General features: G+C 39.5%; 6 protein-coding genes across 11 annotated transcripts in view; 2 read left to right on the top strand and 4 right to left on the bottom strand.

Annotated features, from left to right (window-relative positions):
* Window positions 1–12475, top strand: part of cUnh15orf48 (chromosome Un C15orf48 homolog) — a 70028-nt gene extending 57553 nt beyond the window's left edge. The window contains exons 1-5 of one of the 2 annotated variants that reach the window (XM_080424813.1): window positions 8657–8727; window positions 8846–8909; window positions 9627–9715; window positions 10036–10096; window positions 10361–12474. In XM_080424813.1, coding sequence (XP_080280939.1) covers window positions 8871–8909; window positions 9627–9715; window positions 10036–10096; window positions 10361–10429 — 258 coding nt within the window. In that variant the 5' untranslated portion in view covers window positions 8657–8727; window positions 8846–8870 and the 3' untranslated portion in view covers window positions 10430–12474. Of the gene's footprint in view, window positions 1–8656; window positions 8728–8845; window positions 8910–9626; window positions 9716–10035; window positions 10097–10360 lie in introns of those variants that run through there. The other variant, XM_080424814.1, reaches the window with a different exon arrangement.
* Window positions 12476–15132: 2657 nt separating this feature from the next.
* Window positions 15133–27659, bottom strand: slc30a4 (solute carrier family 30 member 4). 2 transcript variants are annotated; one of them, XM_080431407.1, is made up of 8 exons: window positions 27532–27659; window positions 26382–26881; window positions 25465–25611; window positions 25001–25154; window positions 23275–23491; window positions 21284–21389; window positions 20168–20302; window positions 15133–17196 (listed from the first exon to the last, which is right to left on the bottom strand). In XM_080431407.1, exons 2-8 carry the CDS (start codon window positions 26776–26778, stop codon window positions 17042–17044), a joined length of 1311 nt encoding a protein of 436 aa, XP_080287533.1. In that variant the 5' UTR covers window positions 26779–26881; window positions 27532–27659; the 3' UTR covers window positions 15133–17041. The 2 variants fall into 2 exon arrangements, with proteins under 2 accessions (XP_080287533.1, XP_080287534.1); XM_080431408.1 differs by having other exon boundaries at window positions 26382–26778; window positions 27532–27654.
* Window positions 27660–28038: 379 nt separating this feature from the next.
* On the top strand, window positions 28039–33382 carry bloc1s6 (biogenesis of lysosomal organelles complex-1, subunit 6, pallidin). 2 transcript variants are annotated; one of them, XM_080436347.1, is made up of 6 exons: window positions 28039–28083; window positions 28470–28573; window positions 29305–29467; window positions 31860–31947; window positions 32083–32169; window positions 32381–33382. In XM_080436347.1, exons 2-6 carry the CDS (start codon window positions 28504–28506, stop codon window positions 32498–32500), a joined length of 528 nt encoding a protein of 175 aa, XP_080292473.1. In that variant the 5' UTR covers window positions 28039–28083; window positions 28470–28503; the 3' UTR covers window positions 32501–33382. The 2 variants fall into 2 exon arrangements, with proteins under 2 accessions (XP_080292473.1, XP_080292474.1); XM_080436348.1 differs by lacking the exon at window positions 28039–28083 and adding an exon at window positions 28110–28207.
* A 5953-nt stretch (window positions 33383–39335) lies between these two features.
* On the bottom strand, window positions 39336–42453 carry mibp2 (muscle-specific beta 1 integrin binding protein 2). The gene is made up of 8 exons (XM_080424474.1): window positions 42182–42453; window positions 41514–41604; window positions 41208–41256; window positions 40739–40928; window positions 40464–40535; window positions 40252–40358; window positions 39711–39814; window positions 39336–39604 (listed from the first exon to the last, which is right to left on the bottom strand). The coding sequence occupies exons 1-7, from the start codon at window positions 42205–42207 to the stop codon at window positions 39717–39719; spliced, it is 633 nt and encodes a 210-aa protein (XP_080280600.1). The 5' UTR covers window positions 42208–42453; the 3' UTR covers window positions 39336–39604; window positions 39711–39716.
* A 5722-nt stretch (window positions 42454–48175) lies between these two features.
* On the bottom strand, window positions 48176–52928 carry LOC308083717 (hyaluronan and proteoglycan link protein 3-like). Of its 2 annotated transcripts, XM_080426037.1 has the most exons (6): window positions 52875–52928; window positions 51624–51811; window positions 50600–50822; window positions 50364–50509; window positions 49842–50144; window positions 48176–49120 (listed from the first exon to the last, which is right to left on the bottom strand). In XM_080426037.1, exons 2-6 carry the CDS (start codon window positions 51745–51747, stop codon window positions 48831–48833), a joined length of 1086 nt encoding a protein of 361 aa, XP_080282163.1. In that variant the 5' UTR covers window positions 51748–51811; window positions 52875–52928; the 3' UTR covers window positions 48176–48830. The 2 variants fall into 2 exon arrangements, with proteins under 2 accessions (XP_080282163.1, XP_080282162.1); XM_080426036.1 differs by lacking the exon at window positions 52875–52928 and having other exon boundaries at window positions 51624–51914.
* A 902-nt stretch (window positions 52929–53830) lies between these two features.
* LOC308090915 (lactadherin-like) lies at window positions 53831–65273 on the bottom strand. 2 transcript variants are annotated; one of them, XM_080436188.1, is made up of 10 exons: window positions 65140–65273; window positions 61676–61801; window positions 61440–61571; window positions 58774–58887; window positions 58446–58627; window positions 58082–58237; window positions 57783–57927; window positions 56123–56325; window positions 55710–55865; window positions 53831–55028 (listed from the first exon to the last, which is right to left on the bottom strand). In XM_080436188.1, the coding sequence occupies exons 1-10, from the start codon at window positions 65216–65218 to the stop codon at window positions 54885–54887; spliced, it is 1437 nt and encodes a 478-aa protein (XP_080292314.1). In that variant the 5' UTR covers window positions 65219–65273; the 3' UTR covers window positions 53831–54884. The 2 variants fall into 2 exon arrangements, with proteins under 2 accessions (XP_080292314.1, XP_080292315.1); XM_080436189.1 differs by having other exon boundaries at window positions 56123–56307.
* Window positions 65274–70645: the final 5372 nt, after the last annotated feature.

Genomic DNA, 70645 nt, shown 5'->3' with positions numbered 1-70645 from the left:
AGAACATTTCCCATATTTCCCAATCTACCTGATGACTCTGTTTTAGACACTTTTTTAACTCCGTTACCATCTTTGAAGGGTGCAATTTAATGTATTTATGATGAAATCTGTTGTCTACGGCCTGAGACCTTGAACTTTATTAAAGCTTGTTGGGAGGGGGACTTGGGGGAGGAAATAACTGATGAGGTTTGGGATGCCATTTTGCTACGGGTACATGGGTCCTCTATTTGTGCGAGGCATGCTCTCATTCAATGTAAACGTTTACACCGTATCTATTATACCAAGGCCCGGTTGTCAAGGATTTATGATACTGTATCTCCTGATTGTGATAGATGTCAACAATCTCCAGCAGACCTCATCCATATGTTCTGGCTTTGCCCATCTATACACAAATATTGGACAGAGGTCTTTCAGTCCATTTCAGGGATAGTGGGGAGAATGGTGGAGCCTACTCCTTTAGGTGCGCTGTTTGGGGTTTTCCCCTCACCGCCCTCGCTCTCTAAACTGGAAAAGGATGTTCTGGCCTTTGTTACTCTATTGGCTCGGAGACTCATTCTAATTAATTGGAAATCACCTACTTCCCCCTCTCACACTCATTGGATAAGAGACATCTTGTATTGTCTAAAACTAGAAAAGATAAGATTCTCATTGAATGGCTCCTCCAGTAGGTTTGGGAAGGTATGGGGTCCATTCTTTCAATTTGTCCGGAATTTGAATCCATCTCTGATCAGGGATACGGATATGTGAGGTCTGGTGGATCATTGATATGCTGGGTTTGCTGTGGCGGGGGTATTGTAGCGGATTTTAAAAAACGTGACATGGATATGTATTGTTTGACTGGTGTTTTTGTTTTGTTCTGGTTTTGTTTGTTTTTGTCTTGTTCGGTCTGTGCTTGTTTATATATATATAAATGTTTTTCTTTTTATATATGTATATATATTTTGTTTAAATTTGTGTCTTTAATTTTATGTCTTCATGTTTTGGGGTGATAATTCAATGTGTTTATTGAGCTTTTATATTTTATTGGTTGCTTTAAAAAGCTTTTCTGTACCTTATTATATGTCTTTAATGCTGAATCCTGCTGTGGAAAAACCCAATAAACAAAGTAAAAAAAAAAAAAAAAAGGGACAATCCATGGCACAAGAACACACCAATATTCAGAAATAGCATTTTGCTTATTATATTTCACACGCGTATTATCTTTTGTCAATAGCAACATGTGGCCTCAATATTATTCCAGGCATGAGCAATAAGGGACTTATGTCATCTCAAGAAGGTAAATCTGCCTGCTTCATGGTTTAATTTATTAATTAATTTTTTTCAGTTACGCAAGGCATACTTATTGAGTGCCCTAGAAGTATCAAAATAGCCACTTTCAACATCCCCAAAGGATTTTTTTTTTTTTTTAGAAAAGACTGCAAGAAGTATTGAATACTTATATGAGCATTACAATAATATTGATCATAGATTTTAAAGATCAGGGAAATATTTATATTATTTGTAATCACAACCATCAGATGGTTCACTATAAAATGATACAGATGTTATTTAGCACCAAGACAATGATGTAAACTTCATTTTATGCACTTATGAAAGGTTCGGGTTTTTATCCATGTTTTACTGCACATTTTGTTGTTGAATGATGATTCCACAATCCCCTTACAATCAATACAAAAAGGGAAAAAAATAAGAAAAAAAGCATTATGTCCTAGAATTACTGCAGCCAAACAATACTTGTAATTAAGGTGGAAACTCCACACATACTTGGTGTTAACAAATGGAGACTTTGCTTTCTCAGTGTTTTATGGTTAGAATTGTCAAATTGTCAAAGCAATCTATGAAAACGCTCACCAGTGCTGTGGAACAGGTTAAAATGCACTTACATTTGTGTTTTTGTCCGAAAATCGCAGATCTTTGTAATCATTGTTTCTAAAGTAATTATCCTGTTTTAAATCAATAAAGACATTTGTTGGGGGAAAAAAAGGAAAACAACAAACTTATTTAGTCTCCTTTGTCATGTAGTCAGCAAGAGTCATTTTTCAATAGAGTGTAATTTCTGTTGTATTTATAATGTAACCACATACTGGTGGGTGGGTTTACTGGGCGGGCTAGTGAAGGGATGGTATCCCATATGGTAGCCTATATGGCCTTCTTTGGATATGCAGGTATTGTATTCAGTGGAAAAGTACAGACATTTATTACTTAAAGGTAGGGTAAGTGATTTGCGTTGGTTAAAATAATTGTTAAATAGCTCTATATTCTGATAATACTCATTGCTATAGAGTGTTTGTTCAGTATTAGGAGTCTCCTTGTCTCTCCACCTCTTTATTAAACAGAAAATGCATTTTCGTTTCAGTTTCAGTTTCATTTCCAATTTTATCCAACCAGGACAGAGAACTCAATCAGGATACAGATTAAACAAGTGAAATTGGAAGTGATGACACTAAGAAATGAGCAGGCAAAATTGGAACTGGAACACTATACAAACTAGACGCGTCGCAATTCTGGGAAATTGCAAAGTGTGGTTGCGCCGATGCCGGTCGCCGCCGCCGGGACTTGAGGAATACGCTTGGAGGAATACCGTCGGAGGCCGCGCGACGTGCCATTCGAATTTGGTGCTGATTGGATCCTTGTTGTGATACATGGCGTTTTGATTTTAAGAAATAGGCCCCTCCCACTAAATAAATAGGCCCCTCCCACACATGTAGCAGGCCAATGACATCGTCCTGTAACTCCTGAGATCACCTGCTTTTCATTTTGAGAGGAGTGATCCCCCCAAAAATCATGTTTTTGCATCAAACGGTTACGTTTTGCGCAGTCGTGGCACCCCCTATGGATCAAAGTGGAAATGCTTTTGGTGATTTGTTGAGTAAACCACCCTCGACATGTGATTTAAATTTGGGATCGATTGGACGTTTTGTTCGTGATTTATGGCATTTTTGGTAAAACGGGCCCCTCCCACTAACTTTGGAAGCCAATTACGGACGAACGGTAAGGACTATCAAAATGCCGTTTGGATATATTTATCGCATGGGTCCATAGATGACCTGTACCGATTTGTGTGAGATTTGGACAAAATTTGTAGGAAAAGGAGCAAAAAGTGTGTTTTGAAGAAAATTCTAAATGGCGGAAAATCTATCCAGATGGGCGTGGCCTATATGGGGAGTTGCGTCATGACCCAAGGAATCCAGGGGAAAATATTTTTTGATTTTACGACCTACGGTTCAAGAGTTATAGGCCAAAACGTAAAGGGCACTGTTATAGCGCCACCATGTGGCCGATTAGTGTAATTATTTTTTCAATAATTTCGGACTAAACTATGAACCTCCCCTCCAAATGTGGTAACTCTAGCTCTTACGGTTTCTGAGAAAAAAATACTTGAATTTGAGTTTTTTCACTTTTCCATAAAAGCGGATGGGGAAATTTAATGCACTAATAAATCAATATGAATATTAAATGATGAATATTTAACCAATCTCTTAGCAAAATACAAGCGCACGATTCCAGGTCAAGACGGTCATTTTGACATATGGCACGACATTGGGGGATAAAAACTGTGGGAGGACTAGCAGCCCGAAGTATTGTTTATCCGGAAGATTAATAAAGCACATCCAGTACTATAGTCTGGTTGCCCTGTTAGGGCAACCACACTAATTAAGCTTAAAAATGGGTACTTTCTCCTGATTGGCTGAGATTTTGACACCTACCGAAAAAAGAAAATTCTGTTTATTAAAGAGCTGGAGAGACAGGGAGACATCTGTTACTGAACAAACACTAGCAATGATTACTATCAGAATATAGTGCTTTAACCTTTTAACAAAATACTTTTTGTTTTAAACAAAAAATATCACTTACCCTACCTTTAAGTAAAAGTATCAATACCACAATGTAGTAAATGTAAGTCCAGTTGAAAATAGCAGATCAACAAGCTCACAACGCGTGATGCGTTTTGAGCTTGTAGATGGGCTTTTTTCAAATAGCCAAAGTATATATAGGGCTGAAGTGGTTAATGTATGTTTTGTAATATTATTACAAATCTTCATAGTAACTAGAAACTCAAGTTTTGAAATGGTTGTAGTGGAGTAAAAGTACAATATTTGCCTATGAGATGTAGTGGAGTAGAAGTAAAAGTATTGCCAGTATTTCCACTGGTATGGCACCACACCACATTGCCTATACTTGTGCCACCGTTTCCAAGGACCTGGGCTTAGTTTAAAACTACATTTAAAAATACTGATTTACTTATAGTAGCCTACAGCAGGTTAACTCCTGTTTTTGAGCAAATCGTGCACTTTTTGTAAGAAGCGTGACATTTTCAGCATAATTAGTAAATAATATAAGATTAATTTTCAGAAGGGGAGGGAAGTCATATTTGACCTCTGAGGACCGTGAGAGGTCAAATCCAAAATGGCCGCTAGTCCAAGTTTGGAAGTATCATTTCCAACTAAATAGGGGATGCCTTTTCATTTGGTGATACTTTCGAGATCACCAGATTTCAAGGAAATGCATTTAGGTCAAGGTAAAAATGTGCCCCAAAGAATAGTGCAATGATTTCCTCAGAATCAACAAATGGCAGTGTAACAAACATGGGTGTTTTATATAGGCGACACATCTGAAGCGGTTTTGACAATTAATTAATTAACATTTCTCTATCAGAGGGCAAGGAACTTTATGCAACCAATGGAAGTGGAGTCGTCTGTTCTACTGATTCTCCTGCTGATTCAAACTTGGCCTGCCTTGCCCCATGTTCACAAGAGGAGGCTGACACTTGTCTGCTTCTGCATGTGGCAGATACTGTGCTAAAGGGGTGTAAGAAGGTGACCATACGTACTGTTCATACTGATGTGGTAGTACTGTCTTTGGCTTCATTCCGATGAGCTGTGGGTTGCCTTTGGTGTTTGATCAAGCTTTCGGTACATAGCTGTTGTAGCATGAAATGGTTGCCACAATGACTCCAACACAGTGTCTGACTCTCCCAGTCTTTCACGCTTTCACCGGGTGTGACACTGTATCTGCATTCGCTGGCAGAGGAAAGGAGACTGCCTGGGAAACTTGGAGGTCATTCCCAGAGGTGAATGAGGCTTTCAGTGAACTCCTACACATGCCAAGTTAGGTCAGTGAAGGATCAATGTTCCTGCTAGAGCGATTTGTGGTGCTCATGTATGACCGAACCAGTGAGTGCACGGAAGTGAATGATGCCAGGAAACAGCTCTTCACACAGAAGTCAAGAACACTAGAGAGCATTCCTCCAACCCAGGCAGCACTCAAGCAACACATCAAGCGCACTTGCTACCAGGCAAACTGTTGGAACCAGGTATTGGTACTGGAACCAGAGATGCCAGAGCCATCTGAATGGGGCTGGACAAAAGAAACAACTGGGTGGCAACCATTTTGGACCACTCTCTCTGAAGCATCCAAATCGTGCCATGAATTAATCCGCTGTCGCTGCACCAAAGGGTGTACTGGACGATGCAAGTGTGCCAAAGCTGCACTCAAATGTACTGCACTGTGCCTCTGTTCTGGAGACTGTTAAGTTGTTGTTTTTTTGTCTTGTTTTTCTCTTTCTGTACGCAAGATGTGACAATAAAGAAGCCTTGAACCTTGATTATTGTCATTTACTATTAATTTATTAATATAGACTACCACCATGGGTTTATTCTGTTTATTTGTTTTGTATTATTCACATTGTCACAAAATGGAAGAACAGTTTCACTATATTGCAGTATAACCCAGTGTCCAAGCTAAAATATACTTATTACTATGTAATTTGACCTTGACCTTGATTTAATGTATGTCCTTGGGTTCTGGCAATCTCCAAAGTATCATCAAATGAATGGGCAATCCCAACTTAGTTGGAAAGAACGCCTTAAATGTTTTCTTTTAAGTATTTAGACATTCAGACCCTGTAAACGGGCGGCCATCTTGGATTTGACCCCTCAGAGGTCAAATTTGACTTCCCTCCCCTTCTGAAAATTAATGTTATATTATTTACTAATTATGCTGAAAGTTTCAGCCTTCTTACAAAAAGTGCACGATCGTATTGCTATTCCGCTCTACTATTAGGAGTAAAGCACTCTTCTCTTTTCACTCAGTGCCCCCGTTGTATTACTAGATTAGGCCAGCAGAGGGTACTGTTCTACTGTTGGTCTATTCGGGCCATGGAAACATGGCTGCGCTGTTCCTCTGATCACATCAGCTGCAATGAGTTTGATCGAGCTTCACATCGTGCTCTTCTTAAGTGGCATCGATCAATTAGCACGATTCATCGGCTGGTCAACATGTACGTTAAGTTATGTGTGAACCATAAACATAATGGTTTGATAAACATGTATCTGTACACTCAGTCAACTTTTGGTGCTTGTTTTCAAATTTGAATGATTGTTTGAACCTCTACCCTGCATTTTTCACATCTGCCTTTTATAGGCCACAGTAATTTAGATATTACTCCTAGAGACTGAATTCCGAACATTGCTGGTTCACAATAACCTACCTGACCTTGTGGAGACCTGTGCTCCCAGGAGCATTTTTCTAGTTTAAACTGCTGTTTGTGTTATGAGTACATCCATACAGAAGAATATTGTGCCACTGCAAATAAAAGCATCAATCGGTAAGAATATTAGATCACCAAATGAATAGTTTGATGGGAAATATTCGGTGACACATTTGGATGGATTTTTTACCACACTCCTCAGGTGTGTGATTTTTAAAAATGTAATTGAAGTGAAATGTGTGTGTGACAACTGCAAGGCTTACTTGTTAAAGCAGTGGTTCTCAACCTTTTTGGGGCTAGTGAACCCCTATCCAATATCCAGGTCCCTTACACGCCCAATAAAGTTTCAGCTCTGAAAATGTGTGAAATGTATGTTTTACTTTCGGAAAGTAGGCTAATAATCAACTCCTAGGAGCACAGATCCCCGCCGGGCCGGATTGCCTATGCAGGGCCTGCTAAATTTTGAAGGCAGTCATAGGCAGTTGGAATGAATCTGCTAAATATGACTGATATATCTTTCTCACATGACTTCAGAGATAATATGTACCGATTTGTGTGAGTATTTTGGACAAGTAGTAGCAAAAGGTGTGATATGGCATAATATGTAGTCCAGCTCAAATAGACGGGACCTGTGGTGAGTTGCATCATGATCCAAGGAATCCAGATAAAACATAAATTTGATTGTACGACCTATGGTTCAAGAGTTATAGGCCAAAGCACGAATTGGCCTGTCATAGTACCACCATGAGGCCAATTTGAAAGAACTGGGGCAGAGGTTCTTCCAATTCGCCTACTGGGAGAGTGCATGCAAAGTTTCACACCGATGACCGTCCAGGGGTCCGACATCCCATTATTCTGACGTCCCAATAGTCCGACAAACATTAGGTTAGTGTGAGGTTAGGGTTAGGCTGAAAAAAAGGTTCACCACCTGGAAGAAGCCCTGAGGAGCATTTTACAGTTTCCAACATGAAGCATCAGGCGTCATTCACAGAGCTTTTTGAGAATTCCCAATTCATCCTCATCATAGTGCTGGCTGTTCCAAGTCTACCTAGACTCTCACCAAAGCCAACATGGTCTTTCGGCTTTCTGGATGTCCTACTTTGATATGACAGAGATCATGTCAGAGGTCAGTTGCAAATTTTGCAACAACTTTCCCGAATCATAATTAATTGTGTTTTTCAACTGATTGTCTCAAGTCAAGACCTTATGATCTCCTTCCCACTATGTATGTGGATATGGTATATGTATATCAAATTGCTGATCCCCATTTCCATTGAAATATGAATGGTTTATAAAACTTTGCTGCACCTTTAGTGTTCCCGTTCAAAAGTGACCACTGTTTTGGCTGAAATGAAAGGGCTATCCAGTAGATGGAAAACTCTCGCACATTCTCTCTCTCTCACCCCTCCTCCATCACTTTGTCTTCAGGCTGCTGGACAGCATGTGAATTCTCCTCAGTTTGGCAGGTTTGTGACTGAGTCTTCACCTTCACTTGTTGGAGGGCAGCTTCTGTGGTATTGTGTGCATCTGATCTGTGTCCTCAACCTCTCCACTGGCACATTATTTAGGGACAGCAATGTCCAGTAGTTTGTCTATGCAGTTAGGAAGTACGTTGATGTGTTATTCAGTGAGATGTAGTGATAGAGACGATCTGTCTGATTGCTCTTGTTGGCAAAAGGCAACAAGGCCTACCACCTAGAAACCCCTGCACAGTGCACATCTATTATTCTCTAAAACTGTGCATAGGTGGCTGCAAATTTCAGTGACCATGCCTGGGTAAAACATTCACATACCTGGCAGAAATAGTTGAGTTCAACAAACGTGACAATTCTACTTCTACATTCTTCCTTCAAATGAATACAAATGTATACGTAGGGATACTTTTAAAAAACTAACTAACTAACTCACTCACTAACCCCACCCCATCTCACTTTCTACGCCGATTACAATGATCGATAATGAAAGCAGTGCAACAGTACAGCACAGGTTGGTTATTTTATAAATGGGTATATTCTAAAATGGCCCACAAGATGGCAGTGCGCACTCAAGATATTGATTGTATGCAAAACTCAATCTAATCTAAAACTGGCCACAACTGATGGATTTCCAATACAGGAAGTAATGAGTGTGTGTGTACGTGCCTTACATCTCGTAAGCTCTAGTCTACTTTAGCTAGACTGACAGGATGCTGCAGTCAGAGACATCAAGGACTTCAAAGTTCAAACAGCTTCAAACAGGTGAAATTTGTTGCCACAGCTTGATGCCTCTGGTTTCAAGGATATACTTACTGCCTGTGCCTATTAACAATGTTAATTATTACTTGAAAACATAATTGAGTTTTTATTTTATGTCTAGGAGGTATCTAGGAGGACATTAAAATATGTCAGGATTTATCCAAATGCTGAGAAAGAGAAAAGAGGTGAGTGTTCACACTTTAAATAATATCCAAGTGTTGCAGTATTGAATAAATTGGATATCTGTGCCTGGACACTTGAAATTACTTATTGCAAGCAGTGGTGGAAAAAGTACTCAAATGTTTTACTTAAGTAAAAGTATCAATACTGCAATGTAGAAATACTCTGTTAGAAGTAAAAGTCCGGAATTCAAAATTAATTCAAAAGTATTGGTTACAAAATGTACTTAAAATACCAAAAGTAGAAAGTACTCATTATGCAGAATGGCCTGTTTCACAAGTTTTGTGTACTTTTACAAAAATAGCAGATCTACAAGCTCACTATGTGTTGCGATGCGAGGCTTTGGGAGCATGTAGATCGGCTATTTTCAAATGGCCGAAATGTATATAGGGCTGAAGTGGTCAATGTATGTTTTGTATTAAAATCAAAATCTACAAAGTAACTAGTAACTAAAGTTTTCTAATAATTGTAGTGGATTAAAAAGTATAATATTTGCCTCTAAGTGGCCTCTGAGGAGCATTTCTGCCTCTTTTCATGTAGTGGAGTAGAAGTAAAAGTACTGACATTTGCAAATACTCCAGTAAAGTAAAAAATACCTCAAAATTGTACAGTGCTTGAGTAAATGTTCTTAGTTACTTTCCACCACTGATTGCAAGACATACTTTATATTATATTTTATTATATTATCGTATTATATTGACAGTGTTGTTGATATATTCCAGTTGATCCCTCTGATTGGTTTCGTGGGAGCTGCTGGTGTAGGAGCTGCCACTGCTTCCATGTATTTCCTATTTACCAAACCTGATGTCATGTGAGTCTTTATGATCGTTTTTTTAAACGATTATCTTAATTTAATTTATAATAAAACATGTTTGCTGCTGTCATTTATCATCCTACTTTAATCTGACATATATATATAAGATTTATCTTCTTCCTGCTCCTTAAGATGTTTCTTCTTCCTGCTCCTTTTCATTTATGGAATATGTAAAAAAAAAAAAAAAAAAGTAAATTAATGTGATAATGTAAACCATAAAGAAATAAATAAAGATGAAATGAAATGAACATTATGTGCTGCCAAGCTCCTCTGTCTGTGAGTCTGACATGTATTTTTTTGTATTTTCTCTTCTCTAGTTTGAATAAGACCAAAAACCCAGAACCATGGGAGAGAATAGACCCATCAAAACCCCAAAAGGTGACCTACAACATTCCTATTATGTATTTATTTGTTATTCAGATTGCCAGTTCATCCTGACATTGACTTCTTAGTACACTGCTGCGGATCCCTGTTGAAAAGTGATTAGTTGGAGAGCTCTTTTTATCAATTTTGTCTTATGTATTACCTTGAAGCTACAGTGAGTGTACCCCCTATTCATCACTATAAAAGTACTACATCTTTGTGTATATTTTAATAGTTGACAATGGATCAAAGACTGCACTGATTTGATTTGATTTTCAGCTTATCACCATCAACCAAAAGTGGAAGCCAGTTGAGGAACTGGAATTGGTGAGAAACCTTACCAAGTAAAGGCTGGAATCTGTGCTGGAGAGATGCCGTCAATACTCCACCACCTGCACCCCCATCAGTCTGACGGAATCATTTCTGCACAGACTAGGCATTTTGTACAGTGTGCGGAAATGCTTCTGCCACACTGGTAGGGTATAGCCTGCTTTGCAGTGGCCCATTGACTCACACGTGTGTGCCCTGGGTTCCAGGATACCAGCAATATATTTTGCACACCCTCAGTATCCTTGCATGCATGTACAATACTTATGTTTGTTTGCATAGTGTGCGTTGCTAGGTATATTGCTTGACTTAGTGTTGCTTGCTGGATGCCCTCTTGGGGATAATAAAGTCTTATCTAAGCAAAAAATAATAAATTAGACCTCCTATCAGTATGAACATGATTCTGTGTAAAATAAATGCAGTAGTTACAATTATAAATTATTCATGTCAAATGTAGATTTTGTGGCCATTTTAGCGTTTCATAGCTAAGAAATTTAGTTTTTCTATTACAAACGTATTGCTGCTGCTACTTACAGTATGGACTACACTTTACTTTCTTGGCTACGTTAATGTCCTGAGGTGACCTTGTTGGGACAGCTAATGTCAATATGTATCCCCCCTTTGTCTCTCTTCTGTTTATTCTCTACAACCCAAACAAGTGTGATTTGTGAAGACAAGGCTAATATGTTGGGTTGGGTTGCATTCTATTCCCTGCCAACCTATGGTTAGTCATACACATAGGTACCATTCAAAGGAGCATGACCCTGTAATAATATCAACCTAAAAGATAATAAAGTACACACATATTTCGCCCACTTCTTTACACCATGTAAACCTGTGATGTGACAATAAAATTGATTCAGATATTTCAGAAATTCCGGAAGACCGTTTTGTCTTAACATTGAAGAACGCAATAAACAAGAGGAGCATTTAACCAGTGTTCATACTTTATTATGTTGCACCTGCACCTGGACACTGAATTGGAAGATCTAACTTAAAATACATTATCTGGACTAAATCCCAGCACCTGATGCCACGGACATTGTAGCACACTGGGACATTGGTTGTTGATGTCAAGTGTGTTCAAGCTGATTAGAAAATAATACTGCTCCCTTTAAGGATACTCCCCACTTCCATTGTGATAGGTTAGACATTAATCCTCCTATAATCTCAGTAAAAAGCAATAACTCCTGAAAGCAGTCCATCTGAAAATTGCTCATTGCTCAACACTATTGAACTGTCAATCTTCCTTTTTTTACAAAATGATTTGTGATTGAGAGTGGGCAAGATGAAGAGACATTCATTCACTATTACATTGGGTATTGTTAGTTCAGCTGTGGAGGTTACAGTTACAACTATGCCCCTACGGCTGTGGGTGAGACAGCATTTATGAAGGGTTTTTTTTTATTAGAAAATATATTTTAATGTATTTATTACGATGTTAAATGTTCAACTTGCTTATTATAAGGCTGATGCTGCTCAGCCCTCTTTATTTGCTGTTACAGGTAGTATTTATAATTTCTGTTTTACCAGAAGCTTAACACCAAGCTTTGGGTAATTTATAGTACCATTGAATAGTACAGATGACTTGTCTGAGGCAGCCATTACTTCAAACCATTTTTCTTTTTAAGTAATCAGAGATCATCTGTAAAATGTCCAGAGACGCTTGGCATAGGACCAAACCGGCAACCACCAATTGTGTGCAATTGAATGATTGCTATTAGGAAGGAAGAGGACTAGAGGAGAAAGGAATTTGTGTACATGACTGGGTCACACTCATATCAAGCTCACATCAGGTCAACAACACCCACATCCATGGCATGTGACTAGGAATTACAATAACTTTTTATTCATTCATTGTGCATGTACTGTAGAAGTATGGGACATTTTGCCAGAAAAATAAGAAAGCTGCAAGAACTGTCCTTTTGTGTTCACTCTTTAATGTTTTATGTTAGTAAATCCCCCTGGCTCTGATGTTGTTATATATTGATGTATTAATAACTTCTTTGTTTGTGTATGTTGTTTGTGTTTGTCTTTTATTGAATTGTATGTCATGATTGTTATAAATAAAGATTTGTGAGAAAAAAAAGAGTAGAAGTATGGGTAGGAAACCCCCATGTTGATATTGGAGGAACACCACATGGCTGGAGATGATTTGTTATTCATGTAAACATTTGTGTGATGGTTGTGCAGTTATGGCTGGTAATGACTCTCCTTCAAGTTGTACTAGTCTCCTAAAATATTCTTACCGTATAGTTATCATCATCACTGCACATTAGTTCCAAATATTACTAGCAACAGACACGGTCCAGTGGTGGTCACGACTCAAGTGTCTTATGGTGCTCCAAAGTAAAACAGGACCATCAGGCGGATGCTATAAACCAGATGTTTTCAACTGGTGGTCCATGGACCACTGGTGGAGTAATGTATAAAGTGAAGATTTTGTTTTTGTTCATCATTTAATTTTGTTTTATTTTGGAAAAACTTAGTAATTTAGTATGTGTGAGGACAGTGGAATTAAAAACATTATCAGTGGTCATTGGAAGAGGCTTGTGATTCAATTCTCAAAATATTTCAAGCTTACTACAGAAGAGGATCAGCTCATTGGGCCTCATTCAGCAACCGTTCTTAAGAGGAAATTTCTTCTTAGACCCAAGAAGTTTAAGAAGTTACAATAATATTTTTTATCAATTCTTTAGAGCAGTAGTTCTCAAAGTGTGGTCTGGGGACCCCAGGGGTCTTTGAGGGAGTTCCAGGGGGTCCACAGCAAACAAGGAACAATTTAATACTTTAACCCCATGTTATACTTTGTTTTAAAATAGCCGATCTACAAGCTCACAACGGCAGAAAATATTTTCAGATGGGGTCCTTGACATACACAACAATCTAACCCAAACAGACCCGGTTGAGTTGAAGCCCAAGCCCCATAGATCCCTTATCAGACAGCGTCACACTGATAATAACCATTATGCCCACGCAGGCCGGCACCAAATGAACCCCACCACTCATAAGATGCAATGGAAAAGTGGTCACTGCACCGACGTGTAAAAATGCATCCTATCAAACTTTCAGATGCTGTTTTTCTCCCAGTGTGGAGGAAGAATGCTTAGGATTTTTACTGTGATCTCTTTCTCTTGGAATATATAATCCTTGCTTTCTGTTGTGTGTAAAAAAACAATAGGAATTCAAAGCAATTTTCAAAATAATTTGCTGTTCACTTCACAAGTACCTCTACAGAACTATTGTTTTTTGTTTGGAGTCTGGTGTTCCACCATCTTTAGACTTTAGTTTAGGTATTCTTTACTTCATTCTCTCAACTTTATTTCTGTGTGTGATTTCCTATGAGCAGCAATCACACACAGGGGTGACTGCAGGCAGGGCCATGCAGTCATGCCTTGTATGGGGATTGGTGGGGCGGCTCCCTATGGTAATTGGGATGCTAATTAGGATATGTGGGGCTTCTACCTATAATTCAGATTAACTGGCACACCCTTTCAAATTACGAGGATTGGGATTCATCATTATAAGAACATATTTCTGCCTTTTAAGAACATTTCATGAATCTGAGTCGACTTCACATAGTAATTCACTTAGGAAGAAATGTAAGAGGAGACATTAGGAACTTATTGCTGAATGGGGCCCATTGTTCACAGACTCTTTCAAGAGACACATGTATGAAACACAGTCCCTTGTGAAGTTCTGGATGAGTTTTCAGAAATTAAAAGCTAAATGTAATTTACCTTTTGTAACAATGTATCTCTGTGAGAGTGGTATTGCCACACTGGCATACCTGAAGAATATTAGTATTATATAACAGTATTATGTACAGGGCCAGGTTGGAGCCAGAAAATGACATAAGACTCTGTCCCTGACCACCACTATAGCCAAGAAAAGACAGACATGGATCACCTGTAATCATGCCATGGACTACTACTTGAGAAGCAGTGCACTAAATGACCTGGTGACCTAAGACGACAAGTCAATGAAGTTAGTTACTGGTAAGTCTGAGGTCAAGAAATTCCACAGAAAAGGAAGTTAGAATCTCACAAGAAGGGAAAGCGTCATCAATATAGGAAATGTGGCAATTTAATGGCATGTGTTTGCTCAGTCATAAATGTTACAAATCAGTATAGTATCAGTTAACATGTTTAATATGGAAGGTTGGATAAAGTAAGAGGAATAGATCAGTGGTTGGTTCTCAACCTTTTTTGAGCTCTGGACCACTAGCATATTTCAAGCAATCTTCAAGGGCCATCCCAACCCACCTTTAACTAATCTTAGCCCACATATCCCCACCCAACACAACAGTGGTCCCCAGGTTGATTCTTAGTCAGGGGTGGTGGTTCACAATCAGTTGAAAACCCCTGCTATAAACCCTTGGCGCTCTTCATGCAAACTAAGGAGATGGTTGGCACTCGCTAGGTGCCTTTAACCTCACCCAATGGTTGCCTGGAAACCAGGGCACTCCCTGTGTTTGTCTAATGTTCTCATTATCAACTGGAAACCTTTTTATATCTGGGAGCAGTGAGCACTGCCTGCAGTCTTTGCCAAATCCACAGAGCTGCCCTATATTGAATATATTTGAGGAAGGAGGATTTCCTGACAGCTTTTGGCAAACAATACCTCCAAGTGCTGATAATATATAACACAGCTAGTTATGGACATTGAGCATTCAGATGCCTAGCAAACCATAACATTTTCTTGAGCTCAAATTATTTATTACCAACATTTCATGTTGTCTTTATTATCATATTAGTATTAATTGATATTTCATCAGAGAAAGTTATAATCATGCAAGTTGTACTGTAAAAGAAAGCATGACTGAGCCATTCTCACAAATGATAAACACACATTTAGCAAGATGATCACACACTTAAAACAGTAACCAATGCAATGGTGGGGGAACGTTTCTTCCTGTACAGATTTCCAGGAGAAGCTTCATGCTGGAATGTGCAAATAAGTGAATCAGTGTTGTGAAGGAGAGGAACACTGATGTGCTAATCAAGTCATCCAGAAATATGACATAGGATCACTAACCTGACAAACATTAAAATTAACATGTTCCTCATGAAAATACTGCAATGCAAAATACTGTAAATGCCCACTTCTGTATAGTTTACTGTATTGAGATCTACTGCCAGTCCATTACATGAGCATGTTACGTTATGAAATCTTAACATGTTGCCTTGTTATAGCATATGTGGAACTATGTTGTAAAGCGATCACTCTAACCACCGTAGTATTTTTAGAATGATAGAAACGTCAGTCATAATTTGATTGTCAGTTGGCCGTTCTCCAAAGTAATAAATTAGCACACAAAAAAATAAAAGTTCCTGCCTACCACTGCAGAGACTAGGGGTTTGAATCCTCCGCAGTTCTTCCGGTTTGGCTGGGCGTCCATATGAACGCAATTGTCTGTTTTCGTGTGAGGGAAGGCAGGCGTAGAGGGTGTTCTCTGCCACTGCAGTAGCAACTGGGCTGTGGTACTAGGAGAATAGTACCTCAGCATACGTTACATCCTCCCGGTGAAACTCATAACTGTCAAGTGAAAAGAAGCGTCCATGACATTACCGGTGTCGGAGGAGACTCTCGCTTGTGCCGACCAACTGTAAGAGTTACCAGTGACAAGGGACTAGAATACACGGAGAATCGGGAATTGGCACGACAACTAAATTGGAAGAAAACTAAAAAAAAGATAAAAGAAATAAAATAAAGAAAATTTACATTATATTAGTGTTGGTCAGTACAGACAAATTAGACAACTTTAAAGAGTACAGCAAAAGTCAGTCATATGAGAGCCTTTAAAAAAATTATGGGAATATGATTAGGTGCATATGAATGAGAACATGATTAGGTGCATATGAATGAGAACATGATTGGGTGCATATGTTTAGAGATCAAACTCCTTGCCGCAGCCCCCAAAAGGACCCATCAACTGAGGCAGTTGACCATCTGGGGCTGAATCCACACAGTAAAATCCACCGTGATAACTTAACCTCAAGACTGAGTGTAAAGCCAAACGCATTTGTACACACCGAGTTAAATTAACACTGGGTATTGTACTGCACGTGTGTAATGGGTTACTTTGGTGCTGCCCAGGAAAATGTAAAGACTCTTTAAATAACAGTGAGTGGAGGTACTTTTTCAATTTCAGTCAACCTCAGTGAAATAAAAAACAAACACAAACTTAAAAGTAGACAGGCCCGCACATAGACACAGTGACAAACTGTACAAATACACCTGACAACATATCATAAATTTCCATCAATTAAATTGAGTACAACACAACAACTGACATATTAACGACTGACTTAGGCTTCCATGGTGATTTAAGAGCATGAGGACACTTAAAAGTCAACCTTTCTTTTGAAACCCTTGCAAGTATTAAGTAAAAAAAAAAAAAAGGGAACCCTGGAGACGAAAATCATCCCAAATGTGCATCTGATAGTGATCATTTCCTCTGACGTTTGGCACAAGTGTTTCCAACACTGTCCACTTGCATATACTGCTGGTCCTGCTATGGCACTGAGCTGAGACAATGGTGTTACCATACTGTCATTTTGCATTCTGTAGCTCTCGGCCAAGAGGCTCCACCAAGTGCATCCTCTCAGCTAGTGTAAAAGTGTTGTGTCCTCAGGCACTGGGAAGCTGACAGTGAGCGCACGTGTGTACTGGCCTTTGTCTGTGTGTCTGGACCTGCACTGTGCACCGGTTGACACTGTAGGTGTGCAGCAGCAGGTGGCGAGCCTTGGCCTGGACGTCTTCCCATGCACTGGCGCTAGAGGGCGCTGCAGACACAGGAGTAGACAACAAATGGAGAAAAAAGGTGAACATGAGATGAGCTCAGTTTAGAAGCCAGAAAGCCGTTTCTTTCCGTTTAAAAAAAAAAAACCACTATCAGCACTTGTGCTAAAGTTTCAGAATAAAATGTGTTTTTGAGCATGAAAATGAAGCAGTGGATGATATCACATGTCCAAGAGAGATGCGGCACGTGACAAATATAGTAAGACGAGACGAGCATGTAATTGAATCACAAAGGACATTTTTACAGGATATTTTTCTGCTGCTGTTATAACAGCTTAATCAGAATATTCACATTGTAAGAGCTATGATTGAGCACGAATAAATATTTAGGCAAGCTTCCAGGCTATGGCTGTGTTGTTGAACACACACACACACACACACAGCTTAACTCTGAAGATTACATGACTCACCCGCCCAGGTGATGGCAATAATACTAATGACATTAATCGTAACAAAAGGTACAAATCATATAAAACAAACAAATCCTAAGAGATGCTGATGTGCTGACATGGTTACATGTGTAGCTTCAAAAGGAGTCTTGGTCTACTATTTGTAGTAGTAGTAGAAGATATTAGTTAGATGCTGTTTCTCCCTCTTTCTAGTGATAACATTGCCTGTAGTTTGTTGAAATAGTAATGTCATGCACATTTTTCCATTGCATAGGCTACTGCAGACCTCGTTGACTAGTTTTTCAAGCGATTTTCAAGCTCTGGCTCCTAAAATGATCGATTATTTTATGTGGGAAAATCCGTAATATTCCATTCAAGTCAATGGCTGAACAGTTGCACATTACCAGACCTAGAGCTGCAGAGTAGTGTGGGCAGGAAATATCGAAGGGTATAAATGTGATTCTCTCTTTTAGCTGTTCTTACACTCGGTATAATAAGCGTCCAATAAAATCCATTCATGATTTGGGTGGATTATGCTCAAGATCAGATAATAATTTGCTAGTTTATTGGCCATTATATTTACATGAAATAAAATGTCTTTGGTTCAATGTACCGTACCTTGTCCCCACTAGTGCAAAACAATTGGCATTGCTGACTCCCTGAACATTGCTGAAGATACCACTGTCAGCTTTTTGCAGGATATCAGCCATGTGCTGGTCCAGTGACAAAATCACTGTAGTACAGCTCTTCATGGGTCCAAAATAATAGACTTGAATCCTAATGGAAACCGTGAACTTCGATCCAAAAACTGATTGTTTACAACGACATAGGACCTGAACCGTAATGGACCCGTTAAATTTGTTCCGAGATTTTTGTACCCCAACCCAAATTGGACCTGTGAAAGTCATTCCGAGATCCGATTTGTTCTGAGATATTTACAGAACCGAGACAACCGACCGCGACTGTTGGGTGTTATATGGACCTGAAAAAGCTAATAATTACATTTGTTATTAAAAAAATGCTGTTCTACCAGTAGATGCCAGTTATAGGCTACTCCATAATGGAATCTAGCCACTACACAGCAGCCTACAATAAAATAAACAATTAAATCAAATTGTGTTTTATCACCTCAGTGAAGAAGCAATCTATGATCACACAAGGTCACACCTTTGATCCCAGGAGGTATTGTTTGATACACTCTCCCAAATCACTGAACTCAGCTCACTCCACAAAAAGCCAACCAAAGTTCTATACAACACAGCAATAGAAAACAACAACTGTCATGCATGCGCAGCCCCCTCATTTAGCGCTGCAGTAATATGATCCTAGGTCAACCTAGTCATGCACTTCATACTGTTCTCTCATGATCAGCAAATTCTATTATACATAATGATAAACAGACCCCAGACACAAGGTAATGGAATCAGAACCGACTCAGACCAGAATGACCATAATAAAACATGGGCCTGAACCCATACAGGTCTCTGGCATTGTCGGGTATTTTCAGTTCGGATAGACACGTAAACACCTCTATGCTACAGTATGGAACAGCAGAGCAGACCGATCATAATCCATACACTGATTATTATTAAAGTCCCACTACTTTCAAGGCGTTGCTCTGAACCAATGCTATAGCATAAATAAATTTACAGCACAAGCCAATTCCCCCCCGGTCCCTTCTTATGTTTGATATTCCACTACTAGGCCGCCATACAATTGTTCTTCCTTTGCTGCCTCCTGAACTAATGTTTCACACCATCTTCAAAGTTCCATTTTAACTACATTAAAATGAACTTGCATAGGGTGATGTATAGGTTATTATATTATAGGGCAGATCTACAAGCTTACAAATGGCATGTTGCGACAAGTTGTGAACTTGTAGATCTACTATTTTCACTAATATTGATATTTTTTTAACATTTCAGGAAAATCTTAGAATTTTGGGGGAACATGTCTAAATTGCAATACAGCAGTGCATTAATATTAAAGCAGCACTATGTAACTATCCTCTTCTACCCCGGATTTGAACCCGGTTTCCTGGCATGTGCTGACATTTTGACCATTGAACTAATAGAGCCGACCTTGCTCTGGGGGTAAATTGAATCTTGATTAGGTCAAAATTCATGTCAGATCCTGTGTCTAGGTGAGACATGACCTTTGATCTAAATGTCTCAATAGACCAGGGAGACAACATGCAACCACCTCAATTGTATAAGTTATATTGTATTAACATACTCTACCAAAGTTACATAGTGAGGCTTTAAAAAGAAAATGTAATGTGTATGTTTGAATAGTAAGTATTTTTTAAAGTATGTACTTTTGAATCCATAAGTATTTTTAAAAGCAAGTACTCCAGTACTTTAACTCAAGAACACATTTGAGAGAGCAACTTTCACTTGTAGTTGAGTAATATTTGACCTGGAGTATATTTTGACTTGAAGTACTTGAATACTTTGTCCACCACTGCACAGTATGGCCTCCAGAGGGCATTTGGAGTGAGTTTACGTCCCTATTTCTCTCAATTCCTTTCTCGTTTGGGATGAGCGAGAGTTATGTGGCCACTCACAGAGCTGGAGGTGTACGAGGGCAGCAGTCTTATCGCCGGTCAACGCCCACACATTCAACTCTTCCACTGATTGCACATCCTCCATCTTCAGCAGGTCCTCTTCAATTCGCTGAACATTCAAGTGCCTGGGAACCCCTAACATGAAAAAACAAAACCAAAAGAAAAAACAGCCGTCAGGTTCTGCTAAATTACACAGTGCTATAATGCACCCACATACAATTATGTCAGGGTTGGTGTCCCCTGGCTACAAAGTTTCAATAAAGTTGATGGTGAAAAAAAACTAAAAACTAGAAAGATTGCACTCAGTAGAGTGGATATTCCCTGCCAACTGTTAAGCTCTACCATTTCCACCTTAGATACGAGTACTTTCGCCTGTGCCCTTGATTGGGAGTTGGGACCACAATGGAAATAACTTTTTTGTGATATCGTTTTAGCCTAAATGTTTCACTGTACCTCCGTGCTGTTTATATTTTTTGACTAATAAAGTATTCAATCAATCGTGACCTTGACAATTGACATTTTCGAGCATCAAGTTTTTGATAATCCGCCCATCCGTTCTTGAGTTATTTTGAGCAAACAGAATGTATACATTATGCAGTAATTTGATTTGACATCATAGACTGCAAAATCACTTGATCTAATTTTACACGAGGATGAAATCAAACAACAGATGAAATCTTATCTTTTTTTATTTTTCATATGACCAACTGTAACATCCAGTGTTATTTTTAGGTTTCTTGTTGACCCTATCTGAAGCACCTGTGACGACTAGTGGGCTGATTCTAAATAGAAACCTTTGGTTCAATTCTATATCTCGCAACACCCTGCTGCAGCAAAATTATTGCGGTGCCTTGTATCTGGTTTTCTGTTGTTTATTCATTTATTCCAATAAACCTACATGATATCTCCTGGTACTTGGTCCATTGTTATGTTCTGTGTTTGAGCTTGCCATAAACCCAACTACAGTATGTCATTTTTGACCATGACAAAAAAAATTACTCATCTCGTCGAGTATCGTTCCCTCCAGACGGAATGGGGCGTCAGACAGACGGACGGAAACATACACAGTAAAAACTTCAGTGTCCATTTGGTTATATTTGTACTCTTGACTCTTACCTTCCAGCAGGATGACTCCTGTGTCTCTTATGATGCGGACAGTGGTGAATAGTACCAGAATTGAGAAGATGTAGGTACAGATGGGGTCTGCCAGCTTATACTCCGGCTGTTAAGATTAAAAGGCAACATGGGTCCATTTGACATCAATCACCTCATCACTTATAGAGAGACTCACAACTTGATAGGGATGTAATGATGCATTGCGAGACAGCTAATTATTGATAAAAAGATGTGACGATTTAAAAAAAAAAACTCTAGTTTTGAGTTCACCGCACGAGCACAAGTTTTTGGGTGATTCCCACGCTTCTGGGAATCACAGTTATAACAGATCGCTGTAAGGACCATTTAACTATCACTGGTGTCGCCAAAAAGACAAAAAAGTACATTACATGCATGACCTGAGCAAGCCTGAGAATAGCTGATCTAGAAGCTCACAATGCTTCATAGCTCACATTGTGAGATTGTATTTTTGCTATTTTCGATGTGTGTTAATGTATATGTTACAGGTAAATTGGCATTCCAGGTAAATTGGAAAAGGTGCGCTTGTTTTCACCGCCCCCAGGCAATTCTGTAGAACCAACGCTAGAGGGCAATGAATGCACACTGAATCCACACTGAATTCACACGCATGCACATGCACATGCGTGTGTGCGTGTGCGCACGCGTGTGCGTGTGTGCATGCGCACACATGCACACGCACACATGTGTGTCGTCGTGGACACTGGATAGTAACCATAGACTGTATGATAGTAACCCATAAAAAGATCTATTCTCCCCCTATCGGGTTACAACTCGGACGGCGCTGATTCGACTCAGCAGACCTTCGGCCGGTCGGCGCGGGCCCTCGCGCCTGGAGGCGCGAGGGCGCGCCTCCTCGGCCTCAAGCTCTGCTGAGTCGGCGCGCCTCCGTCATGGACAATAACTATTATCACGTGCGATCCGCGTCTCATCAAAGCCACGCCTCGCGCCTCCTCCTCCTCCTCGCGCCACCTCGTATCAAAGCCCCGCTTCGCGCCGCCTCCTCCTCCTCCTCCTCCTCGCGCCGCCTCGTAGCAAAGCCCCGCTTCGCGCCTCCTCCTCCTCGCGTAAAAAACCCTGTCTCGAAAAGCCCCGCCTCGCAGCCCCACGCCTAAAAACAAGCGCTCCCCTTCCAATTTACCTGGAATGCCAATTTACCTGTGACATATACATTAACGATAATCTGAACCACTCTTTAATTAAGATAAATAAAATACAGTATTTTCACATTTAAAAATTCCTAATTAAAATAACCATAATCTGTCTAGAATCTCATTTTGTGAAAACACATACAGTAATTGTGAGAAACGCAGTATCGTGAATCGTATCAAATGGTGGATTGAGTGAATCGTTACATACCTACAACGTGATATATTATGTGTTAAGCAGCAATACAAAGCAACACACAAAACATTGTCAACAATATAGTTGAGACTGAGAACAGCACATCACGATTCCAGTGTTCAATTACTATTAGGGTAAGTGATATTTTGTTAAAATTAGTGTTAAATAGCTAGCTCTATGTTATGATAGTAATCGTTGCTATAGAGTGTATTGTTCAATAACAGGAGTCTCCCTGACTCCTGTTATTGAACAGAAAAAGCCTTTTCAGGTCGGTATACCAATTTTATCCAATTAGGAGAGAGAGGATAAAGGATAAAGGACAAAATTGGAACAGGAATACTATCAAATTGAAGATGATAAATGGGTACTCTCTTCTGATTGGCTGAAATTTTGACACCCACCTGAAAATGTATTTTCTGTTTATTAAAGAGCGGGAGAGACAGGAACACCCCTGTTACTGAACAAACACTTTATAGCAATGATTACTATCACAACATAGAGCTTTAACCTTTTAACTAAAGAACATCTTTGTTTTAACTAAAAACAATCACTTACCCTACCTTTAATCTTGGCAAATAGTGAACAACTACACCTAGTATTAAAGCCAAAGAATAATAACAGCAAGGCACCTTGAAGCGGACAACGTAGGCAGCTATGAGCACCCCAACACTCTGGACGAGGTCCCCCAGGGCGTGAATGAAGGCAGCCCTGACAGCCAGGCTGCCGTGAGGCCGCTGCTGCTGGCCTGTCCCAGGGGACTGGGAAGCTGTAGGACCATGGGAGTGACCATGGCCATGGCCACCATGGGAGTGGAGGTGACCATTCTGGTTCAGCAGGAAGCCCATGCTGATGACACAGAAGGACAGAGAATGAGCATGTGACCCCTTATCAATATGCATTTGGTCCAAACCAAAGACATCCTGGCTAACAAAGAGGGTGAATGTAGCAGAAAAGCACTTCCAGAAGCATAATGTTTCCCTTGTCCAAGGTTTTACTACACCTCTGATAAGCAGCAAGCTATATGGCTTCGATTATTTGTATTTATATTAGGACAAATTTGCGCAACTGTCGGATCATTTTCATAGCTTCTGTGCTCCAGACAAGAGTAAACATAGCCAGAAAACTGTGGCAGGCAACAACCCCTGTGACTGAACAAACGCTCTGTAGCAATGATTGCTCTCAGAATATATTGTTGTTGTTGCAGGTTATTTATCTGGTGTAATACATTTTGAATACACACTGTAAAAAATAACATTTCAATTACTACACTTATATACTACACTTATATAGTCAGTTAGAGTACTTGAAATGTAAAATGTGGCCAACAATAAACATGTCTTCCAAGAATGAAAGGCACTTGTGCAGACAGTGGAATCAGGTGACTTTTAGGGTACAGAGTTCACTTCATTTATGGATATTCCATTGGAATCTTAGAGAGAAAAACTAAATTGAATTATGTGGATCCCGGGATCCACATAGGAATGGCGTGGCTCCAATGTGGATCTCGGACTTCATGTGATGTGACCAGCCTATGACATCCGTCAAATTTGGGCAAGGTTTCAGCTCAATCACAACTACATTGACTTCCATTAGGGCTTTCACCAGTATAACCACTAGTCGACCTTGTTGGTACTAGTCGAATAGTTGGGGGAAAAATACTTTTTTTTCGTAATTTGTTTTAATGCCATAGTAATGGCCCATCTTACTATTATTATTATCCTCCTGACTTTATTTTTTATCAAAAGGGGGTCAAAAGTATGCCCAATAAAAGCCTATTTACAATGGGGATCCTTGGAGACGCTGCTGTGGTGCTGGGCCAGAAGCGCTTCCCTTAAAACGCCATAAAAATAAGGGCAGGAGGATAATAATAATAGTAATATAGTAGTAGGATGGCATTTTTTCTTTTTTAAAGAATTTAAATTTCGACTAGTCGACTACCACTGGGTCAAATTAGTCGACCTGTAAAAATCTCTAGTCGTGAAAGCCCTAACTTCCATTATAAAATGTACACTCAGCTAGCCTCTAAGCCACGCCATAAAAAACAGTTGATATTTGCCTACCTGTTCTCCCCCAAAATAAAATATATATAGCCTTGAAAAATCCATATGACCACCTAATACTGTACAGTATGTCACAGTATCACTGAGGTCAAATAATACCCAGTGGGGCCCATCTCTATTACCCAGAGTGCTGTGAAGATTATTTGGACTGAATTGTTACATTTCCACAGACATGGATTAATCTTAGAATACAGGGTTAAGTTAGCAAAACCAGCCCATGATTTTGCACAGACAGATATTTCATGCAATCTAGTAAGAAAAAAAAGGGATGTGTGTGCATGTCTCACTGACTCACATAAGGTTGACAGCCACGCCCACAGCTGCCGTGATGAGCATGACATCACCGTCTATGTTGAAGTCCTGGTGGACGGTCCTCTGCACCGCCTCGTTCAGCAGCACCCCCGTCAAAATGTAGATCAGCAGCACACTAATGGCTGCCGAAAGCACCTCTGTGCCAGGGAGCCACAGTCACAAATCAGAATCCATTTTGAATTCATTCACAAGTGCATTTGACATAGTGAACCAAGGCTGGCACCACACCCACAAAAAACAAACACACTGAAACAGGCAGGTCTGTAATAGCAGGGAGAAACAGTGTGTGGCCATTTAGCTGACCATCAAAACTGCCAACCTACGGTGATGATGTCAAAGACATATGATCCTCTTTAGTGACACTGTTGACAACACACATTATAATTTGAATGTGATTCATGGATTTGCTCATAGCCAGGCGAGAGACAGACAGACAGAGAGACCTACCCAGACGGTGGAGCCCAAAGGTGTATCTCTTGCTGGGGGGTTTGGCAGACAGCCAGAGGGCCAGCAGAGAAATCACAATGCCTATCAGGTCTGTGAGCATGTGCAGTGCATCTGTCATGATCGCTAAGCTGTTTGCCACATAGCCACCTAAACATAAGCAAACAGGTAGATCATTCCAATGTGCGCATACAGTAATACATTATTTCATATTTAAATGTTGTCTATGCACGTCTAAACAACTTGAACACTCGTGATGTTGGGTATAAGATTATACAGGCACAAGTGTAGACTGTTATTTAAGAAGATGAATTTGGTTTTTTTACAGCTTATATGGAAGCTTTTCAATTATAGGGACATAATTATGGGACTATAGCGCCACCAGTATTATATGCAAACCTGTGTGACGCAAAACCTCCTCGCTTGACACAAACTGAGCTAAGCAAACCACGATCAAGATGATTAACTCAGACCGGTGTGGTTTACTTGACACCTTGTCTGTTCTGCAGCTCTCTGTGACTTGAATGATTGTTGTTGGTCATTGCGTAAACAGCATGCTAATGATTGGATAGTGGTACCCATCAATTATCGCCATAGATAAACTTTTTGTTACCACCGCGCTCCGACTCCTCTGGTGCGAAATCCTCTTAGACCAATAACATTTATAAATGTAATGGGCCGCACTCAGTATGACAAGAGTGAGTTAACTTTGTATTTCTTCTACATGTCTTTATAATGAAGGACAAACGTTTCGTCTATCCAGCCTTCGACACTGACGAAGGCTGGATAGCCGAAACGTTTTTGTCCTTCATAATAAAGACATGTGTAGAAGAATTAAAAAGTGAACTCACTCTTGTCATACTGAGTGCGACCCATTACTTTTATAAATGTTACCCATCAATTATCAGCCATCTTCATACCTATGAGTTCCCCGATCATGAAGAGGAAATACAGCACAGCTGCGAAGCCAAGCTTCTTCATGATTTTCCTCTGCTTGATCGTCTCCCTCTTCTTGGTGCAGTTGTCACAAGGGCCCATATTCAAGCCCGGGCTGCCCAGGCTAGAGGAAGAGTCCAGAAGTGAGTCGTCGTCGGACGCGACCACTGTGTTCACCGCCATCCCGTTGGAAGGGGCTCCGGCGGAGTAGTCCGACATCTCTCCCGAGACAACCACCTTCAGTTTGTTGAATTTGGGCGTCTCATCCTCGACGAGCTCGTCCGACGAGAAGTCAAAGGGCGCCGTGTCACTCAGGTCCCAGTCCTCCCGGTCCCTTTTGAACACGGACCGGACCTTGCTCATGAAGTTCGCACCTGACATCTTGAAAGTTGAAACTGCGAGAGTTCAGTGGGGTGTGGGTTGGTTCACAGGGTTCAGTGGTAGTTGATCATTACATTGTTGACGCACCGCTCCAATGTTGCACCTGGAGGACAATGACAATGCTTATCATCACACAAAAGTGATATTAACAGATCCATATGGATGTCCATAGGTCAAAAAATTCAAAAATAAATACCACAATTAAATAAATAAAATAAAAGACAAAGAAATAAATAGAAAACGCAATGAAATAAATAAATACATTTATTTATTTATTGTATTTTTTATTTAAATCATTGCGTTTTTTATTTATTTCATTGTGGATTTTATTTATTTCATTGGGGCCTTTTCTTTTTCTTTTATCTTTTGGACCTATGGACTTCCATAGATCCACGTCCAAAATCTGCTATTTTAATTGATTTTTTTGTTTTTACCCAGTGTCATTTCCCAAACACCTTTACAGGTTTTGATTGACCTGCTAAAGTACAGCTAGCTGAGAAATTAAGCGCTGACGTACAACTACTACCCCAATGTATTATTATTATATTATAAAACATTATCCCAGAATAAAGACTGTATGGAGCAGAAGGCGTGTTAACAAGTTAAAGATGAAAGTTATTTAGCTAACAGGCTAATATGCTTATGCTCAGGCATATGCTAACTTGTCAGTTAACATAATAGGCAAGTTTGCAGACAAGCGGAGGCACTTAAAGATTAGTTGAGTTAATAATACAAAAAAACACAAAAACTTACCAGATAAGTTATTTTCCTAATACATAAAGTTATTTATCTAAACATGAACCGTTATAATTCCTAATGATAGTAAACATCGGAGCGTCTGTAGACTTGTCGGATCAGGAAGTGAAGTTTGTTTTGTTTTTTTTCTCGGCTCGAACCACGACTTGGAAGGAGATACCAAGGGCAAGGCTGTGACGTCACACATAGGCGGAAGCGTGTGTGTGTGTGTGTGTGTGTGCGTGCGTGTGCGCGTGCGTGTGCGTGTGCGTGTGCGTGTGCGTGTGCGTGCGTGTGTGTGTGTGTGTGTGTGTGTGTGTGTGCGTGTGTGTGTGCGTGCGCGTGTGTGCATGTGTGTGTGCGTGTGTGTGTGTGTGTGTGTGTGTGTGTGCGTGCGTGCGTGTGGTCCGATAAGGGTCCGAGCCTGTAGTTTCACGCTCACATGACGCACCTGACGAATCCTTGTAATATTTCTTGTGGGTTTCACCCCTCATCCCAGTCACATGACTGACGCCAAGAGTCACATGATGTTTCATTTTTTTCCTAGACGCAGCAATAACATTTAATAAGGTAAATATACACTTTACCAACACCTACATGTGTTCACAACACTACAGAGACCTGCATATTATAACTCTATGATAGACACCTCTGCCAGACAACTACAGTTAACCTAAACTTACCCTTACTTTAGGTAAAGCTTATCGAAACCTTTGCTACTGTGATTTCTTTTGCTATCAGGAAGCTGGCTGGTATAACGCCTTACATACACAATACGAATTACGACCTAATTAGACGCATTAGAATTATGTCGATACTTTAACCGAGTCGGTTAAAATATGGACATAATTCTAATGCCTTTACTCATATTGTTTTGATAAGAAGAACTGATCGCCAGTTGCTGTTGGTGTTGATGGAGAGAGATAAGTTGTCTGACCATTGGTTCCTCATTCCAGGTGATATCATCAGTCTGGGTAAATAGCTTCACCCATGGAGGTAGAAGCAGAAGGACGGGAAGATGAGGGTCCATCATCACAGAGTGAATCTCCACACAATGCAGGTGATTGCTTTGACAATAATAACCAGTGGAGCACGAAGTACTCACATTTTGTAAAAGTATCAATACGGCAATGTTGAAATACTCTATTACAAGTAAAAGTCTGGCATTCAAAATTTACTTGAGTAAAAAATTACAAAAGTATTGGCATGAAAATGTATTAAAAGTACCAAAAGTAGGAAGTCACTCATTATGCAATGTCCCATTTCACAAGTTTTCAAATGTATAAAACTCTTTTGAAAATAGCCGATTTTGTGATTGTGAGCTTGTAGATCGGCTATTCTCAAATGGCCAAATTGTATATACCGTAGGGCTGAGGTGGTTAATGTATGTTTTGTCATAATAATCAAAATCTACAAAGTAACTAGTAACTAAAGTTTAAGAATTGTAGTGGAATGAAAGTATAACATTTTCCTCTGAGATGTAGTGGAGTAGAAGTAAAAGTACTGAACATTTTAAATACTCCTGTAAAATAAAAAATACCTAAACATACAGTACTTGAATAAATGTACTTAGTTACTTTACACCACTGATAATAACCACAAGAACACACTTTGCTGAGCTTAACTTAATTCATGCTATGAAATTACAACTAGATATGAGATGCTTTGGTCACTAGAAATGCATGCACAAAGATATGTGTATTATAAAGTGATTATTAGTCGGTCAATTTACAGAGTGAGGTTTGGTGAAGCAGTAGCCTATATTTTGTTTGTCTTTTTTATCACTAACAGATCTCAGGCTGTCACTCCCAGAGTCACTGTCTTCTGAGAACTCGGGGCCTGTAGAGGAAGTGATAGTAGTGGATAAGAACACAGTAATGAAGCTCACAGAGGGAGTACTCTCCCACTACCTACCCGACCTACAGAATTCGAAACAGGTCCTCCAAGAACTTACGTAAGTATTCCCAGGGATGCTAAGCACGACATTGCATTTGAAAGTGGCACTGTCCTCCGGCACAGGCATGTCAACATCTGCCATTGTATGGCATGAATCAACCTTTTTACTTACCAGCATCACGCATCCATTTAAATGTATGTCATGTGCTACAAATGTCCCAGCTAAGAAGAACTCAATGATATCCATGTCTTATAATGATCCAACCAATGGCAGATCTTAGTCAGATGCAAAATACCAGATTTTGGAGATTCCTAGACCAATTGTGGATGAATAAGCAAACAAGTAAATATAAAATAAACACACAAATTGAACTTTATTGAATTTAACCAATTGAGCCCTACTCAAAACTTAACACATAAACGTAAAAATAGCCAATCTACAAGTTCACATTGCATTGTGTTGTGATCTTGTAGATCTGCTGTTTTATAAACATTTTGATAATGTTTGAAAACTGTCGTTCAAAATTGGGACGCATCAGCTGCTGCTGCATACTTGCGTTACCCATGCATGTCATCCAAAAAGTCAAATAATGGCTGATATATTGGCCTGGCTGGCCATGGAAGTTGAGCTGAATATGTCTGATACAAACTCGCAAATGATCACTTTAAAACAAAGTGTGATTACTAAAAAGCCAGGCCATGATGACTGATGTGCTCCTATCATACTGTATAGGATATAACAAGGCATTGTTCAAGATATGGTACTCATTATGCCCTGGATTCAGATAATCCAAATGTATTCCTAGTTGAATTATTATCTGTAAAACCGGTTGATAGAAGGCGCGCGGGTGGTGCAGTGATAAAGCACCTACCCACCACCTAGAGCTTGGAATCCATTGTGGTGCATCCAGCTTTGTCAAGTGTCTATACGAACACAATTGGCCCATGTTCGGGGAGGGTGATATTTGTCACTGCACATACTCCTTCGGGCTGGGGCGACACCTATGACCAGGGCGGGAGGAGTAGGGCGGTGGGGTCTCCTCATTGGCAGGTGAGCCAGTAGGGTACAACAGCAGTGACAACACAGAAATGTGTGGAGCGGGTAATTAATTGGCATAATGAGTCATGACTAAATTGGGAAGAAAAATGGGTAGCAATACTCTAAATTATATAATAAAAAAAGGTTGATAGAAATACATTTTGTGAAAGATGCATTAAAAAAACCTCTTGATGCCAAAATAATGTGTCTCCTTTTAGCTACATTACATTACAGTCATTTAGCAGACGCTTTTATCCAAAGTGGATTCAACATAGGTAGGGAAACAAAACTACTAATCACCAGAAGTCTTAAGTGCATTTTCTGCTAAAACAAGCAACCAAGAGTATACCTAGCGCTAAGGTAAAAGTGCAATATATCAGCTACCTACTCTCTTAAACAGATGAGACAAATAGCAAAATAAAATGAGCAAGAGCTAAAACAAATAAGTATCGACTAAACAAGATCCAATAAAACAATACAACAATAAAGCAAGAGTTTGTACACCTAGTTAACAACAAGCTAGGATGTTAATATTTTGGTGACTTAAGCACAAAGCTCTAATATAAAAATGTAGCCCCTCTATCTGTGGCCTCTAATGAGACCTTTAATGTCTGACAGACAGACAGACAGACAGACAAAAAATTCTGAGCACACTTGCTGTGTGTGCATGGTGGATGAACCCTAATGAGAAACCCCATAACATTGCCTTTAGCACCACCCTCAGGCCAAAATGTCAATTTTTCACACAAGATATCTCATAATCAAATAGGATTATACAAGGCCTTTACCCATATGAACTAAGTAAATGCGCCATGATTGCAGGACATGAATAGGACATGATCGCAAAAATAGGACATGATTGCAAAAATCAATAAGCCAACATAGTTGGCATGCATGATTATATATGAGTACAAAAGACATGATTAAGTTGCAAATTCTAAATTTGCCAACATAGTTGACATGCATGATTAAACCTGATTACAAATGACATGATTACTAATGAGAATTAGCCAACATGGTTGATATAGATAATTATAACAGATAACAAAGCCATACTGCAAAAAAATATATGTATAATGAGTAAACATGGGGTAGACAAGAAACAAAACTAAAAGGAATCATTGAGTCTCTGTTGTAAGGAAATGTGTGACAATAATTCTGTGAAGCTACAATATGTAGCCCCCGCCCCCCCACCCAATTCTGCAGCTCGTTGTCTTGTTTTTGCGCTTTTTAAATGTTATTTTTGTAGTTTATTCAGAAAGGAGAGTGTGGTTAGTGCACTTACCGGCTCTGTTACACCAGGCACTCCCTAATATACATTTTGATGAAGTATATTGTTGTGTTAAGAGTCAATAATCATCACTGTACTTGTTGAGTATTGAGCAAATTGAGTATTTTTTGTCTTAAACAGGCAAAACCAAGTGATAGTCCTTGACACTCTGGAACAGGAAGTAACCAAATTCAGAGAGTGTAATGCCCTGATGGACCTCAATTCACTGGTATATTAAATCATTATATGTAATATAATTAGTATAAGTAATTATTACTAAATATTCATAATGAAATGTCAAAGTACAACATATTTAAAACGGCATGGATCAGGAATGATTAGTAATACAGTGTGATGATATTAGTTTACAGAGGCAAAGGTTTACCACAATAAGCTGGTGAACATACGCAAGGAGATGCTGATGCTCCATGAGAAGACAACAAAGTTAAAGGTATCACTTGACTTTTACCTTTCTTTTACATAATAATATTAATAACTTGTATTTGTATCAAATCAAATCAAATCAAATATAGATTATATAGATGATGGGGAAAATATATTATACCATATTCACACGGCTGCTATTTTGCTCGTATGTCATACGGCAGAGCGTGGGAATACAGTGGATGGTGTTCTGAGTGCGACGATTGTTTATCTCATAGAAAAGGGCTCTGAAGCTGCAGCAACAGAAGCAGAAGGAGGCACTGGAGAAAGAGCAGCAACGTGAGAAGGAGCTGGAAAGAGAGCGGCAGCTCATCGCCAAACCTGCTAAAAGAACGTAGGATCACCAGCCAACACTACTCTCTATTAACTCTGTCATTGCCAAGAACACCACAAACCAAAGACATGAACTGAAGCATAACATCCTGGTTTATCCTGCTGTCCACGTTGGACGACGACATATACATTAAAATAGACGCATCTGAGAATGGCAGAATTTACTCGAGAGACTCAGTCGTCGGATAACGGCCAACAGAGTGGAATCAATGTATTGACTGTGTTTTTTTGTCAAAGGTGAAAGTCATTACGTCTTGGTGCTGGACCTTAGGGTCCTGGTCCTGGCTACATGCTCCATTAACACTGAATGTTTTTAGATCAGTGTATTGTTTTAGAGGCAGATACTTCTACATCTATAGTGTACAGTAAGTACGTTGTAGACTTTCTGTCTGGTGTCTGACATTATGTTAACCCATTGAGACCCGAGGCCGATTCTAAAAACGCCTTCTAAATCCATCTAAAGTTTTCTGAAAAACTTCAAATATTTATTCAAAAAATACATGTTGCTATATACTGTACATAGCAACAACAACCCCAAAAGGGGTTCCCGGATTGAAAGGTATAGTTACGTATAGGGGTCACCGGTCTAAATGGGTTAATAGTGACGGTATAATGATAAATAACATCCACTGGATTTACCAAGGCCAGAGATTCATTGTTGGCATCATTATTGGTCAAAATCAACTATAATTTCCATAGAGTAATGTGACGACTTCTTTTCTTTTTTAAGCAGAATCTCTCCTAAATTTATAATGAAGACAACATGATGTGCCTGCCTTGGGCTTGGAGGTGTAACGCTCTATACTCCTGTCCCATACATATCGTTCCCCACAAAAAAAATTGCTTATGAAATCCAAGATTCTTGTTAATTAAAAAGCCTGACATTTTCCTGTTGCTTTACTTTTATCTTAGTCAAGTGTGCGATGCCATTTAGTCCACTAGATGTCAGCAAAGCCTTTTTTGAGGAGTGGCCTGTGTTCCTGCTCTGTACTACTTAAATCAGCTTTTTACTCCAGTGCAAGCCAATTCTGCTCACACATGCACGTTTAGGTTGATAAGTCGTACACAGATGTCAACAACAAATAGTTTGTCTTTATACAGATATTTGAGAGATCTGAAATTAAAACATCTCATTGAAGGAATGCCCGTGGCAGTTAGTTTACAGAAAAGGAGGTTACATTCCTCCCCTTAGCAGAGGGCTCTTATGTGTCTCTCCTACAGTTCACATAAAACTCTAATTTTACTCTCACTACTACTGCAGGAAACATCCAAAACCACCATCGAGTACTCCACCCCACACCCACCTCTCTTTGAAACGGAAACAACACTGGCACCACAATGCGGCTGAGGAAAGGTCTAGACCCAAGGAGGTTCTTGAATCAAGCTAATAAGGCAAATTACTACTCAGCACATTATCAATGTAGTTTGTTTTACATTGTTCATTTATTTGATTATGAAGGCAGGGATCAAAGCAAGTAAGGCTCTTATGCAACACATGTTTTGTCTCATATGACAGAAAACTGCGAGTGTGTTCGATGAAAATGCGTACCCTTGCTTCCACATGGAATGGGGGGGCTGGAGGGGTTAAGTGATGAGGGGGCCAGAGTTGCAGTGGTTTCCGAGGCTGGGCTGTGCTCCTCTCAGCCCCTTGCTTTTGGTTTTGACTTGTCTCCTCTTTTAGAAACTTGGCCGTCGGGGGGAAAAAACAAACCCCACCTCGCCGTAGCCACAAGCGAGTCACAGACGTGCAGCAGCAGATGGTGTTGTAGCGGCCAGCCTTCCTGTCTAAGTAAACAGTGATTCAGACGGGTGAGGAGTGGGAGGCTGTGGCCCGCTTCGGGCCAAGCACCAAGCCTCTCCCAGACCCACCAAAACAGGATATGGTCCTACGGCCCACACTAGTAATTGTTGCATCATGTTATTATTCCCCTTAGGTTCTGCCATTCGGTTGACATGGTAGTATTCCATGCACATCGTTTACCATGTGAAGTGACTAGTGCTCTGGAAAACACATCCCCTTGTGGTGGGTTGAACCAACGGGAGACTGTATGAGGTTACTTTTCCTTAACCAATGAACTCTTATATAACTCCATACGTAATTCAGGACAGATTGGCATGGAGAACATGGGTAATTAGGTTTATATGACTCAACAACTGGTACAGAATATGATTTTGAACATAATAATCCATGTAACCAAAATGTTAGCTTTGCGAACTCTCAGTCATAGGATTTGACAGTCTGACTCTGCTGCAAAAAAGAGAAGTGTGAAGGTAAACGGTCTAGTGTTGTCTCTGAGATAAACAATGTCTTGTTGTCTCTCAAGTGTGGTATGATTTCTTCCCGAGGCCAATTCTGTGCTTCCAGCGTAAATACAGACAGTCTTGGTGTACCACAGTCAGTGAAAGACGTCTAGTGCCAACCCAAGGTACTGGCTCCACCTTGTTCAGCTCACTGCCTTAATGGCCTAAGTGGGTCAAGCATTTTCAAAACAAGGTCTCACAACAAAACAAAAAAGTTGGAAAACAAAAGGTTTTATGGAGTCAGTGCCTGGTTTTCGTGGGCTGCTCTCGGGCTGCAGTAAATAAGTAAATATAGACATGAGTTTTATACTGGCAAAGAGGCTTTGAAGAGCAGCATAATTGTGGCGAAGTGAAAGGATGATTTGATTAAACAAATGTGCCCTGTCCCTGTTATTTTCCTCTGCTGGGCTGGGTAACAAAAAAAGGAGGAGAAAATATGACTGAGTGAGCATGGCAAAGCTGTGAAAAGGGCAAAATGTTGGTACTTAGAGACAGATGTAGTCAGACATTTACACATCCACAGTCCCCTCCGATGCCAGAGTGGTTAGTGGAGTGTTTATATTGTGTGTATGTGTGCATGCGCCCACACACTGTCTGACCTGGGTGCAGTGAAGGTGCGACAGTCTAAACCGTACAGTATGGAGTTAAAAGTCTAGGATTTATAGTGTTGTTTACATGCACTATTTGACTTAACCACAGCAGACTGTCTGTCGTTTGCCCTGCTCTCTCCATCCACTGTGGAGAGGTGTTGAGAAAGAGAGTAATGGCAAGTGATGACAGATACGCACGCACACACAAACGCACAGAAACTCACACACGCATACAACCAAACTGACATGATCCAGAAAGATTCAGCCTTATAACTCCTGGTTTGGTGGTTGGTGGTTTAGATAACTGCAGGGTTCAGAAGAGGCTCTATGCATGTCTGAAGACGTTAGCACTATCACCTCAATTCTATGTGTTTTTACTTATAGCCTTTATATGCGCCCATCAAGTAGAAGGCGGACACTGGCTAGTCCACAGCAGACCAAGTCGGGACATGTTCATTTAAAAAAATGTTCTAATTTGCAACAGGTATTAGTTGGGCCATAGCTTATGTATAATATATTTTTAAAGTATAACAAATACATTTGACTTAAAGCTAAGAAAGACCGAAAATGTATGATGACTCTTACATAATAGTGTATCAGTATGCCTCAGTGAAGCTCTGGAACTTTTTTTGTTTTTGGCTGGAAGACTTGTAACTCCAGGTTACATAACTGCTTATCTCACACATTCATGTCTAGGTCGACTGAACATGGCAGGCTTGCACAGCACACTTTTGAGAACAAAGGGGACAGCAAAAAGAGTGAGCTTGCATTAACCCGGAAATGCAGACGTTTTTATTTATTAAAGGATGTAGCCTAAATGGTGCGAGGAGTGTCTTGTATGCGTGACTATTTTTATGCATGGTTTGAAGTTGAGAAGCAGGAAGTGATGAGAGGTTTTGTGTATATTGAATAAGCATACCCTTGACTGTACAGGGTAAACATTTTGTAGATCTTTAGAACAACCAAAGAATTTTGTTCCCAAAACAGTTGTATGCCATTGAAGAAATTGACTATCAATTAAAGGAAGTTTATAACATATTTGTCTTCTCATTTGCTTTTTGTAGATCCTGTTGCCTACATGTGTATTTTGAAATGGTGACTGGTAATTTTGTAATGAAAATAGTTAAAGTGCCATCGTTTGAAGGAGATTTATATTTCTGTACATAAATACATACCGTAAAACTAAGATCATCTCTAGCATTTCCATGGATACCTTGAAAATATTGTAAAATCTTCAAGCAAATAGTTTCATTATAATCAGTGGTGACAAAATTTACACTAGCTATATAATGATGCTGGTCCTGAGAAACTAAAATAGCTTGTAGGAAATTCCCAGGGTGCATCAAATTGCCACATCTACTGCTCTCTCTCTCTCTCTCTCTCTCTCTCTCTCTCTCTCTCTCTCTCTCTCTCTCTCTCTCTCTCTCTCTCTCTCTCTCTCTCTCTCTCTCTCTCTCTCAACACACATGCACACTGCCTATACATTCTGATAGGTATGAGCCCATTTTCTGAGGTTAATTCTAACTTAAGCCTTAATGGCTGACTGGTAAACACAGGTAATTTGAGTGCCACTGACAACACATTAACTAGCTAGTTTGTATGGCTGATTGCCAGCAACTGAACCAAAAGGTTGCAGGCAGCAAAATCACAGACAATACTGTATAGAATGTCTAAAATGGACACATTAGTTAGATAGCATGCAATGTGGGACAGCATAAAATTGTTACCATTTATAATTTAGACATTTAGCAGACGCCCTTATCCAGAACGACTTATAGTTGCAACATCTGAGTAAATGGCACAAAACCTAGTCAACAAATGACAATGAAAATAGTCACAAGTAGAGTGCAAAGAGAACACTCTAGTGCTTCAAAGAAACTGGGATACCAGGTAGACATCAAACCTAGCATCTGTGTAAACAAAATACAAGACAAGAAGGGATACGGTATAAGGAAAGATGTGTGCTATATGGGGTGGTTGAGGTTCTAGCAGGGGTGCTTGCATTCATGTATTTATGCCAATGGGTTTGAGTGTGCGCTAACACACAAACACACAATATACACCTACAGTATGTTCATGTGATGAAGAATAGTATGTGAGGCCTTAACACTGCACTGTGACAGCATTGCCTTTGAACTTGGTGTTACTAAATATTTTAACAACCACACTGAATTATCAAAAACCCATTAAATGTTGAAAGTTATTTCATTTTTATCTATAAATATACATATACTGTGTATGTGTGTATATATACGTAGAGAGAGAGAGAGAGAGAGAGAGAGAGAGAGAGAGAGAGAGAGAGAGAGAGAGAGAGAGAGAACAAGCTAGATCAGTCATCTGACATTGAGACAGACAGAAGACAGGTTCACTGTGTGAATGAGTATGCATGCACATGTGTGAGCTGTTGTTATGACAGTCTGTCTGGATCCAGAAGCCCTCAATAGCAGCATTGTTTTGTGCATGTTAAGGTCACTATAGATAGAACACATGGGTCACTCAGAATTCTCTCCTGGTCAGGCTTGTTTCTACAATCATACATATACACAAATACATATACAGTATATGATATGTATTTTTTTATATATATATATTTAAAGGACTATGTTGCATTATATACTGCAAACCTCACTTGTCATTTTAAAGAAAAAAACAATAGCAAGGATCCACTAACAGAATAACGAAAGGAAACTCATATCCTATATACTTTCCATATGTAGGTGAAAAGGCAATTCCATGCCCTACTTCTCTAGCACAATGTGTATGAACAGCATTGCATAATACTACATAAGTGAAGTAAGGACTGCTGGAAATCTACCCGCCCCCTCAGTGTTCCTAACTCATGGTTCAAGATGTTCCAGACCTCCGTTTCACTTATTCTACAGAATTTCCATGGTCAGGGAAATTTTAAAGACTATAATAGCAACGGATCATTTGTGTTAATTGGCCAGAGACCATACATTTAAGCACAAATGGATGTATCCATCATTTAATCATATCCTGCAATAGCTTTACACTTGCCTTGTCATTATGGACAAAAGATTATAGAAACCTATTTAAAATGTATATGTGGTTAAGGTATTTTAATATGGCATATAAAGGCTTTATTAAAGTGATTATTGCAAAGTATTTGTTTGCTTTTATACATAGATTACAATAAAGGTGGTTGGCGTGTTACATAAAACTAGAAATAGCAACCATGTTTTTCTGAATACAGCAGCCCCATTACCTTGTTTTCATTCTTGAGGGGGTTGGGGTGTATTCAGTTTTGAAACCCATTTGCTTGGTTGAATTCATTCACACAAAATTTGTTATGTAACTCAAGGATTCTAGAGTAGAACGTTTCCTCTTTCAACATCACATGATGCATTGAGTCTTGTGATGCCGCTCTGCTATCACTCACACCAACTGTCGCCTGTAGGTCAGATAATGAATGTTGTACACTCACTGTATTCCAACGCCTCAGGGGTTGAGGTGACGAAGGACATGCATAATGAGCAGTAATAGAGACAAGCTAGGACTGAGGACGGTGCCCTCAACCCACAGTCAAGGGAGGAGTTACAAGTGATAGTGTACTTAAGGTAGGGTAAGTGATATTTTTTGTAATTTATTTTGTTAAAGTACTATATTCTGATAGTAATCATTGCTACAGAGCAACAGAGCATTTGTTCGGTCACAGGGGTCTCTCCAGCTCTTTAGGTGACACATTTAAGCCAATCAGGAGAGAGCCCTGAAAATGAATTTTCTGTTTAATAAAGAGCTGGAGAGACATGGGAGACTCCTTTTACTGAACAAACACTCTATTGCTATGAGTACTATCAAAATATAGAGCTATTTAACACTTATTTTAACCAAAGTAAATCACTTACCCTACCTTTAAATACTTCATAATTATGCGTTCAATGCAAATGTTTGATATGAGCAAAATAGAAGCAACTGAATATCAACAAAACAGGTTTGCAGAAGGATCTTTTATTGATGTTATGTAAGCATCCTCTGAACTTCTCCGTCAACTCCAGGAGTTAAGCTGGTAACAAAGCAATAAATATGGTGGATATAAAAATCATGCCAGCATTTGATGCCATCAGGTAAGGAATAATTTACATTTAGAAAATTCGTAGCAGTCAACTGTTGAGCTGCCAGGTAGAAACTGTTATGGCAAGGCGGTGTTTTTCCTCTAGGCTGAATATGATGAACTCCTCTAAGCCGATCATTCATGACCTGTTACAAAAATGAAATAAGAAATCCATTACCTCACAGGTTTATACTTACAAAAAAAGTGTTCTAATAAAAACAAATGTATACTGATGAGTACCAAATGATGTACCTTTGTTTATTGCAGACACTTCTGGTCATTCTGGATACCATTCAGGATGTCTCCGTAGACAAAGTTGTACAGTTGCTCCTTTGACTTGGTTCCATCTAGCTGCACTGTAATGGAAGATGCAACATGTTGGCACTTGGTTCATGTACTCTATTAATCTGCTTAAGGGTAACGTCAATATTTAACCTGAATCCTATCAAATTAGACCTTCAAATGTGGGTGTGTTGAGATTTTCAGATTTTCACACATTCCTCCTACACGATGGGATTCACATTAAACATTGACAAAGTTTAGACCTATTGTGTAACCTATACCTTTCAATCCGGGAGCCACCTCTGTGTCTCATTAGTTGTTGCTATACATAGCATAGCAACATCATTTTTTACTTATTCTTTGAGTAAGAATTTGAACGTTTTCAGAAAACTTAGGTTAGGTTTTAGAATCGGCCTCAGGTCTAATTGGGTTAAAGCGTTTCACTGACACAAAAGTAGATGCTGAGCATTGCTGACTAAACTGAAATGCACAACACCAAACCGATACTTACAAACATCAACTCTAGTCTCCTCCATGATGTTCTTGTGTTTGACGTACATGGGCCAGACATGTCCATCAAACAGACCAGGTGGGTCTGGGACCGTGTAGTTTCTTGAGCTGTAGGGGTGACACACATCAGATGAGACATAATAAGGAATGAGGAATAAGGAATAAACCTCACTACCATTAAGTCTCGTACAAACAACATGATGAAGCACTTACCACCTCCTCTTTTTGCATTCTTCGTATGGAATGGAAATGAAATAACGCTGGTTCAGCACGTCGATCAAAGGTCTGCAAGAACAGTGTGAAAATGTAGTCACTTACAGATTAACTGCATGTAATTTTGGTTACTGTATTACTAACTGATTATAATAACATGCAAGTAATTAGTCATCTCTTACCCATTATATTTTGGGTAATAGATCAACCTTCACAACAATTACAATTAGATTAGAGTGAGCTATTCAAACACAGAGCATGTGTCAACTTCTCACCCATAGGTGTAAAGCAGGAAACCTTCAACAATCAGGATGTGAGTCTCCTCCTCCTTCTTGCGGTCAGACTCCGAAAGAATGTCGGTATCCAAGGTGTTATTAACACCATGCGACTTCTCAAACTTCAAAGGGTTCTCAAGCCAAGCGTAGATCGTACTCATCATGGCGTCCATGTCCAAAGCAGTAATGACTGTGAAAGAGAGGGCGAGAGAGACGAGACAAGAGACAGGGGACAGAAGGAAGCAAGCACATAGATGTATGGAGAGAGTGAGAAACGACATGTAATGCGTATTGGAGATTAAGCATGCTTGCAGATTACATCAAATAAGACACCATCCACACACACCCCCTCTCACTCACACCCACTCTCTCTCTCTCTCGCCCCCCCTCTCTCTCTCTCTCTCTCTCTCTCACACACACACACACACACACACGTAAACAAAAGCCCTCCATAAAGACCCAGGCTTACCATCATACTGCTTAAAGCCATCTTCACCAACTTCAATCTGATCTTGGGGCTGAAACATATATGGATATGATGTACCCAGGTACATTCCACTAGTACTAGACTGCTAAATGCAAGTCTCTGATAGTGGTTCGATACACTATGGCACTTTAAAGCCACAACATCAGAAGGAGCAATCTGTATAGTTACACATTAACTACATCAATGCATAATGTAACAGATATCCAGTATCACATGGAACTGGTGTTTAAGCTCCACAAACTATCCCTTTATCCACAAATGGGGGGGAAAAAAGTGCGTGAAACTCACCTTGAAGAAGTCATCCTGATGTACCACGCAGCAGTTGGGCAAGTTCTTGATCAGCCTGTTGGTGAGGGTGGTCTTCCCTCCATTGGTGACCCTGGTTAAAAAAACACATGGTCGATCACTTGATGCACGCCCAGCTAACGTTACTAATAGTAATATAATGCACATGGCACACTGAACCTGGTGTACCCTGCGGGCCTCTAGTAAATAAACAATGTTTAGTGTTCATTTGGCGCAGTTTTTTTTTATGTTATCCGCTTAGCCTACGTAGCCCTACATTGCAATATGTTATAAGACGATTAAACATATTTCAATATTTGTTACTTAAATGTCAAAGGACTGTCAAAGGTAATTTACATGTGGGACGCATTTTTTAACAATAAAACAAATAAATACAAGTAAAATAAGCAGGGTGATTAAACACATTTTTGAACATTTTTTTTTTAATGTTTTTTTTTTTCAAATATACGTATAACGAGTAAGGTGTTTTTTTTTTAACAATACACATTTTTTAATTTATATTTAATTAAAACGAGCAGGCCAGGGGTGGTTTGGTTAGCCGGTGTAAACCGACGAGCAGCACACACACACCCCGCTTCCACGTGCGAGGCTTGAGGGCCTAGCATACAGTAGAGCTATAATACAACAACCATTCATTCACACACACTCACCCGCCGATGCCGATAATGATCTTCATGTTTGGATCGTGTGGAAGCTTCAGAAAAGTCGCAAGGAAACGTCGATAATAAAAACCCAGGGGAACCGGTCAGTTCACTTTCAGGAGTCAGTGATCAGACGGAAGAAAGCTTAAAAAGAGAAGGTTGCAGGATTAAACGTCAGCTACTTGAGGGCTCCATTGTAGTGAGTGTGAGTTAGGGGGTGAAAGCAGGGCGATGTTGACTCTGGTTCGTTCTTCCACACCAAGAGAACCGGATGGCAAGACGAGTCCTACTCATACTGGCTAGTGAGCCATGATTGGCTATATAAAGCGTTTTCGTCCTGCGGAAGGAATCCGAAACAGCCAATGGCTGAGTGTTACTTCTTTGTCCCCGCCCCCCACCTTCCTTGTTGTCCTCAGCATATGCCTATGACTCCTTATTTTTAACCCATTCTTGCATTTTAATCAGTGGTGGAAAAAGTACTCACATTATTTTTTTTACTTATGTAGTAATAGTAGCAATACTGCATTGTAGAAAAACTCTGTTACAAGTAAAAAGTCTGGTGATCAAAATGTACTTGAGTCAAAGTGCAAGTGCAAGTTGGCATCAAAATGTACTTAAAGTACCAAAAGTAAAAGTACTCATTATGCAGAATGATTCACAGGTTATCATTATGTCTAAAATCGTTTGAAAATAGCAGATCAACCAAGCTCAACAACGCGTCTTGTAGATCGGCTATTTTCAAATAGCAGAAGTTTAAATAGGGCTGAAGTGGTTGATGTATGTTTTGTGTAGTGACAAATAATTGTAGTGGAGTAAAAGTACAATATTTGCCTCTGAGATGCAGTGGAGTAGAAGTAAAAGTATAGCAAATTGGAAATTCTCCAGTAAAGTAGAAATACCTCAAAATTGTACTTAAGTACAGGGTAAATGTACTTAGTTACTTTACACCACTGTCCTTAACCCATTCTTGCATTTTAATACAACAAATGAATTTGAACATTTAGGAAAATAATAATAAATAAAAACAGGGGGGAAATAGTCTGTATGACTGTGCTTGTTTTACAGCTAGGTAGTATTTCCATGTTTTCTATGAAGTCATTATGTTATCTGATTTAGGTAGCATAATAGATAGCCTTATCAACTTGAGGACCCTAATATAACACTAGTGTGTAAATTGCAAGAGGGTCTGCAGATCACACTTTATTTGCCGATTAGCACACACATGTTGAATGTAGTATGTGGTCTTTATAATCTTTTGCCTGTATGTCTAGCAGTGTTATAACAGTGTTACTGTATGATATTATGCAAGCGGAGGCTGTTCTGTACTTGGCAGCCAGGTGAGACAGACAGAAAACTACCAGAGGTAGCTTACTGACCTGCAGGTTATCTGAAAAAGATATAAATTCTACCATTTATTAACAAATATTCCTTTTCGGTCTCCTGTGTTGTTTTGTTTATCTACCCAGCCAGTGCCATGACACAGTTTCCTGAGGTTACAACCAAAACATCACTTACTCTGGGGTTTACACCCTCGAGAACCTCAACTATGAAGGGGACGTTGCCAAGTAAAGGAATCCAATGATTTCTATTTAAAGCTGGCTTGATTCTGAGCCCATTTTGACATATGAATCACAGCTCTTCCCTTTCTCCTGTCTCCGTGTCTTAAAAGTATATATGCACATTTATTTCCACAGATGAATTGAAGAATCTGTGAGAGGCGTGCCGCTCTCTCTCTCTTCATTTGGTTACCATGCGTGACGTTAAGAACACAGTTGTCTGTGAAATGTGACTGATCAATTCTGATGGGAAAAATCATGAGTCAGAATCACTTTATTCACCAAGTACAATGAGTTTACAGGAATTTGTCATGGTGACATTGGTGCAAATAAGTCTCTCCTTTATAAATGATTGCAGAGTCAGGACCTCAAGTTCAGTGTAAGGAGACATTGGAATAGACATGCAATAGAAAACATAAATTATGATTATAGGACTACTACATAGGCTACTTATACAGTGGATTATACAAAGACATTTGCATAAACACATGATTTTCTAGTGCATATTTACAGTTTGCATCTGTAAAGAGTTAAGTCACGCAATGTGGAAAAGTGAAGACTGTCATATTTGTACTGATTAGAATGAACATCATAAGATAAGTTGTAATAAGTATGGCTCACAGTTGTTATTACTGCCGGGTTGTGTAAGTTAACTGAGTAATGAAGACATATGCATGCATTATTGAATATACAGTAATGCATTAAATGACTAGGCAAGCAATATTGAGTAACAGTTATGATTGAATTAATATGATAATTGATAAAATGGTGATTGTTCATTATTATTAGCTATTAATATGGTTAGACTTAGAACGATAGTTGTAGGATTAGTCAGTTCAGGGAGGCTGGTACTGATGTGACGTCCATAGAAATAAGACATTACCTGCCTTGTCTTCGAAACTCCACATGGTGGTGACACGGAGAAACCTTCAAGGAGTGCAAATTTGTTTGACAAAACCCCTGGACAGGGAGTACTTTTGCAAAAGGAGTAATATCAGGCTTATTCTGTGTTTAATATACAGTAAGGCCAGTAGTTTAAAACACAAATATTCTTTTCACATAAGAACAAAACTTAATTCATAATATATTGCATAGAAGTATATATGTATCTATACAAAAATAATAGTAATACAAAACAAAATAGTGAAGAAAAAAAGAAAAGAAATGCAGATAAAAGAGCGAGGAAGGGAAAACACAATGGTTGCAAGGTATTCTGCCCACAAGGCTAAATGCCAACATGGCACCGGGGCAATTGTGTGCTAGTATAACATTCATTCACATGAACCTTGTGTGACGCACATTCAAGTCACAGGATTGTGTCAAAATTGCGAGGGTCAGAGCGTGAAACTGCTCTCTAGCAGATCTGCACAATTACCTGCCAATTCCAAGAATGACTAATGGCAAGGCAAGGCAAGTTTATTTGTATAGCACATTTCAACAGCAGAGAAATTCAAAGTGCTTTACACAAAACTCCAGCAACACTGGCAGAGAACAACTAACAAAGATATGCATTTCGGCTTGTGTCCTTCATCAGGGTCATCATGATACACATTACAAAGAATATAGGACATGAAACATAAATAAATTCATAAATGTAGAAGAAAAAGAAACGGAAAAAAGACCACCAATCATATATGTAGGCTACAGCCACACTTTACTGAATAAGCCAGTGATCCACTTGCAAAGTTGGTTTGTGTAGGGCCAGGCTATATGATCATGTGGCTACCGGACAATCATTTTCACAGACTGGCAGAGAGACAATCAACTCCAGAATTATATCCCATTTACTTATGCTTTTATTTTATACTCTGTAAAAATCAGGGTTTATATGTTTTAGACACACATTGTGACGTCGCCCAGCTGATTCTAATGTTCTTGACTGTGCACAGGATTTAATGGATGTGAACAATTGCCTCTGTAATACAGTTGTGGTCTTTGTAATATAACTTTTATACTAACCCTAATCCTAGCCCTATGGAAAAAAAACATCGGAAGCATATACTTACTAGGCACTGCAGTCAGTAGTCAGTGTCAACAAGATTTTCAAATCTTAATCTGCTGCAGTGTGTGTGTGTGTGTGTGTGTGTGTGTGTGTGTGTGTGTGTGTGTGTGTGTGTGTGTGTGTGTGTGTGTGTGTGTGTGTGTGTGTGTGTGTGTGTGTGTGTGTGTGTGTGCGTGCGTGCGTGCGTGCGTGTGTGTGTGTGTGTGTGTGTGTGTGTGTGTGTGTGTGTGTGTGTGTGTGTGTACACGTGCATGTTAGTTAATGTATTTGTGCAAATCACCAGCACCAGCTTGTCCCTGTGGTCTTTGCAGACAGAGCCACTGCACAGAGAGCACAATGAGCTCACTTCTCTCATTTTGCAGTGGGTCAGATCTAACTGACACCTCTTTCTTCTTTGACTCTGGCAGCTCTCTGCCCTTGTGGCTGATAAGTAGTGGTTGGGCATAGGCTCTGTAGGCAATGGTGTAGGAATATATATCCAGGTTATACTACCACAATGCCATGGCTCACAAAATACGTAAACTTGGAGTAGTATTGCACATTGTATAACATTGCACATTGTATTCAAAAGGTAAAACAAACACACACAAGCAAAAAACAAAAACAAAACATTAGAAACACAGAAGATCACAAATATCTATATATCTGTATTGTAATTGACCCTGTGTGTGTGTGTGTGTTAGGATAATTCCTTTTAACAGGTCGTTCATGAAAGTCCTTGCGGTCTTGTTTCCAATGAGAACCTGTGAGCAATTGGGGTTAAGAGTCTTGCTCAGGGACAAATTTCATATCATCGGCACATATGCTGGGATAGCCTGGAATCGAACCTGGGGCAACCAGGGCCAGCTGGTTCCCTAGGCGGGCTCACTAACCACTCAGCTATGGCCGCCCCACCTGTGTGTGTGTGTGTGTGTGTGTGTGTGTGTGTGTGTGTGTGTGTGTGTGTGTGTGTGTGTGTGTGTGTGTGTGTGTGTGTGTGTGTGTGTGTGTGTGTGTGTGTGTGTGTGTGTGTGTGTGTGTGTGTGTGTGTGTGTGTGTGTGTGTGTGTGTGTGTGTGTGTGTGTGTGTGTGTGTGTGTGTGTGTGTGTGTGTGTGTGTGTGTGTGTGTGTGTGTGTGTGTGTGTGTGTGTGTGTGTGTGTGTGTGTGTGTGTGTGTGTGTGTGTGTGTGTGTGTAAGCGGGAGTTTATGAAACTTGGTGGGAATGATCACCACGATTCACCAGGCCGAAACGGTAAAAGTTCAAGGTCACAATCAAGGTCAATGTCAAAATCAAGAACTGATGTGTAGATAGGAATTTTGGTGGGAATGCTTAGTAGGCCACAGTGAAGACATGATGATGTTTTGGTTGTACAGGTCCAAGGTCAAGGTCACCACCTTCAATGTCACGGTCAATACAACAATCTGACATCTCAGAGATGTTGGAGTGGCCAGGGTTTTCATCCCAGTTGTTTTTAATTTACAGATGGAGTAATAACAAAAAAGTAAAAGGCCAGTGTAATGCATAAAAAAATCCCTTTTAATGTAAAATAACAAACTAATTCAGAAAATAATGGGTTAAGACAATTAATTAAAGAATTAACGTGGACTCAGTGTATATAAATTCTGCGTTTAGAAGCTACTGGGTCATATTTTCTACAGTTTGTCTTAAAGGTGAACTCCATAAATGCAGTTCATCGAGGACTTACACTAAAGCTAAGAGAATACATTATGTCACATACATTGGAATGTTGTTTCCCTTTTTTGTATTGTGTAAACAAACTTTCTAAGCTTGATTTTTAAAAATGCATTTGACCATGCTTTTTATGTCATTGAATTACATTAAATTTGTGGATTAACAAATATATAGTCGCCATTATAAAGTGATATAGCTACATCAAGTTTCATTTAAATGAATGCATGTAAGCAGAACAAAATGTTTGTACATTTTGTTCTAGCCACTCATGCATCTGAAACATTTGTCTGCCATCTGCTGGCAGTAACCTAATCTCCATTTGAGATAGGCTCTCAATATATGTACAATACATGTTTCCCAAATTATGAAATGTGCTGCAGCAGGTTTAAACAAAATAGCACTATTTCCCATATATATGGTTTCTATTTATGGAATGAAAAATTCTATAAAGCATTTGATTTGATAAATGTTTTCAAAAGATTTGATGTGATCTCTCTCTCTCTCTCTCACTCTCTCTCTCTCTCTGTTTAATGTATACTTTTCTAACGATGAAACTAAACTAAACTCCAAAAGTTAGATAATAAAATTATGTCAACATATGTGTTATAAAATTACACTGAATTTATTTTTTGTAGTTGCAGATACCATTCACTTATATCTCACTAATCTAGTCTAATTTCTCCCTCTGGTGGTCAACTGTTTGGTGCATGCCTCTTACAGCATGTAATTCAACATACCATGTTCTATGTACTATGATCTTCTATACAGAAGATGTTTGAAGGGACAGACAATGTAATCGTAATACAAAAATTGTATTTCCAATATCACAGAAAATGTTAATTCACATTCATATCACAGAAGATGTGTTATTATTATGTGGAAATTAACTGAGGTAGGCCTACATTGGTAGGCCTATACAGTAATGCTTTTTGTACTTCTACGTTCAATAGTTTATAACAAAGTAGTGAGACTACTTCTTAGAGTCCATCACATAAAAGTACAGGAGAAATACAGTAGATAAGTACAATTCAATATAGATAATGGCTTGTCTAACATTGAAAGTTCCCCTTTCATTGTAATTTATGTAATGTATAGATGGATGGGTGGATGCACCAGAAATGTAATGCAAGACCATTAGAGACTAACCTACTGTGAAATGACACCGTCAAATCCTGTTTTCATTTATACAATTGTAACTCAGGGTGTTCAAATGTAAGGATCCAGTACCCATTACAGTTTGACACTGAGCATGTTACTGTGTAGTGATTGTAATTAAACAGATTTCTAAGGTCCCTGAAAATTATGGAGGAATCCCATTTGTACGCCACAGCACCCCATCATAACATGCTCTAAAATAGACACTGAAGGAATCTAAACGAACTTGCTGTTTCTGACATCTCTGAATGGCATAGGCATCTACAGTATATTCACTCAGTAACTAACTTATAGCAGTACACTCCGTGCTTGTGCTGTGGAGGCGGGAACCCAAAGCTGCGTATTCCTGGTTCTGAGAGACCACAGTTGATGTGGGGCCTGGTGATAGGGTAGCGAAGACTTCCATCAGCTAGCCAGCCAGCATCACAGCTGTCAAGCCCCGTGAATTTCCACGCAGCGTAGAGCTGGCCCACCTTTGCTATCTCAGCACCCTCCTGTTGACATGCCACCTGGGCCTCAGTCAGGTTCAGCTTGAGCGGGTGCTGGAGATAGTAGACTTCCCCTAGAGAAGAGAAACCAATTAATTAATTATTTCTTTATTTTATGCATTCTTATATTCTCCCCCAGTCATTTCCAATTTCCAATATGCATTGCAGACCCCCATGTTGCTGCCAGCACCCTCACCTTCAGCAGCAGGGGGAATGATAGATTAATTTATTATTTATATTTATACATATATACTTTTTCTTTCGTTTTTGCCACCTTACTGTGTTGGCTTGACTGTGATGTCTCACCATCATGCTGTTTCTACTGTACTTTCTTCCCCTTGCACCTGTTTTTTTAACTGCTGTACTGTCTTTTGTGCCTGAATTTCCCTCGCAGGATCAATAAAGGTCTTATCTTATCTCCCTTGTCTTTTCTTCAATATATAGGCTATATGCCAGCCATTTCCTTTCACCTGACAGGAAGTAATTTCATTGGAGACATTACTCATATGGAGGTACACACAATCTCCCCCAGATCCACCTCCCCACTGAACAGAAGCCCTGACCAACCAGCAGTGCAGCAACAATCACATGATCCCTCACCAGCATCCCACTCATGAACACTGTAAAAAATATTGTGTTCGGAGGAGCACAATTGGCAGCTGGTTTAGAGTTTAAATAGACCTATAATGATTTTTTACACTTTTACACAACTAAACTAACTAAAGTTAAACTAACACTCCGGCGTTTGCTGTATACATGTACGCAAAAATTATAGGACTGCATTGTTGGACCCACCACGAAGTGAGGAAGAGAAGCAGAACACATCGTAGCGATGATGGTGGCGATTGCGTCTGCCATAGCTCCTCACACCTGCAGCAAGGCCAGGTCCTCCACAAGGTATTCTGGGCTGGGTGATGGGATACTGGACGGTCCCATCAGCAAGCCAGCCTGCGTTACACCAATCCAGACCCTCTTCCCAGGACGTGTAGAGCTGCTCAAAGGTTGCCAGGGTTGAGTCTTGATCCTCACAGGCCTGCTGGGCCCCCAGGAAATTCAGACGGTAGCGTCCATGTGGGGGCTGATAGGGAAACACCACACCTACAGTAAGTATATGTACAGTAAGAACAAATTAGTTATCCACCATTTATAAAAGGTCAAAGGCAAGGTTCACTATGACTGAAAAATTATGAACTAAAGAATAATCAATAAATAAAAACATTGTAGTGGAGTGAATTATTTCATGCAACGTTTGAAGTCACGTTGACTGTGAAAATAATTACTGTGAAGCAAATATATATGGATGGATGTTGGATTTACCGTGTAGCTCAAGGTCCACTAAACTGCTCTTGTCCTCAAGCCCATGTATGACCTCACAGCGATAGCGGCCCATGTCATTCAGCTGAAGCTCCGACATCAAGAGTGTAGCATCTCCTGGACCATCTTGTCTTAGATGCACACGGCCCCTGTTCAACAGAGACACAAACATCAGTTTATGTTGTGTGAAACAAACACATTTTCATCATAAATAGTCTCATCTTCAGCACATCAATAACCTGAACTGTCCAAAGCTTCGATTGCGGGACCCAATGGCCACCAACACGTCTGTCTCTTGGCCGCCGATTATAGGGACCCAGGACCACTTGACCCGGACCACCTCCGGGGAGCTCAGCTCCGGTTCATACCAGTATCTGCATGGTAGGGTGGCATTGCCCCCACGCAGAGCAAATACAGATGCCTGGGAGGTCTCCACATTGAGGTTGACACCATTCGAATGGACTGGAAAGGGTAAAACCATGGGGAGAAGAGGTCAGCTCAATGCTGCATTTTTTTTTTGAATTGAATATTTTATTAGGCAAAAAATGTAAAACAGCACAGTTACATTTAAAATACTTTGTCTAACAGGTCCGTTCATAAAAGTCCTTGCGGACTTGTTTCCAATGAGGGCCTTGGTATTTAATTCATAGGCATATATAGTGGCACCACAGTTCAAATATCATTACAAAATAAACAGCCAAAAACAATATATAACACTATGTACAACAAAAAAAATAAAAAAGAGGGGAAAAAAATATGTACAAGAACAGGGGGGGGGGGGGGTCTGCTGTCTAACGGGAAAATGGTACTACCTCCACCTTTGGCCTCCTGAAAGGTGATTTTTTAAGGCTCTTTTAAATGAGCCCAGCGAACTGCATTTTTTGAGGGATGGAGTTAGACTATTCCAATCCTGGGTGGCAGTGCTGTAGAAGGAGAATTTGCCCATGTTTGATTTATGGGTGGGTGGTACCAAATTGTTGTTAACGCTCCCTCTGGTATTGTGACTGTGGGTGTCGCTAACCTTTTGGAGGTATTTACTCAGATATGCGGGAATTGGGGGCATATCGGGCAAATTTGCATTTACAATTTTGAAGGCCGTGTAGCTCATTAGGCATTAACAAAGCCAAGATTCCATTGGCATTAGGCCAATAGGCATTGCAATATGACATAAAGTCTAGTAAAATATATACTGTCATTACTCATTAGTAATGAAAGCATTAATTAATGAATATAATAACTGAATCATGCAGGTTGACTACATACAGTTTTTCTTGCCATTTCCGTTGAGGAAGTCTTGGTAGAAGAAGTGGTTGTGGTCAGGGGCAGCCTGGACTACCCATGCAAAGAGAAGCCCCATCATCAGTAGTGGCTGAAGGTAGTTTGCCATCAGGATGTACCACAAACTCCTATGAATAACTGGTCTTTTTTAGGTAACACAGCAAGCCTGGGGCCTAATAAGAGAGATCACATTATAGTAATGATCTTGACACTACAATTTCCAAATTGGTCTATAAGACCTTTGAAACTAGTTCACATTAGCGTACGTGTTACATTTCATTTTTATTTATTCCATTTATGGTTTTACATGATTACATTCATTTCCTTTTTTCCTTTTTTCCTTTTTTCCTTTTACATATTCCACATATGAAAAGGAGCAGGAAGAAGATAAATCTTATTATACCTGCCTCTATTTTCAATTGAAAGTCATCAAATAATAGATGATCTGTCCAATGGCTACCAACCAGTACATCACCACGATTCATCAAATAAAAAGGAGCACTTAAAAAGGCACTTCAATGTTCAGTCAAGACAGTGAAGTGCAGAATGTCACGAAAGCATACATTCACAAATTTGTGGTGAATGTATGCATCCAATTTTGTTAAAGAAAATGTTTTGCTTAAGACCAGAAGAAATGCATTGTGAGCTTGTAGATCTGCTATTTTCACTAATATTGATTTTTGTTGTTGTTGTGTAGCTGAAAATGTCATACTTAAGTAATTTAAAAAGCATGTACTTTTGATGTAACATGTAACTTTCCTCTTCTATCCCGGATATGAAACCGGTTTCCTGCTCAAGTGCTGACATTTTTACCATTGAGCTAATAGAGCATGCCTGCTTGTTGGGGGGATAAATTGAATCTTGACCATCAGGTCAAAATTCGTGTCAGATCCTGTGTCTAGGTGAGACATGACCTTTGACACGATCTAAATGCCTCAATAGAAGAGCAGGGAGACAAAATACAACCACCCCAAATGTATAAGTTATATTGTACTGTATTAACATACTCTACATACAGATTGGACTAAATTAAATTGTATACATTTTTAAAAAGTTACATAGTGCTGCTTTAAGTATTTTTAAAAGCAAGTATGGCTACTCCTTCACTTAAACTCAAGTACAAATTTGACAGAGCAACTTTCACTTGTAGTTGAGTACATTTTGACCAGGAGTATCCTACTGGGGGTGAGAAGCCTTTCTCCACCACTGATTAATTATATCTTGATCATCACTTACCACAAAACGTCTCTTTGTTAAGATTCCATAAGTAGCAACAAAGCAAAGTGGAAGAGCTACCGTCCAGGACCAGAAGTAAAAGATGTGCACGTCAGATCAGTGTAAGAGTGAAAGCCAAATGACAGTAGAATGTCCATGACGCAACCCTTCTGCTAAGCCAGTTTGAAAAATATATTTTTTACTGTTTTCCCGGACAGGTTATTATTATTTCCCCGGAATCCTGTTGTTGTGGAAATCACATAGGCCTACACAAGTAGAATATGTAACCACATAGCTTAGACACAGAGAGACCACAGATACTGTACAGTATATTATGGATAGTCTGTCTTGTGTAATCATTTCATAGTGAACAGATGAAAGCAGTTGCCAGGGGCTAGAAATACCAGGACCATGTGTGTAACTGAGAGATGAGGGGCCGACATGACAGGGTGTAATTACTGTCATAAACAGCAGGCCAATGCCCGTTAGTGTAACAGTTACACTTACTGTAGTAGAGAATTGTAAGCCAATAACTCGCCAGAGCTGTGAGTAAACCATTTCCGTGCTAATTTCTTTGAGAAAACATTGTAAATAGAAGACTCTTCAGATTATTTGACCTGGCGACATATTGATAAGGACTGACAACATTTGTTTTAATATGAAAAATGTTACGTTATAATATTATGTTAGACCATATTAGAGGATTTGGTGCCTTGGTGAACTCAATGACATCATTAAACAATAATGAGTATTACGTTATGCCTGTGCAAGCACTGTGACAGTCCTCCTTCCTGATCTGCTACAGTAGCTACACTCATTCTGAGATGGACATTATCTGGCCTGTTACAAATAGTACTCCCTGGCAAACAAAGGGAAGAAATATGTGGTTGAATAAAGTGTCCAGTGTTTCATACAAATGCTTTATATAGACATGTTTTAATTACATCTCGTGAATGAAATAAGACACCTTAAATAAGTGATTTTCATTCAAGACCAATTTATTTAAAAAAACAACAATGTAAAACCACAGTTAGTGAATACATATTATTCTAAATATTTCAAATGACTGGTTGATGATCAAATCATATGCACGAAGGTACATCCTGCTAAAATGTGTAAAGCATTTTTAAAATATTTATTATGAAACATTATGCAGAAAATCCATATGCCCATCACTTGACACGTGAGATTTTTGCAAAGCACTGCAATTCAAATGTGTTAGTATATTTATTCTGACATTATTCTGACAAAAGCTATATTGCACACAGGCCCTGCTTCAGTATGCCAAATCCTGATCTGTTAACCAAACAGCAGCCAAATGTCCAGATACTGCAAGTGAAAAACTTGCGAGTGGCTTTTGTCTGTCCACCATGGACTTTGCATGAAATAGGCAAGTTGTTCCCTGGTGAACTGCAAAAGGCAAGCTACCACATGAGTCAGCATAATATAATAATAATAATAAGAAGAAGAAGAACAGGGTAAGACCATGAAACTGTCAGCTTACTTTTAGTTCATAGCATAACTGCAGGAGTTGAAAGCAACAATCACAAGGTGCCAATTTTGCAGAGACTACAGTAGGAACCAATAAAAATCCTTCTATGTGGCAAGTAAAGTTCATGAACGTGGAGGAAACCACTTGCAGAGCCGCTAGAATTTCCTCTCTGTGAATAAATGCATACATAGTATAAACCCAAAGTCATATTATTCCAGCTATTCAGCTGACGTTAGCTTTATTCACACTTGTATGCGGAAATGAATGGAAAATCAAATCCCATTGCCAGCCAGGTACATTCTATACATGTTCAGCTTCTGTGTCCTTGTGTTAGAAAAAGGTAGGATGTTTCTACCCCGGTGAAGCCTGAAGTATGGGCAGGAGAGGGGGGGAGACTGGAACCGAATACTGTACACATTAAAATCCTAAAATGTAACTCTGACAGTAATACATTTAAAGTTACATTTGATCCTTCAGAGTTAAATTAACACTGAGGATTTTTCTGTGTATAGCACTGTTGGTTTGTGGGTAATGAAGCGTTAATCATCACATCCCAAAAACTCCATACGCAGGGTGATGCGTTCATGCCACTCCCATGGCACAACACGGACATAACGGGCATAGAACGGGGGCTCAAACAGGTTCTTCTTATGAGTGTTGTTGTCAACGTTGCCTTGGAATATCTGTAAGAGAAATAGAGAACCAACTCACCCCTGACACCTTGCTTTCAATGTATTCTACTGGCCCCACCCAGCTGTTCAGAGTGAATGGTTTGGGCAGTCATTACATGTTATTAGATAGTATATGAGAAGTCTGTCATGGTCCTGCTAACGCTACACTCAATGAAGAGATCAAAGTCTTGTTGTTTTCACTTATTTTGCACCAAGAGATGAGGGTTTATGCAATAATACTTCACAAACATTATCTCAAACCCCAACAACTTTAAAGGAATACTTAACCCCCAAAATGACCCTTTCCCCTTGAATTGTTTTAGACTGTTTGTGTCACGTTCCTTCATGGTGAATGAAGAATCAAAAGCAAAACTATATAAAAACTCAAATACAGCTGAGCTCAGTCTGAACTTCATTATTTCCAAAACACCACATTTTCACTGAATCTTATTTGTAATCCTTCCGGTGCAAACAGAAGTATTTTCTTTGTTTTCAGATTCTTCATTGACCGTGAAGGAATACAACACAATCCAGAATTGTCCATGAGTTCAAGGTTTCAAAAAATAAATACAAAAAGTAATTGGGGTCATTTAAACCTGTTTTAGCAGTAATGATCAGACATATTCTGCAAGTATATGCAAGGCTCATTCAAAATGATGTGCTCGGAGGGGACATTTTAGAGATTTGTCTGACCTTGTCATTTTGCGAGTTCTCCTCCTTCACCATGCTCCAAGACTGTCCATCATTACTGTAGGCTATTTTGTACATTGACACAAACTGCACCACCCCAAAATCCTTGGCACCCTGGGTGATAATGCCTGTGAGTCGCTTGGTCTTCTCTAGATCTACCTACAGTAGGAACACAGATAACTATTATACATCAGAATATCCACTTGATACATTTTAAATAAAATATTATTTATTACATTATTAAAACAGTGTCTTCACCAACATACGCAAATGGGTAAAACTAAAATAAGCGTCTGCATGTGTCTTGATTCCAGCTGTGATTTTGAGTGCACACTTTTTCTACGCACAAAGAAAAATACTTTATATATTTTATACACTCATGTGAGCCATTGTGAATAATGAAGTGATTCTCTTGCCTGAATCCACTCTGAGCGGTTGGTGGTGGCAGCCGACCAGGCGTTGGTCTTCCCCTGTTTATCCAGCCTGGCATACTGGGGATGCCAGGTGAAGCTATCGATGCCCCAAGTGCGGAAAGAGCTTGAGGCTGTCAGCTGCCCGTCAGAAATAAGGCGGGATTTCATTCCCAGAGTCTCAGAGCAACCTGCCGCGTTTGAATAAACTGTGAATAAAAAGCAGGGACGGAGAAGGAGAGGGGAAATAACGAGGACAGAGAGAAAGAGAGGACAGGAAGAACAGCAGAGATGAAACAACCCAATGAGCTCACCCGTGGAGAAAGAAAGAGAACAGATAGAGGATGTCCTTTTCATGGATATAGTACATGAAACTTCAGGAAAATGGTGAAAAGTTCTCTGATCAATTGAAATATTTGTTTTCAACCCATAACCAAGCAGGAAAAAAAGATATATTTTTATAGATATAGACAGAGATATGAAGGAATAAGGAGGTAGAGCGGCCACTTGGGAAACGGAAGGTTTCGGCTTTGATCCCTGACACTCCCTGGGTTAGTGTTAGTGACTGCTGAACCCCTAACTGCACCCAATGAGCAGTTTGGTGCCTTGCATGGCTTCCTCTGCCGTAGGTGTGTGAATGGATTAATTCTAAAGCGCTTTGGATAAAAGTGTTATAATGTACCGTTTACAGAATCCAATCCACTTTATTTATATAGCACATTTTACAAACACAGAACATTATATTATGGACATTGTGGAATATTATGGAGACAAAGCAAAAGTATTGTGTGTATGTGTGTCTCGTCAGGCTTGAAAGGACATGTGTTTCTATTATTGCAGCCCACTGAATACTGTTCATAACATTTTCTCTGCAGTCTAACCACAGCTAAATGGGGCTCATATTATGCCATTAAAATAAGCCTTCGTCACAGGCATCATGTTTGTGAGGGCAACCACAACAAGACTCAAACCACACCATAAAGAATACAGAGTGGGAAAGTTAACGAAGACGTTTCTACATTGTTGTTTTACTAACGTCAGGGATGTAGATGTTTTTCTCTCCGTTAAAAATGGAAACTAGCCTCTAAACAGAGTCTAAAAGCCCTTCGAGTAGTTCCTGGGCTCCAAGTTTTATGGCAATCTGTCCATGGGGATAATTCAATGGCAATCCAGCCAATAGTTTAAAACTTTTCAAGATATCTTGTTTGGACGGATAGATAGACTGACGACCAAGCAACGTTGCCGTCTTCAGAGCCTTGGCAATTAACCTCGTTCCCTGGCTTTTCTCATCTCACAAGGAGGAAAACCTGGTGAAGAACTGCAACAGAAAGTGTCTATACTGTACATAATGTACTTCCTCCGGAAGCCGTCTTTTTCAACTAATCTCGACACGGTTTTCATGCCCGGTAATGTAAACATATCTGTACAGCATTAACGTAACTTCCTTCCCGCCTTACTTCCTATACTTCTGCTTAGATACTTTCAGTAGCAGTTCTTGCCCAAAGGATCATAGGAAATGGATTTGAATTAATGATAGGAATTGTCCTTTTTCTCTTTAGTCTGCATAAATGCATTTAGTATTTGTTCTGGTAACCAGTGAATGGAAGTAGGTGAGGCAAGAAAGTGCACCAAACTGTACTGTACTTGGATTTGGTTACCAACTTACCATTAAGCTCACAGCCTACCAGCTCCATGCGAAGAGTGCAGGCTTTGCGGCACACCACAGGGATGATCCGGATGTACTGGGCCACGATTGGAGGGTCAAACATGTTGGTCTTTGTGCTGTCGTTATCTGAGTTACCCGCAAAAACCTGGGAAACGTCACACAGGAAACAGAGTTGGTTAATAAAATAAGTTGTTTGGTAAAACCTTTTTCCTGTATGTCAAAGTTGCTTTATACTACAGCAAACATAAACCAGAACAAGGTGAAGTTAAGTATAGTTGAGACATGGCAAACCTCCTGACCTTGTCCTTCCTCTGGCCATCCGCTCGGTAGGTGGTGAAAGTCTTTCCATCAAAGCTGGCGGACACCTTGAAGGCCTTGATGTACTCAGCCGTGCCCATGCGACTGGCACCCTGGGTAATGATGCCCGTCAGACGCATCTTCTTCTGCATATCGATCTAAGAGGAGGATCCATTTTACTCTCTCAGTGTTGGCACTCTGGATTTTCATTCATGTCAATCACGACAGAGTCATCATCACGAAGGCAAGCATAAGATCAGAGAAAGAGGCCTAATCACACAATGATGGAATCACAGATTTCTGTCTGTATGATCATACTATCCTCGTCAGTGGCTGTCTGAGCGTGTTCCTGTACATTCAGCTCACCTCAATCCAGGGGTTCCTGTCATGGGCAGCAGAGGTCCAGGCGTTGACTAAGCCTTGGTTGTTGAGCCGAGCCAGGTCGGGGCCCCAGCGTTGAAGGCCCATAATGCCATAATGCACAGAGGAGGCTGACACCTGGGACTCCACAATTCCCCCTCCCTCCATTCCCAGCAGAGATATACAGCCTGAGATGCAAACAGGACATCATAAACTTTAACTCGCACATAGAGACGCTAAATATTTTTTTTCACTGGAATAAAGGTGTGGCTGAAAAATACTCTGCAGGCACATACATGAACATTTTCAATAAATGTAATTATGGTTGACCTACGTAAATGACATTGCTTTCCAACATAGGGTGAGGGGCAGTGGCAAGTGTAGTCTCCATCTAGATCTCTGCATTTCCCTCCGTTCTTACAGGGCTGGCTGGCACAGTCATTCACATCTTGAATAAGAAAACAATACACAGTCCATGATTCATTTCCTCTTAACTTTTTTACCAGTACATGTTTAGTCTAGAAGTAGTGAAGGATGCTCTGAGAACTATAACACATACTATGAGTTAAAATGGTTAGTGTTCTGGTGAACAGCTGCGCTCATACATCCCAGACAAAATACACTGTAAAACCCTGAATGTTATGGTCCATTAACTCCATTTGGTTCCAATTAACACTGGATTATTTTACTGTGTATACCTTAAATTCCAGAGTGTTCATTTAAGGTTTTATTTTTACACTTTCAAAATAAAATGTACACTCCGGATCCTACAGTGTATACACTGCAGACATAATGAGGTACATGTAGGAACACGATACCCCCGCTGTGCCTCCGCCAACTCACCACTGATGGTGAATATTTTGCCCTTCTGCACCAGTTGACGATGGACATGCCCCTAAGGGGCAACACATGAGCGGGGAGATGATGATACACCTCCAAGTAGATTTCGAGGGCAATGGCTGGGGTTGGGTTCGAAAGGGCATAATTTCTTATTATAAGATCTGATGTGATGCATGGAGCCATGCAATTCATTCTTCTCCCCACAGGGAGGCACCCTTGTTTCATAGGGCACATGAATAGAGCACCAACTGCAGGGGGATGTTTGATTGCCACCCTGCAGGGGAAAAACTTAATCACTATCATAAGGGTAATACTCTAGGATATTTTACCAAGTACTGCTACAGCTACAGTTGGACAAACCATAACACATCTAACTGAGAAAACGGTATGATATACACTATACCGTATATAACATAATCCATAAGACTCCTCTAGACTCATAAAACCCAGCCAAAGACCTGTTAAGCCCCTGTTCTGGTTAACACTAAGAGGATTTGATTTGACAACTTAAAAAGAATCGTTCCATGTATTGCTGTGATATGAAGAGGGCTGATTGAAGGAGAAAAAGAGAGAGAAAGAGAGACAGACAGAAAGGGAGAGAGAAAGAGAGCCAGAGATACATAGAGTACACATCTTCTAGACATACATGAGGAACAGGGGTACGTTTGTGTGACTACATCGAAAGACACACAAATGAGGTCATCGACTGCGTGATTCAGAGTAAAACATCCAGAATAGAGTGGAGTACCAACAGCAGCCTAATACTGGTGCCATGTAAGGAAGTGGTTAGTTGGACAGACTGTGTTCCACCCAATCCCCCACCTACAGTACTGTACGGACCCATAGAAACCATGACGTCTGTGACTTAATACGTACAGTGGGAGTGAACAGCCAGACTGCACAAACATTGTAATTGGTGGTCAAACTGGGACTTTGAAGGATGAGTTGTTTTTTCCCAATAAATGCCAGGTCAGCACTGGTCTGCTTCTCTGGTAAGGCTTCAGTGGCTGGATACATTAAGCTAGTTTACTTAAGCTAAGGTAAAATAAGAAGGGAACACATAAACACAGGTGCACGCAAACTAATGAATGGGTGTTCGTTTGTCAGGTTCTGAATTATTATTATTAATCTACTGTTGATAATATTCAAACATTTCCCTTCCCCTCTATAAAACGAACTATGACTTGGTGAAAAGCAATTCCAGGTATTTCCTTCCCTTTCTTATAACTGATTATTATTATTCTGACTTTATTCTGACTAATTTGCTGTATTTGTATTGTTTGACACTGTTGAGGAAGTTCAAGTATAAGAATTGCCTGCAATACAGTATGTTCACGTGACAAAACACTGTTGAATCATGAAACCACTTTAATTGCAATTAATTGCAATAAATCTCAAGCTCAAACAACAACCCAAATCAGTAATCCAGGGTTTATTTTAAGAGGATATAATAGCATTCCATTGTTCATAATTAAGTTCTTTGATCCATTAAGCCTGATTTACTGTATACTGTGAATCGTGTCTCGCAAGCAGCAGATCTATATGCTCACAACGCGTCGTGGCACAACGCGTTGTGAGCTTGTAGATCAGCTATCTTCGACACAAGACACTGGCAGGCAACTAAGTATAACTCAAAGGCTTATGGTCTGTGGGAAGCACAAACAGACACAATGTTAAATCTGCATGTGGACGTCTGCTGCATGCTAAAAGACCTGGAGTGGCATTTTGCTAATTAACTAAACAACCGCCCGGCCATCTGAATGAAGGTCTTTCATGAAACTCCCAAGATAGCTGCAAGACCCCCAGTGTTCTCACACTGCTGTGGAAGTGTGGAAAGAAACTTTGGGTGGTTGCACTTTTCTGCATGCAAAAAAAATCTACCGTACATCCCAGCCAATACCATGCACACTACATACACTGTCCATTGTCTTACCTAGGATTGCCATGCGTGCATGTCCTTATGCTATTTAGAATCACAAATGACATTAATCTGGCAAAACAAAAGTCATAATAATAGTAATAATAATAATAATGAATTGTGTCCAGGCAACAGAGCAGAAAGGATAAGATGGATCAGGGTGGGCAGACAGATGTATCGGTGAAGGGCAGACATGATGTAGCCCTGAGTCACAGACAGGAATGCAGGTTAGTGGTACTTACTGCTCTGACAGTGGACGCCCTCAAAGCCTGGCTGGCACTTGCATATGTACTCATTGAACACGTCACCTCGGCGGGTTGGAGCGACGACGTCACATGAGCCATCGTTCTTGCAGGGGTTAGGACTGCACGGCCCTGAGAGGAGATTCCAGAGCAAAGGAGGAAAGTAATTAGGTTTGGAGTATGACGAAACTGCGGTAGTGTACTATTCTTCAAAAGTGTCCTCTTCCTGTCTGTACCGGTCTCTGTTAGGTTGCAGGTATCTCCAGCAAAGCCATCAGCACAGATACATATGAAGGGATCTTCCCCTACCCCTGTCACACATGTTCCACCATTAAGACAATGATTCACCTTACAGTAGTCACCTGAGAAACACAGAGACAGAGAGAGAGACAAACAAACAGACAGCATGAGAGGAAGTAAGAATGAAAGAGAGAAAGAGAGAAAGGGGAGACATCAAATTACTTTAGACAATTTAGGCTACACTCAAAATCGAACAAGGGCAACCTAGAGGTGTGCATAGGTGCTCATTGCCAGATTACTTCAGAGTCATTGACCTTTGACCAACAAATTACACCATATGTGAATTACAGTTCAATTATATGCAGTTTCATGGCCTTGTGTTATGATTTGAAGATGATCCAGTGTATTGACTAATTGTAGACAGAGTGACGTACATACAAACAGCCTCATTACAATAGTTTTGCAATCACTTCGCTGCTCAACTAAAAGCAACTGAGAACAATGGCTATATTTTTAACATTGTGAAATCAAGGGTATCATTCCAAAATGGAATACGGACAAACTTGTGGTGTACATACTTTAGCTGCATGGCTCATCGCCAGATGACCTGTGTCCCAAACAATTGCCCAAGACAAGCTTTCAAAATTCAATCAGTCTCATCTAAGTCTCTTCTAATCTACGAAGAATAGTTCAGACGTTATGTACCACAATATGTTCATCAATAATTTGACCTTTTGATTCCATATGTTAGATGTTTAATTAGAGATCCAATATGGAACATTCCATGGCCTTCTGTTGTGATTTGATGATGATCAGTGCATTGAGTCATTGTGGACAAGGTGACATACGTACTGTATATACATTTAGAAACACTTAATAATAAACTTCAGATGAAGACCTTTCCAAACTGGGAGAATTTTAGAATAAAACCTACCTATGGCCTAGTATGTTATGGAGCAATATATTGAGCTACCGGTACTATGTTTGCCCTTTGTTGTTCTGGTTCTAGCCTGAACATTTGTAGCAACACAAAGCAACAGTGGAATTGGGGCCTTCTTTGGCTATAGAGCCCAAAGTGCTGACTGACAGATCTGTGCTACTGTAGGCCAGGAAAATTACACCTAGGAGTTAAGAGGTCAGGTAGTCACCTCGGAATAAATAAATAAATCACAGTTTAGGATATTCTATTTCATCTTGTTGGTAACTCATTGGATTTCTTATCACTATTTTGATTCCTTGCTTGCCCGAAGTGAATCTGTGGACAATCTTCCAGTGACTTTTTATTTTTTACATCACAGATTCTTTTTTTTTCTTTCCTTAACTGTGCTATCAATATTTACTACCATGAACACATAGAGTTGCATGTATGAGAACAGCAGTTTAAGTCATTCAACCTAACAGTGGCTGTGGAAACTTTGCACTGAACAGACTGGCTTTTCAACCTTAATACTGTACATGTTGCAGCATGAACATCAGTATCAAAACAGCCTTTTCTTTACAGACAAACCAGTGAGATTGAATATCTAGTCTAGTGGACCAAGACTTGTTTCTCCTGATCCAGAAACAACAACAACTTTAAAAAAGGTGCACTGCAAATAAATGTGTAATAGTATTGATATAGAATTGGAAAATAACCAATTTAAAAGGATATCCACTTCTGTAGAGATGAATGCATTCCCTACAGCAATTTCTATACATTTGTGGGCTTGAAAATTAAGAACTGTGTTTAGAGTGTCTACTACTGCTTTAATAATGAAAACCAACATCAGGAACGGATGGCTTTTGAGTGTGAATCTTGGAGAACCTCTTGAATAGACAGCTGATCTTAATTTGGTTGCCGCTTAATAACAGAAGTGTTTACAGTATGCAGAGGATTAAGAGATTGTGGGATTAGTTAGGTCAGACACGTGTAATACACCCTTTTTCCAGGTATGTCTAATTACACACCAAGGCAGTGAAGAGGCTCAGGTCCTAAAAGAATCCCACCTGATCTCATGAACAACAAGTGGACAGGTCAGGTGCACAGGTGGACAGGGTGTAATCCTTAAGGTGCACGCAATCAGAGATACCTCAATCATATCCTGATGTATACCTTCAATATCCTTATCTCAGTAGCCTACATATATATTTTTAAGTGACCCTATACATGACACAGCGAGACAAATCTGAGGATCCTAAATATTTTGCAGGCCACACACAAAGGTAGATCCTTACATTGGATGTAGCCACAGTAAAACAACACAAGGACAATATTTTCCATACAGGCCTACTGTAGCTAGAACATCCACTGATGAAACAACGTCATCAGCGACAGCATGCTGCTAATTGTATGACATTTTACAAACATACTTCTTATCATAATCACTGGGTGTGTTAGTGCTAGACACTGCTGACCTGAAATACAAACAGTCCAACATCTGCTCATTCATTACACAATGACAATGATCATTTGGACTTTGTTATCTAAGTCTTCCTAATTATATGTGGATGACAGTTAGAGGTTTAGAAGGGAAAAAAATGATGCTATTATAGATAGGCCTAAATAATGGGGGGGGGGCACAATGATGCACAGAGATTTTGTGCCAAGAAAAACATGGCATAGGCCATGTTTTAGGCCTACAGTGAAAATCCTTAAGAAAAAAGTAGTTGTCCAGCATTTGATTATTCTTCTCTGTGACACCATTTGACACAAGTTTGGTAATTAAATGCCTTTATTTTATTTATTTCTTTGTGGTGATACCAACCCTCTCTCTTTTGTTGTTGATAGTTTTTGGTCTCCTGTTTTTATTCTCCTTGGTATCAAAATCTACTGACAAGCAAAACATATTGAGAAACGTTATGGTATATCGGCCGAGAGAGTACTTTGATTTAAGATCAGTGTAACTAACCTACATCATAAAGATAGCTACAGATAAGAGATTGTTAAGAATATGTGAACATGTTAGGCCTACAAGTTGCCAGCGGTGTAAAGTAACTAAGTACATTTACTCAAGTACTGTACTTAAGTACAATTTTGAGGTACTCTAATGGAGTATTTCCAATTTTAGTTACTTTTACTTCTACTCCACTACATCTCAGAGGCAAACATTGTACTTTTAACCCACTACAATTATTTGAAAACGTTTAGTCACTAGTTACTTATAGATTTTGATTATTTACAAAGCATTGCCTACACATTACCCACTTCAGACATTTCGGCCATTTGAAAATAGCCGATCTACAAGCTCACAATGCCTTGCAATGCAAGGCATTGTGAGCTTTAGATCTACTATTTTAAGAGTACTTTTCCCACCACTGGTGACATGAAAGGAACTGGCAGTCTGGCATCTTTGAGCTCTAGGAAGAATAGCCTACTACAAACAGCCCCCATAATAAATACCGGTTCATAGCGAGTCGGTTTGGTCAATTGAAAATCAGTTGCTTCACAAAACAACGGGTAACAAAGGTCAAAGGGACTTACCGTTCACCGAACACAGACAAATCAAGGCAACAATAAAGTTTGTTAAGTATATCAAGTTTAAACGCCCGGGACGTTTCATGTTTGTTTCCTCTGCGCTGCGTCTCTCTGCGACGTTATACCGCTAGATGGCCGCTGGACGGATTGACAGGCTGGTTATAGGCGGGTTGGAAATTACATTCATGGATTAGCAACCCCGGAAACTATGTGGCCATTCACGCAGTTAGTTCGTGATTAGCTACGATATTATGCAAATCATGTATGGCAATTACGATCCATAGCACACATAAATCAATACCCTAAATTAGACTGAATATTTTGTATATTAGGTATATTTATAAACCATATTCTTTGGGAAATTGGGAATAGGCTTAGCCTTGGATCAAGACTAAGATGCATTTTATTGAGTCTGACTTTTACTTTCGTATGATATAAAAATCAATTAAAAAAATATACATCTATATATACATCTTGATCCATGGCTAGAATAGGCTAAAGGCTGAAGTCTTCAAACTGTTTGAGCAACAACTGTCCATAGGAGGATGAAATAAGGACGTTGTGCTGCGCACCATTTAAGTGGTTGGCACGCCACCTTGTGTCTCCATCAGGCGGACGCCGGACATTAGGAAATTCTAAACAGCATGCATGACAAGTAAAAAAGCTATTAAAACCCCTTCCTTCCCACTGGTATTAGGGTAAGTGAAATGTTTAGGATAAAACACCCCAAAAGTTACAATTTTGTCTGCTCATCATTTCTGTGTGTGACATTGCTTCGAATTTCCGACCTGAAAATGCATTTTCTGTGTAGGAGAGACAGGGAGACCCCTGTAACTGAACAAACACTATCCTATAGCAAATGCAATGATTAGCCTACCAGATGATTATCAGATGCTTATAAGAATATAGAGCTATTTAACACTTGTTTTAACACATAAAATATTAGGCTACTTACCCTACCTTTAACAGCCTGCTAGGACCAGTTGCGGACTAATTTGCTTCACCAAATAATCTATAAATAATGAATTGATTATTTGGTGAAGCAAATAGAACTAATCACACATTCTGGATGCTGTTTTACATTTGAAAATGTTTCAATTAGTTAATCAATGTAAAGGTAGGGTAAGTGATATTTTTTTGTTAAAATAAAAAGGTTGTTATTAAAAGGTTAAAGCTCTATATTCTGATAGTAGCCTAATTATTGCTATAAAGTGTTTGTTCAGTGGTCTCTGTGTCTCTCCAGCTCTTTAATAAACAGAAAATACAATTTCAGCCAATCAGGAGAGAGTAATTTATCAGCTTAATTTGTATAGTGTTCCAGTTCCTATTTTGCCTGCTCATTTATTTGTGTCATCACTTTCAATTCTGTTTAATCTGTAGGTATCCTGTCTTAGTTCTCTATCCTGATTGGATAAAATTGGTATCCTGACCTGAAAATGCATTTTCTGTTTAATAAAGAGCTGGAGAGACATGGAGACTCCTGTTACTGAACAAATACTCTATAGCAATTAGTACTATAATCAGAATATATAGCTACTTAACACTTATTTTAACCAAAGAAATTCCCGTACCCCACCTTTAATTTAAATAGCTGAATAGAACTAACTAAGTGCATGATCTTTGACTGCATCCATGCTCTAGCTAGCATCAAGCCATGTGCCATTCTGTTGGCCTGCTGAGCAGGTATACATTTAAATTCACTCATTCTACTGAGCACAGCAATATTCCTTATAAAATTATTCTCATTTGTTTAAGAATTGTTTGCATACGTATAAAGAAATTATGGTCAGACAATATAGACGTTCATCTTGGTGTGTTTGGTTTTAAGAAGGAAATGTAAGGAAAATATTAGCCTTGAAATAACAACTTGCCTTTGTTTTTTTTTATAGCAGCAGGAACGGATTAAGTCTCAATGAGGCCCCTGGCCCTGCAGGGCCAATGATGATCGTTTAGGGCCCCAGGCCCCCAGCGGCCCCATCCCCGACTCACGCAATGCAAAACAGGCAGTCAGATGGTGCTGTAAGGCATGTGGTCAAGAAAACACCAATCGTATACAGTCTAGACCTATCTATAACCTTTACATTACATGTATTTGCATGTATATCAAAATGTAAAACAAAAAAATCCCCAAAATATGTCAGCTCTGTTTTAGTCAGATGTTAGTTATATATATATATATTTAATGTAAAAATATATTTAAATTTAGGTAAAGTGTTGATGGCCTCATGTTGGCATTGTAATCCCTTACATTACATTACATTACATACATTTTTGGCCGGACCTTTTAGTCAAAAGCATTATAAATGTAACTGTGTTGTTTTACATTCTTTTGCCTAATAAAAATTTCAATCAATCAATCAAAAACATTACATTACTGTGGGAAGTATGCCCAACACTGGCCAACAAGATTATTGTTATTTTTTATTGTTTAATAAAAGTTTTTTTTAATGATATATATATATATATATATATATATATATATATATATATATATATATATATATATATATATATATATATATATATATATATATATATATATATATATATATATATATATATATATATATATATATACTTTTAACGAGTAGGTATAACACGTGCTGAGTTATACAACATTCCTCTGTAGGCCTACTCCTCTCACATTTATGAGTGGGCGTGTTTAAAGTTATTCTATTCTACTACCATGACACTGTTTTGACACACATAGAGGTGTTGTTTTATTGTTTTCATTGTTTTTCACATCATGTGTGGTTGTTGTTCAACCAACCCTTTTCATTAGACAGGGCCGGCGACCGTTATTATGATGTACTGCCACAATGTGACTGCATCCTATTTAGAATACATGTAATCAGTCTACCAACACTGAACACTCACCATCTGTCTGGGTGTGACGGTGGCCTTTTATATACTTCGTCGTACGACTTGAAGTCGCGTGCCAAAAACTGCCGATCTACAAGCTCACAACACGTCGCCGCGTTGTGAGCTTGTAGATCTGTAGATCGGCCCTTCTTCTCCCAGCCCCGTTTGGAACCTCGGAGAGTGAGGTAACGGAGGCAGTGTTGCCAGATTCTGTGAGAGAAACGAGCAACCAGGTCTAGGGAAACAAGCCCAAAAGAAGTGACTATGCCCCACATGAGCACTTTAAACACAAAACACATACATGTATGCAGATCTACTATTTTCAAATAAAATCTTGGGGGGAAAGGGGGAAATTTGGAATATTTTTGGAATATTTTAACAACGAAAATCTTGTATGGGAGGTCCCTGGCACAAAATATTTTCAGATGGGGGGGTCTGTGGACAAATACATATTAATTTGGGGATACTTGACATGAAAATGTTTAAGAACCACTGGTTTATAACAACATTAGGAAACAAGGACAAATAAGCTAGATGGAAAGTGGGGTCCAAGCGGGTGGATTCTTTTCCGCCACCTGGTTGTTTTTCATCATTGAAGTGTGCATTTTAAGATTCTGCCAGGTAACAGGCTGAAATAATGGCCCATGAGATTCATTTTTAACCCTTTATTACACATATCATGAACCCAAACCTGAAAATGGAAGAAATAGAAAAGACCACAACTCTCAACAAACAGAGACAAATAAATACAAATAAAACCCATACAATTTGGACCCAAGGAATTCATTAAAGAGGTTATTATTTAGATTCAAGCACATCTTGACTCTTATTAGGCTACAGGACAAAAACAGCACCAAAATAACTGAGCCGAAAATGTTCATATCACATATATATATTTCAGTTTTGACTAAATACTTCCTCTTATTAACTGCATTTTCTTAATCCTTGAAGTGTGTATTTTAAGATTCTGCCATGTACCAGACTGAAATAATGTCCCACAGTAATTTTGGGAAGTATTACAACATACAAATGAACACACATTCCATACAATTTAGACACAAGGAATTCATTAAAATTGGTATTATTAAGATTCAAGCATATCCTGACCCTATTTTAGGGCAAAATTTGAAAAAACTGAGACAAGAATGTTCAGATCTATATTTGTCTTTTTACTAGATACTTGTGTGCGTCCCTGCATTCCCAGTAGGCTATGGAGGCTTACTTTGTGGGTCCTAGAATCTCCAAGAGAGAACTTTCAACCATCAGGCTCCTCTCCTGTGGAAGTTGAACCATCTTCGAGGTTTGGTCCAGGAGGCAGACACCCTAAGTTTAATGTACTTTTGAATACTTTCATTTGTAGTTGAGTAATGTTTCACCAGGAGTATCTATACTTTGACTCAAGTATGGGGTTGAGTACTTTGGTACACCACTGCTGCCAGTATAGAGCCTCCTTTTGAAGCATATAGTGATGTCCAGGACGCTTCACTGACCTGCGATATTATGTGCCCAGCAGGACCCTAAGGTCAGCTGTCCAGGGTCTATTGGTCATTCCTCGTACCAGGTTGGGTGGCCATAGTTGAATGGTTTAGAGAGCCCGCCTGGGAAGCCTAAGGTTCGAAGTGTCCCTAGGCAAGACACTTAACCCCTAACTGCTCCCTGCATGCTCCTCTGTGGGCTGAAAAGTTCCCCCGCCGCGGGATGAAGAAAGGTCAAAAACAAAAAGGTATGGAATGCCTTCCACAGGTCTTGAGAGTTGGGATGAAAAAAGGTCAGTCTCTGTGGACATTTTTAAGAACCACTTACAAACACTGTTTAAACAAGCATTTGTGGAATGTCTTAGGTTTTTGAACAATTTGAATGTTTCATGCTGTGTTTTTATTTCTGTTGTAGGCCTATGTAAAGCACTTTATGAGTTCTCTCTGTGAGAAGTGTTATACAAATACAATGTACATACTTCACCACACCACACGCTCATAAGAGTTGTTGAACATGTTTCACCAAGCCATGTCATTTGTTAATGAGGTAATCAAACGTGGCACTGCACTGGCTATGACGACATTGGAGACTATGGATGACGATGGTGCTGTTGTTCCCCAAATGGAACAAAAGTTTTAAGCCTGCTCTTAAACTAACGGTGTCTGCCTCCTGGACCAAACCTCGAAGATGGTTCCACAGGAGAGGAGCCTGATAGTTGAAAGTTCTAGGAGATTCTAGGAGCCACAAAGTAAGCCTTGATGGGAATGCAGGGATGCACACGCACGCATGCACCCGCGCACGCACACACATTTTTGCCCTTAGAGTCAAGATGCTTAAATCTAATAAGCATATCTTAATAAGCATATCTAATAATACACATTTTTATGAATTCCTTGAGTCCAAATTGTATGGAATATGTGTTTATTTGTATGTTGTATACTTCCAAAGATTTGCTATGTATCCCTTTTTGGGTTTGGGTAGGATATGTGTTAACATAGGGTTAAAAATGAACCCCATGGGGCATTATTTCCGTCTGGTACATGGCAGAACCTTAAAATACACACTTCAAGGATTAAGAAAATGCAGTTGGTAAAAACCATTTAGTAAAAACAGAAATATATATGTGATATGAACATTTTCGGCTCGATTTTTTTGGTGCTGTTTTTGTCCTGTA

The sequence above is a fragment of the Gymnoscopelus braueri genome (genome assembly GCF_963280865.1).
Source record: "Gymnoscopelus braueri genome assembly, chromosome: 1".
NCBI classification, from domain to species: domain Eukaryota; kingdom Metazoa; phylum Chordata; class Actinopteri; order Myctophiformes; family Myctophidae; genus Gymnoscopelus; species Gymnoscopelus braueri.
Note: the sequence above shows the minus strand (reverse complement) of the source record. Positions and strands in the feature narration are given on the sequence as shown.

Excerpts from the sequence above, each read along its gene's own strand:
- slc30a4 (XM_080431407.1), bottom strand. The coding sequence starts at position 26,778 with ATGTCAGGTGCGAACTTCATGAGCAAGGTCCGGTCCGTGTTCAAAAGG. Across the intron at positions 25,155-25,464 it reads CTTTGGGCTCCACCGTCTGG|AGGTGCTTTCGGCAGCCATT; the intron begins GTAGGTCTCTCT and ends TCCCTGGCACAG. Across the intron at positions 20,303-21,283 it reads AGGAGTCATCCTGCTGGAAG|GGGTTCCCAGGCACTTGAAT; the intron begins GTAAGAGTCAAG and ends TTTTCATGTTAG.
- bloc1s6 (XM_080436347.1), top strand. The coding sequence starts at position 28,504 with ATGGAGGTAGAAGCAGAAGGACGGGAAGATGAGGGTCCATCATCACAG. Across the intron at positions 28,574-29,304 it reads TGAATCTCCACACAATGCAG|ATCTCAGGCTGTCACTCCCA; the intron begins GTGATTGCTTTG and ends TATCACTAACAG. Across the intron at positions 31,948-32,082 it reads TGATGGACCTCAATTCACTG|TTTACAGAGGCAAAGGTTTA; the intron begins GTATATTAAATC and ends TGATGATATTAG.
- mibp2 (XM_080424474.1), bottom strand. The coding sequence starts at position 42,207 with ATGAAGATCATTATCGGCATCGGCGG. Across the intron at positions 40,536-40,738 it reads TTCCTGCTTTACACCTATGG|ACCTTTGATCGACGTGCTGA; the intron begins GTGAGAAGTTGA and ends CTGTTCTTGCAG. Across the intron at positions 39,815-40,251 it reads GGAGACTAGAGTTGATGTTT|TGCAGCTAGATGGAACCAAG; the intron begins GTAAGTATCGGT and ends CTTCCATTACAG.
- LOC308083717 (XM_080426037.1), bottom strand. The coding sequence starts at position 51,747 with ATGGCAAACTACCTTCAGCCACTACTGATGATGGGGCTTCTCTTTGCA. Across the intron at positions 50,510-50,599 it reads CGAAGCTTTGGACAGTTCAG|GGGCCGTGTGCATCTAAGAC; the intron begins GTTATTGATGTG and ends TCTGTTGAACAG. Across the intron at positions 49,121-49,841 it reads CTTCTCTTCCTCACTTCGTG|GGGAAGTCTACTATCTCCAG; the intron begins GTGGGTCCAACA and ends TCTCTTCTCTAG.
- LOC308090915 (XM_080436188.1), bottom strand. The coding sequence starts at position 65,218 with ATGAAACGTCCCGGGCGTTTAAACTTGATATACTTAACAAACTTTATT. Across the intron at positions 55,866-56,122 it reads ACCGCTCAGAGTGGATTCAG|GTAGATCTAGAGAAGACCAA; the intron begins GCAAGAGAATCA and ends TTCCTACTGTAG. Across the intron at positions 55,029-55,709 it reads AGAACTCGCAAAATGACAAG|ATATTCCAAGGCAACGTTGA; the intron begins GTCAGACAAATC and ends TTTCTCTTACAG.